A 72,089-nucleotide genomic window follows, 5' to 3' on the forward strand; every position below is an offset into this window, starting at 1 on the left:
ATGTACATATGGTCCATTAATTTATGACAAAGGAGCCAAGAACATACAATGGGAAAAGGCTGAGAAAACTAGACAGCCACATGAAAAAGAATGAAACTGGACCACTATCTTACACCATAACAAAAAATAACTCAAAATGGCTTAAATACTTGAATATAAGACTATGAAACTATAAAATTCCTTAAAAAAAAAAAAAAAAAAGCATGTCTGCAAGCTCCTTGACATAGGTTGGGGCGATGATTTTTTGGATTTGACATTGAAAGCCAAGACAACAGAAGCAAAAATGAACAAGTGGGACCACATCAAACTAAAAACCTGTGCACAGCAGAGGATGCTATCTACAAAATGAAAAGAAAACCTATTGAATGGAAGAAAATTTTTATAAATCATATATCTGATAAAAAGTTAATATCCAAAGTATATAAAGAACTCACACAACTCAACAGCAAAAAAAAAAACACAAAAAAAAAACCAAAAAAAAAAACACCTAAACAATCCAGTTAAAAATAGGCAGAGTATCTGAACAAACATTTTTTCAAAGGAGACATACAAATGGCTAACAGATACATGAAAAAGTGCTCACCATCACTAATTATCAGGAAAATGCAAATCAAAACCACAGTGAGATATCACCTTTATCACCTCATACCTGTTAGAATGGTTATCAACAAAAACACAAGAGAAAAGTATGGGTAAGGATGTGGGAAAAATGGAATAGAACTCTTGTTGGTGGGAATCCAATTAAGTAGTCATTTATTTAAACATGAAATGAATCACCTAGGGAGAAAAAACTCACTGCTACTATTTTTTGCAATACTTTCTACCACATGAATGCAACCACTTTTTTGCCTTAATTTAAAACTGGCACTACCAAATTCTTAAAGTATATCATGATTTCTTTCTGACTTTGCCTCCACGTAAACAGAAAGATGGACTCGACCCTGACATGTCCTATATTTGCTGCAGAGCTTATAACACTTGCATAATAGATTGGAGAGCTGAAAATAAACATGCATAATTATATTTGTCCTGATTCTGTCATCTTATAAATATGTAATAGGTACTCATAATCTTACCCACAGCCCATAAAAGATCAATTCCAAAAATTATAGAATGTTTATTCTCCATAAAATTTTAGTTAGAGCTTCATCACAGCTGATTCACTTGGCTTTTTATGATATGTAAATTAGTTTCAGAATTTACTATAGTCTTTGACAGTGATAGATGGCACTCAGGCAACCAATGATAGGTGAGACCAGTTGCCATAAAGTGACCATATTATCGAGGAGGGTAAAGTACAGACATAATTGCTAGGTTCTCTGAACTGTAAGGAGTCCAAAAATCTCTTTGGCAGGTGCCTAAAGGGGTGAAAATTAATCCATTGGTCAGTATAATCCTTTCCCAAGAACTGTCATAACAAAATCCCACACACTGGTTGCCTTAAACAATAGTAAAACAGGCGTGGGAAAAAGCAGGTTTACAGTTGTTCGTATCAAAAATAATACAATAATTAATAAATAATAATACAAGAATAAACTGTGTTTCTCATACTCATAACTGTAAACCTGCTTTTGGTTTAGCCTCACAGTACTGGAGGCTAGATGTCCAAGACCAAGTGTTGACATCCAAAACTAGACTTACTATCATCCCTCTGGAATTCTCTTCTTTGTTTGGCTCTTGTTTATGTTGTTTTTATTACCTAAACAATGTTTCAGGGCTTGTTTGTTTTTTTAACTCTTTCTCCCCCTTTCCATCTAGTCAACCAGTAAGTTGTGTCCATTTCAACTACAGAATTTATACAATCCCACCTTCTGACCCTTGCCTGAAGCCGGTCCTGACCTTCATTATCTCTCAGGCCTGACAACTCTAATAGCCTCAGTTATCCCCCATTCCAATTCTTCCTACACTAATATTAGAGATGTCAAAAGCACAACATTGAAAAATATCGGGAATAGTATAATGTCTTTGGGACAAATCATGGATTCAGCTCATGATGGAGGAATTTTTATTTCCTACTCCTTTTCAGACACTTAGATGCATCATTTATATAGCACTCAGTGGCAGCTAAGTTAACTAACAGCTAAGAAAATCAAGCATATATCATATACCAAGCACTGGACCAACAACTTTACCTTAATTTACCCTCACAAACTAAAAGAGTAAGTACTTTATTATTCTCATTTCATAGAAGAAATTGAGATCCATTAAGAAACTATGGCTTTAAAAAATTGAGCACTTCATTCGGAATATGACACTGAATAAATGGCAACTAGAATTTGAACTGGTAAGTTTCCAGGATATTTTCTCTTAACCATTAACATACACAAGTCCACAGCAATCATAGAAGGTCATTATCACGATCACCATTTCATAGACCAGGGACGTTAAGTACCCCTCACAACATCACAGCCATAATTCAACCCAAGTTGACCAGACTCCTAGTCTAGGTTCTTCCTTTCACTTTATACAACTACCCATTTATGTCCCATGCTTATAAGCTACCCCTCCGTCCCAGTGAGATATTTTGCATTTGTAGATTTGAGGTTAAGAGAAACCGATAAAAGAGTGGCAATGGCTCAGCACAACACCATCCACTGCGTTGGAAAGACATCCGAAATGTATACTCTCATCATGTTGGCATCAACTTTATTTATAAAACCATCCATACCAGTTTATTGGAATTCCACTTAAGGATGTCTTTCACTAAATTTCCATCTAGATTTGTTGGCCATTTAGGGAATGGGGTGGGTCCCTGCCGGACTTTATTCCAAGCTTGCAATTGCTGGGATTTTAAGTTACTATGTTCATTTAATGCAGTAACTTAGTCTGGCCTTACGTAAAAGGTGAATCTGTTGTATTGAGCAGGAAAGCTACAATAAAACAGAGTATGGTCAAGTCCATGTTTCCCAGCACCTGAGAGGTAGTAGCTCTGTTCTCCTCTGGCTAGTGTTCAGCCAATGTCCCAGGCTTCTAGTTTGCTCTTATCCTAAAATACAGCCAGAAAAAAAATAAACAGAGGTTAAGTCCCTGAGAACTTGGAATTACATGTGCCAGGGTACTTTAAGTGTGTGTGTGTGTGTAGGGGGGGGTCCTTTGTTAGTATTTATAAGTACTTACAACACATAGGCTGGGACTCTGGACTCCATCTACAGGGAGAGCATGGTCTTTACTGACTGTACTTGCCAAGTTACTAGATATAAAAAAGCAAAAGGAAATCAAGATTTGAAAACATGAGATGGGCAGAAGCAAAGGAAGTATTTTCATAAATTTAATTCCAAGAGACAGGGTTACAGACCATGAAGACAGAAGATTGATATCCAATTTGGTTCACTGGAAACCAAAATCAGTTTCCTTGTTTCATTAGTATAGCAAGGGGAAGATACATTCAAGCCCTCTATATTATAAATGAAGAGTCTCAAGGGGGAAAATACTATTACAATATAAACCCAAACTTCTATTTATGAAGGCAAAATTCAGTGCTACATCACTACATCCTGTGGGAAATATGCAAATTTCCCTGTGTGGTTCTCTGTACAACGTGAAATTTCAAAAGCCAGTATAAACCAGCAGGTCAGACTGGGATACCCAGGAACCAAAAACACTGTTTGGAAGAACTAAAGACATGAAAGGATCATCTAATGCTGAAATCTTTAGGTTAAAGATGAAGTCCATATGTGGATATTAGATAAGGATGTGTACTTGCTTATATTAGAGAATTAATATCTTTTAAAAAGATATCCATGAGTATATTTATTCTTGGTCTCTGTGTTCAGAATTAGCTCACAAAACAATTTCACAATTAACTAACTACCTGCCTAGGAAACTCTCAGTTGCCCTAGCGGTAAAAAATGTCAGCCCTATGTATTTTGCCAGCAGTAAATCTTTGGAGGGCAGGAAGGTACCAATGAAGGGGTTCCCTTATGTTTGAGTAGTTACATACAAAGGTCATTTATGTCACTTTCCAACCTGATTTACATGGAATCCATCACCATTTGTTCCACCTCTTTAAAAAAAAAAAATTGTCTACATGACCTCTCATTAGAAAATACTTTCTCATGTGTAATTACTATTTTATTAAACAGTCTGTTGAATATTGACAATTTATGTAATACTCTGAAAAATATAGAGGGATTATTCAGTGCTTTTTGAAGATATCACAGCATCCTTAAAACTAGACAGAGGACAACAAATAAAACACAGACACTTTGACACAAACAAAATCTTCTCCAAAAGAATTCTCCCACCAACCCAACCCCACTTTTTTCCACATTCTCCACTAGTTTCAGGAATTTTTCCCACATGGTTTGGTTCCAATGAGCAGCAGACACAGACACAGACACAGACAGAATCTATGTTTTGACATTAACAGAAAAGATCAGCCTCTTCATGGTGTTCTTTTATGCTCCAATTAATCACCGTGGTATCTGTAATGCAAGGATCTGGTCTTACACTTGGACACAAACTGCAGCAACGGAACTGCATGGGTTGGAAGAGATGGCAGCCAGTGAGAAAAGAGGCTTCCGTGGGTTGTTCTGCGCTGGTAGACAGAGGGCTGGGTGCAGGAGGATCATCAGCAGGCAATAAATACCATGGCTGCCTGGGCACAGTTGCAAGTAAACAATAAGAAATCACAGGCCAACTGAGGAAAGCTTCAATGGGAGGCTTGGGGGGAGGGGGGAAAATCATTCAAAAACTCTTCTGAGTCATGAGAAATGCCTTTTAAAATCATATCATGAGTTCTAATATAATTTATGTCTGGGGTCAACTACTTTCAGAATTACCTGCTCTTTTAGCCTCTGAACTTTTTTACTAAATAGTATGAGGTCATTAGGGAAAATGAGTGCTACGCCTTTGAAATCCTGACTAGCTAAGTCTCTAGCACTGAATTTCCATAGAAACAACCTGCAGAGTACTGATTCGTCAAAAAGTGTCCCAGGTTCATTCTAATGTATGTTCAAGTCTTACATACATGGATGTAAATAGTATCATTATTAATATCATTACTATTTTCAAACTTTCAAGTTTGTTTTGGAAATAAAGGTTGATTTTTCCCCCCTAAAATGCTAAACCTTTTCCACACATACAAAAGCATGACTTGGTTTCTGGAAGCTTATTTTATAACCTGGGAGCTCCTAGTTAACGTGACTAACTTTAAGTGCAATTAGTACTTTCAGGCAATCTGCCAAATTGTCATCTCTCATTCTTTTGTTCATTAGGCTGGATATTTAATAATGCCCCCAAATAACTTCAAAATAGCTTTTCCCAAGTTGCCTGGAGCTTCTTTTTCCCAAAATTATACTACCCAACACAGATGATATACAAGATGTGACTTGTAGCTTACTGATTTTAAATGTCTCTCCAGAATTTATAAATTGATTTATTTTTCTCCTTTATTTGTCACCTTTTGATACTTCTACATTCATCCCAAATATGATATCACTAATTGAGCTCACTAACTGTCAATGCTGGGTATGAGAGTAAGTCTTAATAAATATTTTATGATGAAATGGGTCCATGACTGGGTGAGTGAGTGAGTGAGTGAGTGAGTGAATGAGCAATAGAAGGACAAACCAGTGAATTTAGAGCCTCCCCTTTGAGGACTCCCTTCTAAGTCAATATCCTTTTCATTTTAATATCTACACTAATGAAAAAGCTTTGTGGTTTTGGGGTGAATTTTATTAATGAAAACAGTCAAACATCACTAACAAGTTTTGGGAACAAGAGACACAATTTACTGGGCTAAGGGCACTTAGGGAAGCATGAGGCATGATCGAAATATTACAAGTCTCACCCTAGCCTGTTTTGCTCAGTGATTAGAGCTTTGGCCCACAGAGTGAAGGGTCCCGGGTTGGATTCCAGCCAAGGGCATGTACCTCAGTTGCAGGCTCGATCCCTGGCCATAGTCAGGGTGCATGTGGGAACCAACCAATCGATGTGTCTCTCTCACATCAATGTTTCTCCCTCTCTCTCTTTTTCTCCCTCCCTCCCTTTCTCCCTCCCTTCTGCTCTTTCTGAAAAGCAATGGGAAAAAAATATCCTCAGGTGAGGATTTAAAAAAAAAGAAATATTACAAGTCTCACTTTCTGTAAGTGGGCTCTGAAGGCAATTCCAGAAATGATCTGCACATCAACAAAAATCTGGATTGAGCGTGTCAACTCCAGAGTGACTGCTTTGAAAGGCTGTGCTTGAAACTGAAAAACTGGGATGCTAATTTCATGCTACTTTCTCTAACTGGGCTTATATATGTCTAGTCACTGTTTATATAATAGTCTTTAAATGTGACTGAGGGGATCCGGTAGCTTCATGCTTATCTTAAATCCATAAAATTTCAGTTTTCCCATCTGCAAAGTGAAGGCTCAAACTAGGTGATTTCTTTAAATTTTTCCAGAGCTAACATTCAATAACTCTATAAATAAATAGTTTAAACTTTGTTCACACATCTTCAAACACTCTTACTAACATTTCAGAGGTTTTATATTGGGGGAACTGTTGCTTCAAACAGCCACAAGTTCCCAAGGGGAATCATGCTGTAGACCATGAGGTACAAAAGTGCTAGAGCAAGGTAAATGGAACACACACATCACACACTTGCACGCACACACATGCGCGCGTGCGCACACACACACACACACACACACACACCTCTGTCCCATTAGCAGTAAACTCCAAACTGGGACAACTATAGAAGTCATCAGAACAGTATACTTCATATGAAATCAGTTATGTAATTTATACAGAGCAAAACTATTCTCTAAGTGCTGTGTCAACTTTTCACTTAATAGTTACAACTTCAAAACTGGACGAAGTACTTTCAAATGAAAGTATGATGGCGGGCTTGAGAAAGTCCTGCTTTCGATTGTGTCCAAAGTATCTTATTCTGTAGATCCCGGGCTGGGCAGTATCTGGAATATGCCATTGAACCGTTGCATTGCTATGACCCAGGAATCCCTTGTGCCAATAGAAACTGTTGGTAGGAAACAAACAAACAAACCCAATTTTACTCTTAAAAAATGTGTGGTTAGAAAAATATATGATTATTCATTAAATGAACATAAGTAAGGCACTAGTCTAGATATTCAGAGTATAGCAATGAACAAAACAGAGATAAATGCTTTCTTTCTAGAAGAGGACCTTTAAGGAAAAGCCACATGTAGAAATACCCTTGCTTGTTCCACCTTTCTAACTACGTAAACTCTATCTGTCCCAGAAGGCCTTACCTGATGCTCAAATGTCTCCTGCTTTAGAACTGATGCTTCTTTTCACACCTAGATTCATTTTTAAAAAATATATATCTAACGAGAATATGTGCCAGACTCTATTCTGAGGGTACAGTAGTGAGCAAGACAGACTTGGTCTAACATTTCTGTGTTTCTCAATGATAACAGAAAGGCAATAAGCAAGTATACCACAAATAATTTTAAAAGTGATATGTGAAATGAAAGTAAGACAGAGGGATGTCTAAAGAGGTATCACTGAAACAGAACCCTCTTAGAGGAAGAGGGGACAGAGAGTGCACAGTGTCTGAAGCGGGAATAACCTTGGTACAGCCAAGGAACAGAATTAGGGCATAGTAAACGGAAAGTGCGGTTGAGACGATAGAAACAGATGGTCAGATCACGGTGGTCCTTATAGACCATGACGCAGGGCTCAGATACTCCTCTAGATCCAGTGAGATACAATGGGTTAACTGACTGATATCCTCAGTTATGTAGAAAGTAAATCCTCTGGACACAAGGGGTGTGCTCGACATTGTGAGTAATAAGTAATAAGCCCGGTGCTCTCAATACACAGTGGATGTGTTGCTGCTGATGAACAAAGCAGAGAGCTATACATTATCTCAGTGTAGACTGCTATTCTGATTTGGGGCTTTTGGAAATCAGCCTTTTTCTATCTGTATAATCTTATGTTAACAATAAATATGTATTTATTATTTTTTTTAAGCCACCTCTACCCTGGAGTCCTAACGATCAGAGGAAAAAAGTATTCCCATATTTATGTATGGCTATCAAATCTCTATTTTCAGTTAAACATGTGAACCAAACCAAAATACAAATAAGCACTTAGTTTGAGGTGATCTGGATTAGAAACAAATTGCCAAAAATGTTGCCCACTTCCATGTCACTGTCCTATGGTGACATTTGTAAAATTGGGGACAGAAACATTTTTTATTTTAGACACATTTTTTAAATTTCAAAATATCTATTCAGCTCAGGCATTCAGTAACAAAGGCACAGCAATATGTCTCTGTGAAGACCATGAGCATATTTCTTTCTTACATTAGTCAATAAGACTTAAACAGTCAGGCTCCTGTGTTTAGTAATTCAAATGAAGAATCACTGACCACATATAAATACACAGTACATGTTGGGTATAGACGCTTTCTTTTTCCAGAAGGAATGTCAGGCTCCACAGAGTTACCTCATCACCTTTGCCCAGCACCCTTTTCAACCAATTTTCAAGAAGGCTAGACAGCTTTTAGGAGTAATATCTTTGACCACGGAAAAAAATAATTAACAGATGTTTATAAGAATGGAAGCCATAACCTCATTAGCACCTAATCTTACAGAAGCACACACCACAGTTCTGTAGAAAAACAGAATAAAAATGAAGTCTAATGAATCAACTAAATATGGCCAGACAGCTCCTTGGGAATTTGATATCATTAATATCAGGTATTGAGCCAGCCTTCCCATTTGTCTCCCCTACATTACTAATGAACTGTTTTCAAGACTTGAAAGACAAAATATTCAATAGACGTGCTCACCGAGTCTCCCAGGAGGCATCATTATGCACTATGTGCCAGGTGGCTGAAGTGTCCTCATATTTCTCCACAGTGAGGAAAGTCTGATGGGTCTGAAATGTAAGTCACATAACATTAGACACTGATCAGTCAAAGAAGGACCCTGTCTGTGAATATTCCCCTTGTTGACTTTGTGCTAACCTACCAATACCTTGGGTAAAAATGGATCAGACTTTCGCCCAACTTCTTAGGTGTTCCTTTTAACATTCTATGCAATATCTTCAGCATGTTAATTCATCCAGTCTATTAAAAACCACGATTTTTTTAGAAAATTGAATAAAGCATAATTTCAGAACTGATAGCAAATTTTGGAAATTAGGGCAGAGAGAGGCAGAATAAAACTTGAGATTTAAAAAAGGCGTAAGTTGAACCTCCTCATGACAGGTTTATTGACCCGCATTCCAAGAGTTTCCCTGGTCATCTCAAGATTTAGGAGGGAAAATGGGAAGGTCTCTTCATCTTTCCATCTCCTGGTATATGAATTATTAGTAAATATAGCTCCCCAAGTGAAAGAACTGAAAAGAATGCCTAAGTTCTCTTTGCCCTGGGGTGCTAAAAGAAATTCCTATCTTTTGTCATGGATTTCTAGAAATCTCATCATAAGCAAATTTTATTTTCCCATTGGAAAATTGCTATAATAATTTGCTTCAGACCAAGAATTCAGCTTCAAATAAAGCACAGATTTGAATAATATAACAAATTAAAGATACAAAAGCCATAAATCTCAATTTTACCAAAAAAAAAAACCCTTTACATCGTGGCCTTAAGGGCGTGGCTTGTATCTAATTCACCTTTATCCATCCCAGCCCATTGTACCTGCCATTTACAGGTCTTCAAATAAACTTCTGCTGAATGGATCACTTATTTACAGCTTGGCCAGAGGATTATTTCAGATTCTTTTCTAGTTACTCAACTGATGGACTATATTCAATAAGGAAGTTTTCATAACCATGGTGACTTGTAAAAAAAGCTACTTCTGGCCACTTAGAGTGGAGGAACTTGGGGAGCGGGAGGCTTTAGATGGGGTAGAGCACAGAGTGGGTCCTAGTTCCTAAGTCTAGAGTACAGATCAGAGAACACGTCTAGGCCACTGCATATGTGAATTATATGACTACCCTTTCCCCACCTCCTAACCTTAATCTCTTCCAGATACACATTAGTTAATATTTAATAAAAGTTACTTAATGTCTCTAGGCCACAGTAAAACAGGGATAATATAATGTAACTCATTGAATAGCAGTAAGGATTAAATTAGATTCATGTGATGATGTATGTAAAACACTTAGCCTAGTTCATGCAAATAGTAAGCATTCAGTAAACAGTGGTGAGGTTATGATTACTCCTACTAAGAGGTACTGGAAATTGTTTCACGCCAAATCCCAGAGCCTTCTTAGAAATTAATTTTATTCTCGCTGTAGTGCTTTAACCACTTTGTTTCTCTGCTTCTCCATGGCAGTAATGATGATAGTATTTCTCCACCCTAAGGATATCAAATGACAGCTACTTCTACAGTTTGACTACTACACTTTTTGCTATCCTCAGAAAAATAATGTTATGAACATATAAATATTCTGGCACAGTGTGAATGCCTAGAAAAATTATTCCAGACAGGTATCTGTTAATCACCCAAGCAGAACATTTTCCCCAGTGCCCTTTTGACAACAGCATATTGCCACAATTGTTATCACAGCGATAATAATATTTTAATGACAGAAGTGGGAAGGCTCGTTTGGAAGAAAGGTATTTGGGTTTATAAATGACAGTGGGACCTGGGAAAAACAGCGTATTGATAGAGTGTTTGCGACCTCAGCCACAGTAAAACACCTAACCTTGAAATCACTTTCATATACCCATTCCCTTTTTCCTCTGTATTTCTTTATCCTTTGAATTTTTACAACTAGAATGTATCTGGTCATTGCTTATGTACTTATAAGAACATTCTAAGGGAGTTGCAGAGAAGCAACATTACTTCACTGTATTAATAAATATATTACATATATACACTTTATCAAATATATACATACATATATGATAAAACAAAAAGCTATGAAATGATATGTAACCAACTATTAATGGTGATTACTTCTAAAAAGATTTATGAATAGAGGGGTCCTTTCACATTCTATCGTAAGCATTTCTATGCTATCTGCTTTTACATTAGACCTGTCATTTTTCAAGATTAAGAGATAGCTATCCTATTATGGCAAAGAGTAGGGAAATGGACCATGCAAGATAAAATAAAGTGCATGGGTCAGGGCTCCAAACCAGGAGTTTCCCACTCAGGGACTGATGATCATCCACAACAGTAGAGGTAGGACCAGAGGCAGCCATGCAGGAGGAGAGGAGCCAAACAGGGACCAGAAAAGAGGCACAGGAACCCTTCACTCTTGGCCTTTGATTATTCACCCAAATTGGAAAACATAAATGGGATTTTATTCAAATTTACATCTCCTCGAGAGGCAATGCGGCTCTCTATGCATTGTACTATATGTGGTCCTAAGTAGAGCCAGTGAAATGTTTCCTAGATGCTTTTTTTCCAGACTCAATTCACATTAACTCTTCCCACTGAAAATTTCCCCACACCTGCAAACTCAGATGAAAAGCAAATTGGAACATTTTGTCTTCCTGTTGTTAACCTCTAACAAGATATTCAAGTGAATGAAAGGCTAAAAGGTGAATTTAAATTTGTAAAAAGAGTCCTTGGTGCTTACCCGGTTTTCCGCTGAATTCTTTGGGTTAGCACCTACAAATGTAACTTCAGCAACTTCTCCCTGAAAATAAAAATTTATTTTATGAGTTCTAATAAAAGTATTTTTTGCTGTGCTCATATTTGGGCAATTATTTATGAAATATTCTGGGATTCTTGGTACCTGTATATATGTTATTCTATTTAACTAAATGAGTTATCTTCTGAGAATATTAGATACAATACAATGGACACTTGCAACAATGGACACAAGTAGTTGTGGTCAGCAAATTACTCCAGAACTTTTGGCCAATGAATTTTCTTTGGGTAGACTCATATATCAATGAAGATGCAGAGCTATATGGTCATATTGGTGACAACACATTGAAATGTCTTCTTCAGCCTTTGATAGTTCCTTACACCTCCCTCCCACACACACATAGAAGGGCTAAATTAAACAGGAGCTGTCAAAATTTTCCATGGATGACTTATTATGGCACTTACACATATAAGATACAAGGTGGAGTGACAGGGTGTGTATTTACCTTACCTTATACATCAATAAAGGTACTTTTAAAATAACAAACAAATACGTGTGCTCCCATCACTTCACCGTGGTAAATAAGACTTTTACAGGTAAGTTTCTACCCACTCTTTCCCCTGAAGCCCTCTGCTCTCTATACACCCCAGAAGTGGTATGTCTTGATGGGTATAGTGAACTCCTACTCATTCTCCATGACCTAGCTCACATTAAGAACACTTTTAATAAAATCTTTCCATGAATTCAGAATCAATATTGGCCATCTGAACAGGGATGTGCTGCTCAATTATTTACTTTACTATTCACTCCCTGAATTACTGTCATCAATTTATTTTATCTCCTTTTATTCCTTTTCACTAGTGAGATTACCAAATTAGCCAGTCTTATCAACAGTTAGCAAAATGTGCCAACAACCATCAATTAGAATCTCCTGCAAAAATCACTGTATCACTTATACAGAGCAATCAGCCCTGCAGCCAGTATCATGGTTTACAGTATTTAAAAATTAAGCTTTGTATCTGGTATCTGGTTAGCCAAGTTGTCATAATCCATAAAAGTATTTTTTCCTTGAGTTTTTTTCCTACATTCACAATTCCCTATTTACTCACTCATTCTGACAATGAGAAACAGCTCCACTACAGAGCCAACATGCCAATTCAAAAGGAAGCGCCCCAGAACAGGCACTTCTGGCATGACCAAGTGGAGGTCAATATGTCCTCTCCCCAAAAGCAACTATAAGTAGTTAGGTAGGTAGGTAGATAGACAGACTGACTGACTGACTAACTTTCAAAAATAAGCATTTTGGGAACTTTGATAACCAAAAACTGAAAAATATTCATTCATTAAAACATTAAACTTAAGGAAAGAAGAACACAAGTCTTTGGTGTTCTTAACAGGGTTTTTCCCACCCTCTGTGGCACTATAATTCAACCAGAGTGGGGAAGGCCATGAAATCAACAGCTTTCCTGCTGCCGCCCAAAGGAACTCACTTGATTTGGAACATAGCCATTTAAAGTGGTGATCTCAGTGGAACATAAACACTGAGGGTTGATGGTTAAGCTAGACTGGTGGACCTGTCAGGGGTTTAATAGTGTTTGGGGGAGGTGAGATAACCATAGTGTTCTTAATAAGCCCTCCTGTCCTGGATAGACCATAGGCTATGAGCATTCACAGCAGAGACCACAGTGGGCACAAAACCACCCACACATCCCTGGCCAATGGAGTCTGTGCATAGATATAGAGGAAACATAAGAGAGCCCAATGGAAATTAAAATCTGGGAAAACTGGAAAATGGCCTGAAGTTTGAATACACACACCAGCCCACACAGATCTATCAACAGAGATTGAAATTCTTACTCTGTGAGGTATCTAAGCAAAAACTCTGACTATTAACTTAACATTAAGTGATGTAATCATAGTGTCAACACCATGAGCCAGACTTAAAAGCAAAACAAAGAATAAAAAATAAAAAGTAAATCTGAGCAAAGATATCAGCAGCCACACACTGCAAGAGAGACAGACTTTACTAATTTAGTGAAGTTTTAAATGAGCAAACAAACAAAACAGTAATTCTTTAATAGAGAGGTAAAGTTAGAGTTGTTACAATATATCAAAAAAATCTAGTATTCAACAAAATATTATGAGGTGTACATACAAGAAAGTTATCATCCATACTAAGAGGAAAAAGCAGAAATCAAAACTCTCTCTCTCTGTGACCCAGATGTTGGATTTAGCAGACATGATGTCAAAGCAGCTGTTAAAAAATGTTCTAAGAACTCATACAAATCATGTTTAAAGAATTAAATGAAAGTATGATGATAATGGCTTAACAAATAGAGAGCCTCAATGAAGAGAATTGAAAAAAAAAGACAATTGGAAATTCTGGAGTTGAAAATCATAACAATGATATGAGAAATCACTACAGAGACTTAATATCAAATGTGAGATGATAGAAGAAAGGATAGGTGAACTAGAATGTATCAATATAAATCACCCTGTCTGAAAAATAGAGAGAAAATAAGGTTAAAGAAAAATTTACAGAGCCTTATAAATACGTGGAACAACATCAACAAAACCAAACTTCACAAAACAGAAGCCCTAGAATTACAGAAAAGGGGAAAAAAGACAAATATTTTTAAAGAAATAATGGCTGAAAAACTTCCCAAATTTGGCGAACATTATTACCTTACAGATCCAAGGGATGAAACAAATCCCAAGAAGGATAATCACAAACTATTTAACAATTAGACACACTGTAGCAAACTTGTGACAGACATAGACAAAAAGAAAAATCTTGAAAGCAGCAAAAGAAAAATGATTCATTGGTTTCAGGGAGGGATACTGTACTAAGATTAACAATTGGTTTCTTATTAGAGAATGAAGGACAGAAAACAATAGGGTAACATATTTAAAGTGCTAAAAGAAAAAACACTCTCAACCAAGAATGTAGCATAGCCCTGGCCAGTGTGGCTCATTTGGTTGAGCATCGCCCCATGCATAGAAAGGTTGCTGGTTCGATTCCTAGTCAGGGCACATGTCTGGTTGCAGTTGCAGGTTCAGTCCCCAGTGGGGGCATGCAGGAGGCAGCCAATTGATTTTCTGCTCTCACATAGATGTTTCTCTCTCTCTCCCCCTCTCCCTTCTACTCTTAAAAAAAAAAAAAAAAAAAAAATCAATAAAAATATTTTTTAAAAAGAATGCAGCATAACTATTTTTCAAAGATAAAGTAAAAAGTTTGGCCGATGTGGCTCAGCAGTTGAGTATTGACCTATGATCCAGGAGATTGCAGTTCAATTCCCTGCCAGGGCACATGCCCAGTTTGTAGGCTCAATCGCCAGTAGGGGGCGTGCAGGAGGCAGCTGATCAATAACTCTCTCATCACTGATGTTTTTCTCTCTCTCCCTCTTCCTTCCTCTCTCTGAAATCAATAAAGACAATTTTTTTTAAAAAAATAAAGAAAAAATAGAGGCATGTCAGGTAAAGGCTGAAAGAATTTCTTGTTAGCAAACTGTCTTACAAAAAAATACTAAAGGAAGTCCCCTAGGCTGAAAGGAAATGATGCTACATGTTAATTCAAATTCTTAGAAGAAATAAAGAGCACTAGAACTGGTCAATAATTGGGTAAATAAATAATATTATAAAAAGATAATTTTCCATATCTTTTCTTATTTAAAAGGCATAAGATTATATAAAACAATAATTGTAGCACTGTATTAGTGCATTTTCATATAGATATATGTGATAATATCACAAAGGATGGGAAAAGAAAAAGAGATATATTGGACCAATCTTATATATATTTTTGGAATTAAGTTAGGATTATATTGAAGTAGGTTGTGATTAGTAAAATGCATATTATAGATCTGAGAAACAATACGGTACTATATATATTTGGTCTCTGTCCCCATTTCTTGGCACACAGCTCCTAAAACCTTTGGAAATCTCTGAAGTGATATACCTGTTTGTATGCTAATGAGACGACTTGTGGCTGAGGGCTTCTGGATAAGGGCTAGTTGTTGGGGGAACCAACCATGTGATTAGAGGGTTGGAACTTTCCACTTCAACCCACTGAACTCCTGGGAGGGGAAAGGGGCTGGAGGTAAGTGAGTGACTAATGGCCAATAAATTAATCAATTATGCCTACATAATCAAGTCTCGGTAAAAAAAAAAAAAAAAGCTAATTACAGGGTTCAGAGAGCTTCCAGGTTGGTGAATGCATGAATATGTTGGAGAGTGGCATGCTTGAAGAGGACATGAATGCTATGTGTTCCTTCACCTTGCCCTATGTATCTTCTATCTGGCTGTCCCTGAATTGCATCCTTTTATAATAAACTGGTAATCTAGTAAGCAAGCCATTTTCCTGAGTTCTGTGAGCCATTCTAGCAAATTACTGCACCCAAAGAGGAGGTAGTGAAAATCTCCAATTTGTAGCCAGTCAGTCAGAAGCACCGGTGACAACCTGAATTTGCCACTGCTGTCTGAAGTGGTGGGGGAGGGGTGCAGTCTTGTGAGACTGAGCTCTTAACCTGAGGAGTCTGCACCAGTCCTAAGTAGATAGTGTCAGGATTGATTTGCATTGTAGGACACCAAGTTGGTATTCACAGAGAATTGGATAATTGCTTGGTGTGGGGGAAATCTCCACGAATCTGCTGTCAGGAGTATTGAGAGTAGAATGTTGAGAAGAGAAACAGTTCTTTTTTCTTAAGTCCCTAAAACAACTACTAGGAAAATAGCTAAATATATATGGTAAAAAAAAAAAAAAATCAACAGAGGAAAAAACAGTATACTAAAACAGAAAAATAACCTAAGCTTCCACCTTAAGAAATGAGAAAAAGAATAAAATAAAATCAAAGCTGGCAGAAGGAAGGATAAGAAGCCCAAGAGGAAAATCAATGACACAGAAAACTAAAAAGCAATAGATGAAATCAATGAAGCTAAAGTTCTTTGAAGACACAAATTACCAAGTTCAGGACAAAAGAGGAGACATCATTACTGAACCTACAGAAATTAAAAGAGTTATAAGGGAATATTATAAACAGCTTTATCCCAACAAACTTATATGAAAGGGGCAAATCCCCCCAAAGATGCAAATCCTTAGAAAGATACAGGTACCTAAAGACAATAGAAAATCTGAATAGGCCTATACCAACTAAAGAAAATGAATTAGTAAATTAAAATGTTGTCATAAAGAGAAGCCCAGGTCCATATGGCTTTGCTGATAAATCTCATCAAATATTTAAAGAAATGATACCAATCTTCTGCACACAATTTTAGAAAATACAGGAGGGAACACTTCCTCACTCATCCCTTGAGACGAATGTTACCCTGATACCAAAGGCAGACAAAGACCGCACATTCAAAGAGTCTGCAAACATCCCTCATGGAGATGAGTACAAAACTTTTTTGTAGAATATTACCAAACCAAATTCAACAACATATAAAAATGACCATATACCATAACTAATGAATATTTACTTAATATCTGAAAGTCAACTAATGCAATACACCATATTAGTAGAATGAAAGGCAAAAGGCACATGATCATCTCAGAAGACAGAGAAAAGCATCTGAAAAAATCCAACACCCATTCTTCACAAAACGTCTCAACACACTAGGAATAGAAGGAAACTTACAGATGCCCTTTACCTTAAAAACAAAAATTACACCTCATGACTGAACACTTTTGCTCCGAGGATTAGAAACAAGACAAGGATGTCCAGTGTTACAACATCTATTCAACATTGTTTTTCTTAGCAAAGTTGAAAGACATTATATATAAATTGAAGGACAATTAATATAAAATAGTAATGGTACGAATCCTGATTCATTTCTATCCTCGATTTAAGAGACAACTTTTCTGAACTCCAATGAATGATTCCATGGCCATTCATTGAAAAAGAAAAAGAATAATTGGTATTTTAGAAACTCAATTTTACAAAATTACCACCTGAAAAATAATTATTTCCCCATTGTCATATTTGCAGTGCCTCTCCAGAGATTAACACAATTACTAAAATTATCGTTGCTAACAGCTGATAACCTACAGCATCATTAGAGGTTATTAACATCTTCCCACCCCACCCCCACCCATCTCCAAACACAAGCTTCTCTGGAGCATTCCAATATCCCTTTGTGAATCTTACCACTCTGTATATAGGATTCAACGGCTGCAGGACATCCCCAAAATTCTTGCCTATTGGTGCTCTATCCACAATATTAGGAATTAATGGGATTATCAGTTCTTTGAAAAATGGAGGCTCCGGGCCTCTGCTCAGATTGGCTACTGTGTCCTAGAACAGAGAACATTTGCTTAAGGAGCGCACAATATAGAATCAAAGACCCCTTCCCAAGTTCCTCACCCCGCAGAAAGCCTTCATTAAAGGAATCCCTCTCTCCTTCCCTCTCACCCTCCCTCCCTCCTTTTCTCTCTCTCCCTCCAAGAGCTAACTAACTTAACAAAATGTGAGCTTAAATGTGCATAATTTAACTTCTGTCAATAGAAGAAAGTTTTGGTCATAGGCAACACTTTTGCTCCCCTAGGCAGTGTGTTCAGTGACCAGAGTAAAAGCTTGGAAGGATGTTGCATAGCTTCAGGTTCTAGGACAGCCATTTTTTAAATGTGCGACTGAACAGGAGCCTAACACATGATAAGCCTTCATAACATGACACTGTAATTATTCTTTTAATTTTTAAAACATGGTGAGCCTCTCTTATCCAGAATCAGTACCAAGGTTTTAGTCCCTGAATCCTCCTCTGTGCTGATTAAAGAATATAATAAATATATTTTTAATTTAAAAGTTAAGATCAGCCTATATCCTGACTGGTTTAATCTGTGTTTTCCAAAAATTTGCCACCTTTAATAATGTCATCAAAATCCTAACCTCAAATTTTAAATAGCCTTCATATGTATTTAATGTACTTTCATAATCACTTCATATATTTAATCTTTACAATAGCCATATAACCTATTGTCATTCCCATTTTACAAGTGAGAATATAGGCTTGGAGATACTCAGTAGTTTTTCAAGATCACATAACTAGTGTTAGATACATAACTATAAAATTGACCGTGAAGCAAATTTCCACGAAATGATTCACACTTTTCTTCCTAAATATCACTATAAAATTTGAAGAATTTATTTCTATGGGAAGAGCTATAGACTGTGATAACAATGCAAGTTAAAACAGTGGTTCTCTCTAGGGATGGGTTATAAGATTATACTTTTTTATATAATCTGAATATTCTGTGATGAATATTCACAGCATATTTATAGCTTCTGTGATGATAAATAAAATAGTCCTACTTTGAAAAGTATCAAAGCTAAAATTAAGAACATTATGTAAAACAATAACCGGGTAATTAAACTATATCCTAATACCTTGTATTGGAACTTCAAACACACAATAAGCAACTAATTAGGTGGAAGCATATGAAATTGCCAATATTCAACTACAGAAACAGTAATTTCATTGGTTTCAATTTAATATACCCAAGCTCGTTCTTTGAAAGGCCTTTATTGTCTTTGCTGTGCCATAATTGTTTCATAGCCTTACTGAGGCTCGTATGGTATTATACAATGGTCTGTTTCTTATTATAACTCTTTATGCTGCTTGTTGACTAATAATTTCACACCAGAGTACATCTTCATAAACAACTGTTTTCAAAGAAACAATTTCCACGAGTGGAGTTCCTTTAGGTAAACTTGCTCCAGTGTGCACATTTTGGGTAGCTATGATGCATATGTGTAGTCCCAGGCACTGTTGTACTTCATCAAATCTAAGACTGTTGACTATAACAACTATTTTATTTTTGAACCTCCAGGAAAGTGAAATCATGCTACCAACTATAATTGTAAGATTCCTCTGATTGGAAGATGCATCCCAATTTCAGAGATGTTATAACATGGAAAATGGGCATCTCAGAACTGATGACCGGCTCAGCCCTTCAAGTGCTGGCTGCGACTAGAGAATGCTGGTTCACGCCTGGTTCTAGTTATGACAAGCCTGGTCACTTATCATCTCTGAACCTATTTCTCATCTGAAAAATGGGGGAAAAGTCATACTTCCATACTTCACACGATGATTATGAAGATAATGAGATCATATATATGAAAAAAGCTACCACCACTAAAAGGTATTTACTGGGAGGTGGGTGGAGGGGGGGCAAAGTGGGGGATATCTGTAATCCTCTCGACAATAAAATAAATTTTTTAAAAAGGCATTTACTGAATCTAAATTTACTATCTCATTTCTTAGGAATGCTTCATAGCTACATATATATATTTAACATAAAGTTTTTAAAAATGGAACACTCACAGCTAAGCTTTCTATTTTGCTTCCCTCTATATCTCCCCACCCCTGAGAAACACGCGTACAAATTTTTATTACCGTAGCGATGGCCTTAGCAAGGCCTCTGTAGAGCTGGATGTAAGCAGACAGCGTGTGTGGTCCATAAATTGTAGATGCTGCCTCGTACCGTTGAACCTGCAGGAAAGGCAGGGACATGTGGTAACGTCCTGCGTATCTCATCCATTTACAGAGGTGTTACACCTTAAGTGAGGGGTGGTGCTCAGACATCACGTGTAATTCAAACTAGCATAATTCAAGATTAATTATGGCAAAGGAGGGTGGGCATTTTTATTTACCAGCTAAAGTACATGGCTCCCATCAACTGCTTGTTAAAGACAGTGGCTTATATCATTTGGCCTGTCAGTCCATTTAACCCAAAAGCGGGTACTAGCTCCTGAGCTTATGTCTATTCTAAGTACTTGTAATATAAATTTTTCCCCCAAGGAGTACAACAGGAGAAAAATATGAAGAAAAATGAGTCTTAGTAACTCCTGGATAAATTGGGTGATAATGGTACTACCTGGAAAAAAATGTAATCCATCATAGATTATAAAATAGAACCAAATACATCTCTTTTTACCTGAGCTCCAAGCCTTTGGTTGCTTCCCAGGAACCTCAAATTCATTGAATCTAAAATGAAATTCATCCCTCCGAATACACCAGCTTTCCCTGCGAGGTTCTCCATCTCAGGGAATGCCAGCCTCCCTGCCCCCATGCCGGGACCAGCTGGCCGCCGTCAGGTTCCTCTCCCCGCTCTTCCTACCTCCTACGAGTCTCCAAGTCATTGTTCCTTAAGACCTCCTGACCTCTTTCATTTTCCTCTGTCTCCACTGCTTTTTACCTTCCCTCTCACCCCAGTCATAACTACAGCTTCTGAACCAGTTCTGTCTCTACTCTTGCCCTTCAAATTCATTTTCTGCACTGCCGTCCTCGTGACCTTTCTAAATCACAAATTGATCAGACGCTCCTTTCTTTGAATTCTACTGCAGTTCCCTGAAGCCTTCCTTAGTGAGTCAAAGCTCTGCAGCGGAGCATAAAATACTTTTCAACTATCCCCGCCCCTGTTTCACCACCTTCATCACGCTTATTCCACGGAACTCAACTAATGAAGGCCTCTTAAATGTACTAAGTCTGCCCTCTGGACCTTTGCATATGGAGCTCTCTCAACAGGAAACACCTTCCCTAACTTTTATGTGCCTAATTAGACCTTTCTCATTCTCAAGAACTCAGACAGGTGTTACATCTTCCAAAAAATCCACCAGTCCCCATGCTCAAACACTTAGTCTAGATTGATGCTCTTTCTTTTTTTTTTATACCACTTTGTGGATCCCTTTCACAGAATTTTAATCTTGTTTTCTTCTGTTTTTTCTAGACCATCAATTCTAGTGATCTTGAGGACAGGGGCAGATTCCTATTCATTGCTATGCCCAGATAGTGGCTAGTACGGTATGTCACAACACATATTTGTGAAATGAATGAGTGAATAAATAAATTAACAAATCAATACTAATCCTTGCAGGAGCATATCCCTGAAACGGGAGACAAGCTTGTAGGGGTTCCTAACCTTACGTGTGCCATGAACTCCTTTGACCATCTGTTAAGGTCTATGGACCCCTCTCAGATTAATATTTCTAAATGCATAAAATAAAATGCATGAGTTGACAAAGGAAACTGATTAGATTGATCAAACAATAATAAACCAATTTTGTGATAGAGTAATGTTTGTGCTTATTTATTGAATAACAAGATCTAGTAGCAGATTTAATAACTACTGTGATTTTAAAATAGGGATGAGAGTAAAAGCTATTCCCAGATCTGAAATATTTGTGTGTGGCATGAAAGATATTTGTGGTTCCTATTGGTGACGAAGTCAGAGATACTGCTAATAGTACTGTCATTTGTCACCTACATTCATAATTGGAAGAAATGCTAAATAATAAATAGTTACAGATAAATAAAAATGAATTAAAAAAATTATTCCCATCCAAGTTTACCCCACTTAGGAACCTTTATTCAACAAGATTTCCTTTCCTAAAGATAGAGATCTTTAATAAAGTCAACAGAGGGCTCAGAGCAGATTCCACTGCTGGTAACACTGAACATTGCCAAGGGGTAGACTACATGCCTGGATATGGACTGCAGATATATTAGGGAGCACTAATTGTAGGACTCTAAAATGTTCTTTGTTTTTAATTACTATTGTTAAAAACTTTTGGGTTATTTTCTGTACTACTTATAAGCAAAGAAACACCTCCATCCAGCAGCATCTCCTAAATTCTCTGAGACTCTGTTCCTTAATCTACACTGTGAATATAATAATATCCTGCTCCAGGGCTTATTGTGAGGATTAGTTAAGATCACATTTGCAAGGTGTTTAGCTAGTGCATTCAATAAACTTTAGTGGGAGTCTTCCCAGGTTCTACAGAAGCTCAAGGCACTGGAAGCATCACGGACAGAGTCAGGAATGTTGTATGCCACAACCCAGACTTACAACCAGTGCTCCGGACAAAATAACTTGTTTCAGAAAAAGTGAAAGTCAGTGAGACTAGATTTCTAATTTGAACTTGTAAATGGTAAACTTGAAACTACCAAATACAACCTCCAGCTTATCATTCTCTTATCTGTCCTAAAAAAAGTCATCTCTCAAAAACATGATCCAGTGAGTCTAGAAAGAAACCTGCATTTAATACAATAGTCTTGGCCAGGGTATATTTCACTTAAATGATAAAAACTTTTTACTTTACCTGGTATTCTTCATAAGTGGTGATGTAATGTGTGTATACATTGCATAGACCCGAAATAACAACAGTCATATTCTGCATCCCATAAGTTGCAAACTCCTGGGAGGGTGGGAGAGGTAGAGCCCAGTAAATTACTCTTCATCTTAAAGTATATTATAATCCCAGTTACACTTAACATACAATCATGGGTATGAACCATTAGTGTAAGATGTCTCTCTTAACAATATTCTTCCTAGTGATCAAAACTGCCTGGGAATGCAGAAGCATCCAAGAGTCCTTGATGAAAGTTAGAGCCAGAACTCTGCACTAGAGCTGAACAAGTCAATAAGTCTATAACCATCTTCATGATTGCACTTGCAGGTGTACAACCTTCTTATTACTAAAATAAAGACATTTTATCAATTTCCTGAAAAGTATAATGGGAGGTTACTAGCTAAAGACAGTAGTTATTCCCAGGCCCAAGTAATAAAACATTTGTTGACTATGTCATCTTAGAACTATTTACAACACTTCCTGAATATAAAGAAAATCATAATTATAGACAAAATACATAATTCTCGGCATGTGTTAGATTTTATTTAGATAAGACTTTAAGATACTAAGGTACTCAGGGGTGATTTACTATCTAATCCATAAAACCATTGTTAATTATTAACACACAAATACCAATAAAATGTTTTTAACATGACTATAATTCCCTTATATATTTTTGAATTTGTTCTTGTGCCACCAATATTTCATATTTACCTCTAGCCATTACTTTCAAGAAGTGTAAAACTCTAATTATTTTATCAAAGATTAATTTAAAAGGTATTAGATCATATGGCTAGGGGTTCTTTTCTCTTCACCAAATATAAATGCATAGATGTTATCTCATTTTTAACTTACTGCTTTAATTGCCTCCCGAAGTCTTCGTCCAGACATGGTCCTGAGTGAAGAAAACAGAGTTATCTAAGTGTTTTCCTATTTAGAAGGTATGCAAAGTATGCAGGATGGCTTGGAGTAAAAGTCAGAACGTTACCCTGGCTCATCCCCCAATCGTAAAGCATGTAGAAACTCAATGACAAAGCAAAGCTAAAGTGGAGCTTTTTTCCTCACTGTCAGTACAGAATCGTCTGCCCACGATAAGTGATTCCAACAGAAACACATATACAATCATTACATTTTTCTTAAAGTTGCAACTTTTTTTTAACCCTCACAGGAGGATATGTTTTTATTAATTTTTAGAGAGAGAGGAAACGGGGGAGAGAGAAAGAGGGAGAGAGGGAGAGAGAGAGAGGGAGAGAGAGAGAAAGAGGGTGGGGGGGAGAGAAACATTGATTGTTTCTCTCGACCAGGGATCAAACACACAACCTAGGTATATGTCCAGACTGGGAATCGAACCCACAACCTTTTGGTGTACAGGACTACACTCCAATCAATTGAGCCATCCTGCCAGGGCACAATAATTACATTTTAAAACTACAAAACAAAAAAGAAGAACTTACGTAAGTTCCCCAGGGATGGCAGTTATGGCCAAGGACCCAAGAGTAATAATCTGGACATCAACGATATCTGGGTGCCAGGGATGAGGTTTTGACAGCTAGGAACCCAAAACATGAACACCGCATTAGGAATATTATTCTTTCCACAGTCAAGAGACATGTGATGATCACAGAGGTTTCTTTATTAAAGGATTTAAAATGTCTCCAGCTGCTTTGGTGTCTTATCCTACCATCATAGATTGTCTTTCCAATTCATGGTGTAACATTAAATATTCTATCTAGTCATAACATGCGAATCTCAAAGGCCAAGGCCCCGTTAACCTGGACTTGTTTTCTCACCAGTGAAGTTCTTGGTGGATTTCTCATTGTGGAATCACAATGTGTAACAGCTAACCAAGGATTCTGCTAGTGGACTGTGGTGGCCATCCTTATACAAAGTAAATACGTAATTCCATCATTTGGAATAGCTTAACCAAATAATCCCTCCTTTTATTCTAATAGCACTTTAAACGTTCAGTTACCAAGTCTTGCCTTTCCAACTTTTCTCCAAGAGCATCTACCCTTTTCCATAGTCAAATTAGTGTAGACTCTTTCCCTCTATCCCTTCCCTTCCCTCTCTTTCCTCTTCCTGAAGCACGTTAATTGAATATTAGGGAAAAACTCTCTGTAAAATTTTTCTCTACATCAACAGTTCGTATTATAAACACTGGCATCACATTTTGACATTTAGAATGTGGAAATTCATGTTCCAAAGGAGTATTCAAAGAATATCGCTTTAGTCTAATAACATTGCCTGAACCGTGAGAAAATTGAGACTTGAACATGTTCTTTTCATAAGGAACTAGGTTGTTTTTCTCTGCAGAGAATTCTGTGTGAACGCCTGTTCTGGAAGTAACATAAGTGAAACTTAAATAAGATAAATGTTATTCTTACTCTTCCTTTTCCAGCGTTCTAATTGTTTCAGTTATTTATCATAAATTTGAAGTTAAAATAGTTAATAATCATACCCCTTATTTTTAGACTCAGAGCATCCATGCAGCTGATATTAAATATTTTGATGTAGGAACATCTGAATAAGACCTCCCATGCCAATAGAGTTATACCATTCATATCCGACAAGTCATACATTTAAGAAAGCAATACGCTAATTTCACCATGATAACGAAAATGCTTTACCTCTCCAGTGTGAACAAGGACTGGCTTTGGTTTATGACATTCTTTGATTTCTTCAGATGGTTTGCCCAAGAGCTGATCCCGAAGAGAGTCCCAAAATGGATCCGATACCGTTGTCCCTGTTAGGAATGTTTTCATTAATATGATTCCAACCCTCTGAAAGACATCATCATTTTGACAACTATTGTACACAATGCTTTTAGGAGTTTCAGAGATTTTATTAAGGTTGTTATTTAATGACAACCCTGGCTCATCCCCCAATCGTAAAGCATGTCTAAATAGTAGAAGCAGCAAAATCCCCCGTGCATCCTAGAATAGGAGCCATTATTAGCTACATCTTCAGTGTGGTTAATAGAGTAAAAGAATATATTTTGCTCAATGTCCTTAAAGTTTTGTTTCTATTGTTCTTCCTCTTCCACATTTCAAATAAAAACAATATGATATAATTAACTGTAGATTTTCCATTGTGAAAACTAAAAATGACATTTCCAGCTTGAAGTACCAGTGGTTTGGCTTGTGGTCCCTGAAAGAGCCTCTCTTGATCCCCAGTTAGTTATCTACACACACACACACACACACACACACACACACACACACACAATCAGTAAAAAAACAAAAACCTAGCCTAAAATCCATAGTCTGGAGGGAAATTATGTTAACTACAAAACCTATAAACTTAAATCTATAATCCATTAGCAAAATACAATAAAAGAGCATCCAAAGTGCATAAACCAAAACTGACAGAAATGAAAGGAGAGATAATCAGCAATAACAGTTTGAACTTCAATAATCCACTGTCAGTAGCAAATGGAACAACTAGTTAGAAGATCAACAGGGAAATAGAAAACTTGAACGACACTAGAAGCCAATTAGACCTAACAGATCCCTACAGATCACTCTATCCAACAACAACATAATATACATTCTTCTCAAGTGCATATGAAACATTATCCAGGAGAGACCATATGCTGGCCATAAAACTAAGCTCAGGAAGTTTTAAAGCAGATAAATAATACAAAGTATGTTTTCTAACCACAGTGTAATGAAATTAGAAATAAATAACAGAAGAAAATTTGGGAAACTCACAATATATGGTAATTAAACAACGTAATCATAAATAGCAAATGACCAAAGAAGAAATCAGAAGAAAATATAAAAACACAAATATTAACAGATCTGAAGGGAGAAATAGAGAATACAATAATAGTAGGGATCTTCTTACCTCACTTTTAAAAAATTTTTTTATTTATTGATTTTAGAGAGAGAGTGCGAGGAAGGAAGAAAAAGAGAGAAACACTGACAGTGTAATGACAATCTCCTTCTGCATCCCCCAACTCCCTCTGCCCAAGCACAATTTACAATTATACATCCACAGACTAAAATGCAAAGAGAATTTTTGTCTAATTCTATTTGAATCAGTTGAACACTGAGTCACAATAGACACCTATTTATTCCTGGGAAACCTGGGTGTCATGTACAAACCTGGAATAAAAATAGCAAATGTATTGGCTACAAGTAGACTCTGTTGGAGACACAACCCTGAAGCTTCAGAACCTGGGACCACAGATTTCATTAGACTGCACCTCACCCTGCGTAAAATTGAAGCTCCCAACTCCATCGATTGTGCCAGCTGCAAAACTGTAGCCCAGGGCTGGTTTACATGTTTTTGCCTAGAGGAAAGATTTTAAAAACAAAGAAGAAACAATGAAACAGAAGTTAAACTTCCACTAATAATGAGATTAGTCCTGAGCTTTACCCTTGTGGTATAATCAGTGTGACTCGGTGACACTTACTGTGTGTGTGGAATTGAGCGAGACAGTGACATCCGTCATGTTCACCCACTGATGAGCCGAAGTCAGTGGCCCAGTTAACTCCTGGGAAGCGAAGGCATACAGCACCTAGAAGGCCCACAGAGGCTAACTGTTATATGCAAAAAGCTATCATGAATACTATCATTGTACCCAATAAGTACCAATTTGGAAAAGGCTCTCTCAGCCAAGTTTTGTTCTGCTGGCTGCTTAGCAATAGCTGCAACCCATGTGGATCTCTCTACCAACCCATTGCTTCCCTGAAGATTGAAGGCCCGGGGATGGTCGACCTGTGTCTTTTCCTCACAAAGACGAAACAGTAGTGATACAGGATGTGGCACAAAAGGCCCCAATCTCACTTGAAAGACAGTCAAGAAAATTTAAGATTAGAAGTAGGAAGGCCAAATTACTTTCTTTGCCAGAACAAGCGTGTATCCTCGGGCATGCTCAGAATCCTTGGGCCCTCTGGCAGGGCTGGCTTGAGAAGATGCCAGAGGGTGGCTTGAAAGACTCCAGACCCCATGTAATCTGCTTAAACTCCCCTAACACCCGCCCCTCCTTGATGATCTTTTTTTTTCTCAATGTGGTTAATTGATGCTTTTTCAATCTCATGGGAAATGTGAGTCAAAACATGTTTAGAAATGTTTGTTTTTCTTGATCTGTATCATACAATATAGGCAAATCCTGCTTCAGCACAAGTCCCTTTGCCCCAGACCCATTGCCACCCCAGCCCCATCCCAGTTTCAACAGCCACCCGGGGGCTCTCAAGATAACCAGAGGAGGCAGCTGCAGCTGGTGTCCCTTAAGAGGGAAGCTGTGCCTTGCGGAGAAGAGAATGCAGAATATGGGACAAATCTCTCTGACTCCCAGGCCCAGAAAAGTAACAAAATTTCTGACACCTAATTGTGTCACGGGTGCACTCCCTAAATAGAATCTGTTAATTTAGAGCAATCCACTGATAATACCACAGTAATTAAAAAGAAACTGCCACAGTTAGGGCTGGCTAGTGTCTGATGTTTTTAAAGATGCTTTTGATCTTCTTTAATTGCTCTTGAAACATTTTAGAGCCCTTGGAACAAAACATTTACTTACACACACACACATACACATGTGCACAACAAATATAAGCAAGCTGTGAAAAGGAAGAGATTTAACTATCATTATCAGAGATATCTCAGCTCTCGAGCTCATCCTTGGTCTTTTCAATCAGAAATCTGTCTCCATAGAAGCTGACACATAATATGGTACAAAATAGAAGATAAAATTTAGGAGTGGGAGGAGGGTAGAGTAAATCATAGTAATCTCGCTGGAGACCAGCTTCTCTCCTCATCAAAAAAAAAAAAAAAAAATGTTTAGAAAAGATAAGATGGATGATCTTTGACATATCAAAGAAGACTAGTTGAGAAATGGCTAGGTGATGCGGCAGGCAAAGCCCTGAGAGATTTCTGAGATTCTGGAACAGTCTGGTCACATATACCATGTTCATTGAAACCCTTACAATGTATCTATCATCCCACTGTCTGAACAAGCCCTCTGGCTGAAGAGAAATGTCTTCCTGATCACTTGGTTTTAAGGTACTGCCTGTGAGTAAGTGGCTGTACCAAGCCGAGAGATGTGTGTGGCTTGTGGAAGCGGCCTTCCTAACTGCATGCAGCAGCACCCAGGCCTCCAGCCTCCTAGGTGCAGCTCGAGCTCCTGTCTTCCTTACAGTCGTCGGCACCCTTGCAATGTCAGTAGATCTTCACGAACCATTTTAAATGAATTGGAAAGGCGGGGCACACGGCTCACCGTAGCTCTCTGGTACAGCATCCGCCCTATAATTTGTGTGCTTTCCAGCATACTCCGCCCAGGTCCCATCGCCATGCACATGGTAGACTGCAGCAAAACAAGACAAGAGATGTTCTCAGTGAAAAGAGCGATTATTTTAAGAGATGGAAAATTATAAGTGACTTTAAGCAAATATATTTTTAAGACACATTCTAGCATTTCTTCTCAGATATTCTCTCAATTTACAGATTATGAAAAACAAAACTATTCCTTGAATTGGAGCAGCAAGTATATTTAGAAATCATCTAGTCCAGCACCTTACTTTCAAAACTAAGGGAAACGAGGCTCAGGTGTGTTGGAGGGTTTGCCCGAGATTATAGTTAAGCCTAAAGCCAGGCCTCTCCACTTGCTGCACACCTCTCTTTGCTTGTTCTTGCCTGTGGCTCTTGCTCATGATCACCTTAAGTTGAAACTCAATTAAAATTACATCGGAACAACTAGCTGACCCTCGGGTAAATCAGTAAATAAATCTGACTCTATGCCTTATTTCATTCGTCAGAAAAATATGAGATTAATCAGATAAGTAAAATAAATGAATTCAAAAGTATTAAAAGTATGAGTGTATACATTTTAAAGTCTTAAGAGTGTGGAGGACCCTTCTAAAATTTATATAGAACAGGCTTAATAAATCTGCCAACTTAAACACTAAACATTCACATGGGGAAAATCAAAACATAATTAAGGCTGAAAGATAACTGACAAGCAGGGAAGAGGGGGAATTGTACTGATTACGACAAACTAAGACTTTAAGATATTAGGAACTTTAAAAAGTCAGTAAGAGCCCTGGCCAGTGTGCTCAATGGTTAGAGTGTCAGCCCACAAGCCAAAGAGTTTCAGGTTCGATTCCCGGTCAAGGGCATGTACCTGGGTTGCAGGTTCGCTTCCCACCCCCGGTCAGGGCTTGGCGGGAGGCAGCCAGTCGATGTATCCCTCTCACATCAGTGTCTCTCTCTCTCTCTTCCTCTCTCTCCCCATTCTTCCCTTCCTTCCTTCCACTCTCTGAAAAAGCAACGGAAGAAATATCCTCAGGTGCAGATTAACAGCAACAAAAAAAGTCAATAAGAAAAAATTAATCTATATTAATGCCTTTTGATTTATCCGTATTGAGTTAGGTTATCTCTTATTTGTAGTAAAAAGCATCCTATATGTATATCAAAATCATCACATTGTACACCTTAAAATTACACACTATCCTATGGAAATTACCTCAATAAAGCTGGAAAAAAATAAAAGTAAAAAAAATCACTATAATGGATACAAATATAGATGAAATAGGTAAAAAAAGAAATGTAAATAGCCCTCGACATGAAAATATGTTCAATCTCATGAAAAATTACATGTAAGTTTAAGCTGCATGTTGGGTTGGTAAAAACGGAAAGACTGGCAGCCCTGGTGTTGGTGAGACTGAGGACACTGTCCCTCGTGCGCTGCGGGTGCAAGTGGGGCTGAGGGAGCGTTTAGACCACGTGCAGCATACGGCAGAGGTCCTTTCCCTTTGACAGCAAACTCACTTTTAAGAATTTGGCCTAAGGTGAAACTCTTACTCGCAATCTTTGACTTTCATACCAAGAATAAGAGCTTTGACTTTACAGAGAGTAAGAACCCAGAAACGAGCACCTGAAAAATCTAAATGAGCTTGAGGGAGGGGAGAAGCAGTTACATAAATGATGGTAAGGCCTCATTTATCTTTGAAACTTACCACAGAGACCTAAATATAGTCAATAAAAAGGTTTTTAAGACAAATTGGGTAGAAAACTAAAATGCTGGCTCAATAAAAAAAATCAATAAATAAGTTATAAAATGATCATGACTGCACAAATACATAGGAAGACATTACATAGGTAACTTCTGGAAAGGGGAGAGGGGATTTTCACTTTTTACTATTCTCTATACTTTCATGTTGAGTTTTGACAGCAAGATTTTTGCAGTTTTAAAAGAAAAAATTGACCTTATATTGTTTTTTAAAAAAGTCTAAAGACTTCCTAATCAATAAGAAATATCTTAGGCAGGTAGTTTTGGGCACTAACTTGTGCCTGCAGAAACGCCAAGGCAAAATGTTTCAGGCTGTCCAAGTTTGGGGAAGGATTATTTAATCTGTGGCATTTACTAAATTGTCTCACCATTCAAAAAACTTCACAAATCATATGGAAAATTACAATTTTACCTAATTAAAATTTAGTAGAAGAGCTTTTGAGAAGAGCAGGTGATAGAGGTAAGTAGGTCAGAGTATACTTGAGGAAAACATATTTGTAAATTAATAATGAATATTTAAACATAAAAGATACATGAGATGCAAAAACAAAGATTTCCTGTCATAATTACCTACCCCACCAATGGGACAAGTGCTGTTGGAGTTATCACAGGACTCTCCCGTGTTGACACAGCGTGGGCCAAGAATATTGGGGGACACGTCTCCTAGGTTTGACGAAGCAAAAGCTGCTACAAACGGTCCCTGCCAAAAGAAACAGCCAATTGCCTTTTAGTCTTCTTTTATTTCCCATGACTTCCATTAAAAAAGCAAACATTCAGTGTGCTTTGGTGAACTATTCAAAATCATTTGCACACAGTAAAAAGAAGGGATGTACATACAATATTCTTAGAAAATGTTTTACATCCAAAAAGGCTCACAGTGCAGTCCATGTACATATTACTACTCATGATAGTCCAATGATCAATAGAGCTGTTTCAAGCAGGACAGTTTCAAATTTGTGCCTCAAACAGAAACATTTTAACAAGAAACAGGGTGTACAACAACAAATTACAAAATGCTGAAACATCAATCTAGTCTTTGGTATTGTACCTAGAGCCCCAAGATGCGTTTGCCATTTAACAATAAATATTCTGCCCTGGCCGGTAGCTCAGTTGGTTAGTGTGGACCCAATATGCCAAGCTTGTGGGTTCGATCCCCACCCAGTCAGGGCACACACAAGAATCAACCAATAAATTCATAAGTGGAACAACAAATCGATTCCTCTCTCTCTCCCCCCTTCCTCTCTCTCTCTAAAATCAATCAATAAATTTTTTTTAAAAATAAATAAAATGAATAAATATCTTATTGCCTTAAAAAAAGGAGAGCCAATCCAGATTTTCCTGTTGCAAAACTGAACCTAAATATAGCATCCACCATCCAGACTTTTGCTTCCAGGCATCTTTTGCCTCTCTCTTCAACCTGAAGTAACAACACTTAACCTTTTGTAATGGTGCAAGGTATTAACCTCAACCCACTGGTCTACCACTCTGTCTTGTTATTATTTATTTATTTATTTATTGGTTCGAAATATTCCAAGTGACTTTAATTTTTTTTTTCATTGAATGTATTGGGGTGACATTGGTTAATGAAATTATATAGGTTTCGAGTGTATAATTCTACAATATATTATCTGCATATTATATTGTGTGTTCACCACACACAGTTAAGTCTCCTTCTGTCACCAGTGACCTCCCCTTTACCCTCTCCTACCTCCCCACCCCCTTTCCCTCTGGTAATCATGCTGTTGTCTGTGTCTATGAGTTTCGTTGTGTTTTTTGTTTTTGTTTAATCACTTCCCTTTTTCTCCCAGCCTCTTAACCCCCCACCCCTCTAACAGCTGTCGGTCTGCTCTCTGTATCTATGAGTCTGTTTCTATTTTGTTTATACCATTCCATCTTAAATGTCTTAAATTTTCTTAGAAAAAGAGATAAGCAAGTATCGGAGATCGTGATGCTAAAAAGACAATTTATTTCAAAGTGCCTAGAACCCAGCCAATGATCAAAAATTAGCCTTTTTTCCTTAAAACACAGGCTAAAATGAAAAAAATACAGTTTTGTCAACAAAAGAACTAAAAGATCAGACCAAATGCTCATGGGGTCAATATCTTTATAACAGTGCATTATTCTAGTTAAGGGCCTGGAGTTTACATCCCATCATCATGTATTCTTCTGCCTTAGATGCCGGTGGCACGCATAGCACGGTCCCTCCTCCCGCTTTTCTGTCTATATGGTCTTCATTTCATACAGATCTGAGCAGCTTCCTGGAGCGCATGGACTGGGTTCCTGGCCCCCATCTCTGACCCTGTCACTTCCTGTGTTTCAAAGTTACAAACAAATCTGATGGATTAGAGTTGTCTCTAATTTAGGCCTCATTACAGGAAAGTAGAACAAAGTCCTGGAAAGGAAATTCACCATTAAAAGGAAAGTCTGGACCAGTGAAAAGAGCTCATCACCTGCCCTCATTCAGGTTCTCACACCATTAAGGAGATGCTTAATACTTTTATAACTCTGAAAATAAAAGTAAACATCCATACAGTTTATCATGTTTCCAAGTTGATAAAAGACTATTATATATTACAAAAATCTTGAACTTGCCCTTCTTTTTCCAACTAATTGTAACTTATGAGGCCATCAATATAAGTAGTGTTTGACACAAAGTTTATTGGTGGTTTTGAATTTTTCTTTCCCTACTAGGGAAGATGGAAAATTCTTTTTATCCAAGTATGTCAGTATGTGATGTCCATAATGACACTTACCCTGAAAGCATGAATCAGCTATCCTGAACATTGAATGAGTGATAATGCTCAATGAATTAAGATGAAGCTTTCAGTAACATAAATTCTCACCTGCCCAGGCAAGTATCCTTTGTTCTTCTCTTGCTCAAAAAGGTAAGATGCATAGCCCATATTGTCACTATTTACAAGATGATTGCTGTTGTTCATGCTGACTGGGTGGATGGCAAACCAGCTGTAACAAAGCAAGAAGCCCTAAGTTAATGAAGAAAGTCAGGTAACCGAAGCCAAAAATGATGACTGGGAGCCTAAGCTCTCCCTAGCAGAAAAAAAATAAAAATGTTAATGATGGGTATTCCACATTACAAACATTTAACGACAGGCATTCCCCAGCAGAAAAAAAATTTAATGACAGGCATTCCACACTTAGGTTCTTTTATTGTTAATGAGCTTAAATTACTAATAATATACTTAAGAAGTCCAATCATTTACTTAAGTTAAAAATACAAATCTATTTTTATGAATATTTCATCATCATCTTCTTCATTGTGAGCTTTTAACAAGAGCCAAGGCTGGTCAGTTATCAGGTGATATACCTGAAGAACTGCATAGACAGACTTTGTCCTTCAAGACAGGCACACATATAATAATTATTCAAATCAATCCAGTCTAATTCAAAAGACACTTACCGACAGTCTGCTGTGTGCCAAGCACTGAATAAACAGCAGTTTACTTTCAGAATCTTCCAGAAGACAAGGGTGTGAGAAAATGGCTTTAATACAGTGTGACAAAGGTTACAAAGTGTTTGGGGACCAGAGATGACTAGCAATTAATTCTTAAGGTCATTCCAGGGAGAGAAAACAGCAGAGTAACTGCATGGAGGCATGAAAGAGGTTGTTATGCATAATTCAATAGAGCCTTGTGCACAGTAATAGCTTTAGTGTAGAGCTATACAGTTTATAAATTAATGTCACATCTGTTACTTTATTTGAACTTCACAACAACCCTGAGAGACAGGCTGTTGATACCTCCACTCTGCAAGGTGTCTCAGAGAAGCAAAACGGTGGCCCACTTGTCATAGGGGTGCAAGGCTCAAGTTTGGGTCTTGTGACACCTTGTCCAGTGGCCTTTGTAGGGTCAAACCTCCATCCAGGTGCAAAAGATATTTACAGAATGAAAAGCTGTAAACAGATTAGCTAGAATGATCAAGAAAAGAGACATGCCAATTCATAAAGCTTTAGGCTAATTTAGGATGTTTTAAAAAGAATCTTTTTGATTTATTTCCTCTCTGAAAACTTTTTAAACATTTTAGCTTACATTCCTACCTAAGTGATACAGTGCACAAAACTGAACATTTACATAATGACTGGGGATGTTTTGGACTTCAAGGCCATTGCTCAGGATTCAGTTCTCATTGGCCAACAGATGTATATGTAGGTCAGAGGTGGCCAGCACAACGCCCACGGGGGCTGGGTAGGCGACATGAATGAGGTAAGCTGGTTGCTGCAATAGGGGCCGGTGAGGACTGTGGGGATCTGCAGGCACTTGCACTGGCTAAAGGCTGCAGTCTCTGCTGTGCCGCAGCCAAATGCTGCCGTATGGGGGTGCAAGCCACGGCTGCTAGATCTTCCCTTTTTTTTTTCAAGAAAAACTACAAACCCCGTTTTTTTGAAATAGTTATCTATCTAAAAATGCTTGCAGAAATAAATGGCATGGAAACAAAGGAGGGCAACTGTTACAAATTAAGAGACTTAGGAGTCATAACCAACAAATAGCGTTTGTGAACTATGCTTGGATTCCGATTCAAACAAAATGACTGTAAAAGACTTTATTGATGCAATCAGGGAAAACTGAACACAGGCTGGGTTTTAGATCATATTAAGAAATTAATTTTAATTTTGTTGGTTATAATAACAGATTGTAATTACATTTTTAAAGTGTTTATCTGATAGATACTGAAATATTTATGAGTAAAATGACATGATATCTGACATTTGTTTCAGGGGTTTTTTTGCTTTGTAGTTAATCCTACATTTGCAGGAAGATTTTTTTGGTATATTTTTATTGATTTCAGAGAGAGGAATGGAGAGGGAAAGGGAGAGAGAAATAGAAACATCAATGATGAGAGTCATTGATTGGCTGCCTCCTGCAAGCCCCCTACTGGGGATCGAGCTTGCAACCCAGGCATGTGCCCTGACGGAATTGACCCTTGACCTCCTGGTTCATAGGTCGATGGTCAACCACTGAACCATGCCAGCCAGCCATTACTAAATGTATGTATTATATTATTAATACATTTCCCCTTGCAGTAAGCCTTCCATAATTTGACATTCATTAAAAGTAAACTTATACATATTTGCTTTTAAATATTATAGCAAAACACACAAATGAAAAGGAGCAGAAGAATGAAACAGAATGGCAGAATATCGCTAATTATTGAGCTGAATAATGGTTATGTGGAAATTTATTAGACTAATCACTGTAAATTGGTATATATTTGAATCATTTCAGTTTTTTTTAACAGTGTAAGGCCAAATCACCTGCCTGGGACTGAATTCAGTCCCCAAGGTATACGCTCTCCACTGTGCAAAGGGACAGAGGTTTAGGCTGAAAGCAGCTCTGAGGTCATTCCCTAGAACTTACTTGCAAGGTTTCTATATTTTAAAAAACCCTTAAATTAGTTTCTGTTTTGTGGCTTGTCTTTTTCTCCTAAAACTTAGGTGCCAGGGGAATTCTACTCAAATAGTGTTTTCCAATTAGCTGGAGTCCACTTTTTGTTTTATTCCACTTAAAAATGGGGTGGTGGCCATGACAATTCCATGGCTCCCCAACCAAAATATTTCTGCCTAATATGATTGCACGAAGGCTGGCCAGGTTGAGCCAGACCACAGCCCTTCCCGTGAAATCAAGGAAAACCGTAGAACAATTCTATCAACGTTGACTACCATTCAGCACTCGTGAGGCGCAGGATTTTCCAAACAGTCTCATGTTACTCCCACAATAACCCGTGGAGTCAGATGCTATCATTATCCTCATTTGACAATCAAGGAAAAGAAGTCTCAGAGTGGTGACGTAACCTGACCAAGGTCACCCAGGTGCAAGTCAAGCTGCAGGATATGAATCCAGGTTCATCAGACTATAAAGCCCATGTTCTTATCTGCTCTGGGATAATGGCTTAGTCCCTTTGTTCATTCACTTTCTCATTCAATAGGCATTTCATAACTTTGGCTCTGTGCCAGATGCCGTGGACACAGATGATGGATGATGGATGATGACTGAGGCATCATCTTGCCCTTAAGAAATGCTTCAGGGAGGGTGTGACATTTGAGCTGGGTCTTCAAAGATGAGTAGAAACCTGGCAGGGGGATCACTAAAGAAAAGTCATTCATTGCAAAGGCATACAGATGGGCTGAGGGGCAGTGTGTCCAGATGACGGACAGTCACAGTGGCTGGAGCAGAATGCTTAAGAGCAAAGAGAGATGGTGGCTGTGCCATTCATTCAATCAACATGAACTTATTGGTAGCCAAGTGTGTGGTGGGCATTGCGTGAAACCCCAAGGAACATAGAGATGAATCAGCTGTGAAATCCCAATAATATCTGTGAAGGAAGCAAAGGCTAAGAATTTTGGTCTACTAACTAGACTACAAACTTGAATTTTTATTTATTTCATTGAGTTATTTTCATTTCTTTTAGGCCTTAGAAAACTAATTGAACTCTTTCTCTACAACATATAAAAAAGTAAGTATTCAAAAAAGTTATTTAAATTTCAGAATAAGAAGGTGCTTATTTTTCCTCCTCTGCCCTTTGAAATATGTTATTAAAATATCAGACTTGTCACAGCAACCAAAGGACTATGGTAAAAGATGAATACATATTAAGATAGGAACAAAGGTGGCCATTTTAAATTAAGAAGGCTGTGCTCACAGCCTGTTTTATCTGGTCAGAAATATATTCATCAAAGCAAAGTTCAAAAGAGAGGAAGAAAGGTTTAGGTAGTTTCAAAAGAAATTAGACTACAGACAGAAAAGAATGAATATGTCCCAGTTCATAAACATTTTAAAATGATGATTATGTCATAGCTGGGATGTGCAAGAGGAAGCAGGGCTCAACTTTGTTCAGCCTGACACAATCAAGGTACCGGGGAGACACAAGAGGGTTGAGATTTTATCCTAGGTGGTAGCAAAGTTAGTTAACATTTCTGGATCTCTGTTTCCTGAGACTGAAAAATAATACATTTTAACTATGCTTTTGAATCAATAAACAGAAAACTAATATAGAATATTATAATTATTTTCTCCTCCAATATAATTGAGGCATTTGGAGCAAAAGGTTTCTAGGGTCTCTTTCAATTTGGACTTTGTGTGCTTCCTACTTTGAAACTGGAAAAAAGGGGGGAAAAGCCAAATGTAAAAATCAAGCTTCTTAAATATTTCTAAAATAGTAACAAACTCGGCCTAGGTTCCATTCGCCCAGACCTGGGCCAGCATGTCCCTCCCACACGCAGAAAGGTGGCTGACAGAGCAGGTAAGGGGAAGCTGAAGCCCAGCCCTGCTCCCGCTCACTGACCTAGACCTGGGTCAGCCCAGGAGACAGAAAGCCAGTGAAGGACGTGAATAGAGACCAGGGCTTCATAAACCAGCCAGTGCTAACGGAGAATGCTAAAGACAAAGGCAAAATGAGACGGAGACAAGAAAAGGGGTCAAGAATGGTTGGTGAAAGGCAGCCACGGAGTTTTTCCCATTTGCCCTCTAAGTGGGGTAAGTAGACTGAGGGCAGAATGTAGAGGGAAGAATAGGAAGCCACAGGGAATCGACAGTGGGACATTGTAATTCAGGAAGTCATAGTCTTGGATGATAGAGAAGCTTCACACACACACACACACACACACACACACACACACACACACACACACTCCCTGCGACTGAGTTCTGTAAGCCAATATCATTCAAATAAATTAGTGTAACTTCATAAGTTGAATTTTTCTAAGTGGGTACACAAATTACCCAAGCAGGTTACACAAATCAATGTCCCTGTTGTTTTTTAAAATGCGCCTTGAAAAGGGCCCCCTTACATGACCCTTTCTGTATGAATGAAAGGATTCCCAGTGTATAAAACAGAAGCCAGTGGAGCAGTTGGCCAAACACCTGCGCAGACCTTCCTTACAGCTCCAGCGAAGAGAGGCCGCGTCATGCCAACTGCTAGAGGGCCCACGGGGGCTGGGGGGCAGGGGAAGAGTCCGTGCCACGCCTGCAAACTCAAGGAAGACAACTTGGCAGAGGTGAAGAAACAGAAGTGAGACAAAGCCTGTCGTTGCACCATATTGAGGAAATGAGCCTCTGCCAGAGCCACCTGCACGAGGGTGACTGCTTGAATCAGCCATGCTGATCAGCTGCCCTTATGACTTTCCTTTGGATGCAGACATTTGAAACCTCTCTGTTTTCTCCTGTCACAGTTTCTTCACACACATGGTGTCTTACTACATCAGGAGATCTCAAGACTCAGTTACGTCTTCTCCACTGGATGACAGACTCACTCTTTATGGTGCCTTCCAGAGTCTCTCCAAGTGAATTTTGTAAATGCCACACAGCTTATTTTAATTCAGAATTCAAAACATTCCAAACCCGTTCTCAATCATTTACTGTTTCTGCATAAGGCAGTATCAGGCAAAAAGGTAAAAATATTTCCCTTAAATCAACTGGAGCAAATAGTGGCCTCGAATTTGTAGAGGATTTCAGGGTCTATGGAATAGTTTCATGCACAAAATCCTATTTCATTCCTCGAGTCATCACCCTTCTTCCTAACCTTTCAAGAGCCCTCAACTCCCAAACCCCTCTTAAAACACTTTAGTGATTTTCCATTCCCCTCAATTATAAAGACCAAAATATTTATCATGGTATCTAATCTCTACCTCTAACTTTATCTCACAATATCCTTTGCACTTCAACCATGCAAACCTTTTATCAGCTCCTCAAAATGGACCACAGGACTTTTGCCCATGCGTGTCCATCTGTGTTAAAAGTTCTTTTCCATTCCATTTTGCCAGTTAATTCCTCCCCTTCCTTTAGTTTTCAGCTCTATTGTCACTTTCTTGGGGAAGTCTTTCCCAGTCTCCCTGACCAGGTCAAATCTCTTTAAGATAGCTCTACCAGCCTTTCTTTCCTAGCATTTAACCCAATTATAATTACACATATTTTTGTATGACTATTTGAAATCCTTTTGCCTCTATCAGTTGACTGTAAGTCCTATAAAAGGCAGCAACTACATCTATTTTTCCTTATCAGTGTATCTATAGTAGTAGCTCAGCTCGTGACACATATATTCTCTAATAGTGAATGAATGAATGAATGAATGAATGAATGAATGAATAATTTCTGTGTAGAGAGAAGATGTTAAACCTACCTTTGATAAATGTAGAAACTGAATCTCATAGAGTTTAAGGGATTTGCTCAAGGAGCACAGAACACAGGTATTTGATTCCAAGGTATCTGATTTCTGATTTCAAGCCAGGAAATGCATCTTTATAAGAACTGGGAAGTGTTGCATGGCACATAGCAGGTGCCTAGTGCAGACTTGTTAAATGAACAATGGAAACAAAAATGAAAGTAGGAGGAATAAATTATGAATTTAAATATTGTTTTCAGTGTGAAGAAAATAGTTTTGGCTGTCACATTGGGCAGGTCACATCACCTTTCTGGGCCTCAGCTGAAGTTTGAACTTGATTATCTCTGCTGTCTGCAAATCTGAGATTCTGTGCTTCCAAATTCCTCATACTTTGGATTCTAACAGCAGACACCTACATGTTTGTTGAGTTCCTTAGCAGCCCAAATTTGACTTTATGTTTTGGATTATTTTCAATGCACTCAAAGAGCAACTTTCACTATGCAATGAGAGGCAATTGAAGGAGCAATTACATCAAAGATAACACGGAGGCTATAGAAACAATGCAAAGTTATATCTGCCTCCTGTCCCAATCACCCAACTAGCCTGTGAGACCCCTGAAGATAGAGAGGGACCATGACTTGTTCATCATGACATACCCCAAACACACCGGTGTGTACCTGACACTTAGCAAGTCTGTGAAGTTAAATGCTAGGTAGCAACTAATCAGTAGATAGGTTTATTGTAACAAGAGAATGAGTCATATTATGTTGATCCATATAATAAAGTTTATGGGAGTTGTTAGTGTCCTCACTTTAAACCCAAAGAAGTAACCCCAGTGCTAAGAGTTCCAAGCACGCTAACATGCCAATAATGAAGCTTTTAGAAGAGGTAGATTGTTATTCTATTTCTTACCTCTTAGCTAAAATTATTTTACTTTTTTTTCTTTTTAATCCTCACCTGAGGATATTTTTTTCCATTGCTTTTTCAGAGAGAGTGGAAGGGAGAGAAGGGAGGGCATCAATGTGAGAGAGACACATCAATTGGTTGCCTGATCGAGCCTGCAACCAAGGTACATGCCCTTGGCCAGAATCAAACCAAGGACCCTTCAGTCTAAGGGCCGACACTCTATCCACTGAGCCAAATCAGCTAGGGTTGAACTTTTTTCTATGTCAGGCACAAAACTGGAGCTTTGCATGCATTATCTCATTTAATCTTCAAACAACCCTATGAGTTATTAATATTCCCATTTTCAAATAGAAGAGTTGAGGTGTAAGTAAATAAGCTACTTTCCCCAGGCCACAGAGATTTGAACCCAAGTCTTAAAATCTAACCTAAAACCTGACCTACTTACCACCATGCTGCTCCCTACCTAGTTATAGAGCCAACCCTGGTATGTGACTTGTGGGTCATAGTCTTCAACATTTCTCTTCACGCCTTAGTACTTTTAATTATTGTTCATTTTATTCACATAGAAACTTTCACTTAAATATTTCATAATTCTACCTGGCAGAACCTCACCACCTTTACTAACACTTATTATCAACATTTTTAAGGACTCACTTTACCCCTCAATTTTAGAGATAAGAAAACTGAGACACACAGCAGTTACATAACTTGGCCTAAGTAACAGAGCTAAGAAGTTCAGAGTGAACCCAAGCCATTTGCCTCTAGCACCCCAGCGTTAACATACACTCTCCTAGGGCATTTCTGCATCACTTAAAAGTCCACACGTCAAGTATCTGGCACTGTTACCTACCCTGAGTCAGTCCAATTGCAGTGACCAAAATCACCTGTGAATGGGAATGCCTTCTTTTCAGAGAAAACAAAATCCCCAGGTTTTCTTGTACATAAAAAGGTGCTAAAATCGGTGCCAAGCTATAATTGTACATCACCTGCTTCCTTTAAGTGGTCTCAGCTCTGCTTTCATCACTAATTAGCATCATCCTACATTAAAATTCACTCAAACCTTTTAGGAAAACACAGTAAATAATCTCAAATCCATATTCATTTGCCTGGTTGGTCAGATTGTTTTTTGCATTTTACCAAGAGATAATTGTCTACCATCATAGAAGTTTCATGAATCAGATCTTTCCAAAAAATTTTTTTAATTTAAATATATATATTTATTGTTGACAATATTACAGATGTCCCCTATATAGGATCTTGATACAGTCTTATGCACTAACATTTACTGAGTATATCAAATACCAGATGCTGTGCTGACTTCTTCACCCAGATCCCTCATTTATATAACCCTTTCACTAGCCCTGTTTTACAGGTGAAAAGCTAAACCTGAGAGGCTGAGAACCTTGCCACAGAGCCCACAGCTGGACCTCAGATGTGCCCGATTCCCGAGTCTGGACTATTAACCACTCAACTTACTCTCAGCCCCTACTGCCACCATTCCAGTCTCTTCCCCACCCTCACCCTTGTAATTAAGGAAAGTTATCCAGACAGAATTTTAAAAAAAAGAAAAAAGAAGTAAACAGAGTACCTGATAAGGCCCAGGTCGTCTCCATTCAAATCTACCATTTTCAAGACTACCATTTCCTTGTCCGTATTGGAAGAATACCTAGTCGCCAAAGCAAAGAAATGTAGTCAGTTTTATGTTGGAACCTGGGCACCATGTGTGATGAACAGCAGAAGCTGGCACAGAAACAAAACCAACAGGCCTCCCAGTGAGCAGGGCTCCCGGCCATACTGTAGGCCCGGGGACTGCACTCAGGACCTCAGGCCTCAGCCAGAGAAACGGTTTGCAGCTGTGACCAGGGCTGGGGGCGCTAGGTTGGCTAGCTGGAGATGAAATACACATTTTTACGTAATATACTCAATATCACATAACATGTATTTCTTACAAAAAGGATTTCCCTTTGAAATTCCTATTCATATCACATTTTAATGGGCCCTCTTAAAAATAGCAGGAAACATGTAAAATCAAAAGCATTCAGCACCCGTGACTTAAAATGTTTTTATGCTCTTCCAAGGGACAGCAGATTCTATTTTCTAAAAAATCAACTCTTTTGAAAGCTATTGAAAAATATGCAGGCAAGTGTAAAATGTCAAGTGGTCAGGTTGAATGAGAGAGTATTTTACATTGCCGCAGTAGCCAACTACACCTCTTCCGTTGCAAACCTGACTCATCACTTAAAAAAAAAAAAAAAAGACCAAGTAATCATCTCCCTTAGTCACTCCATTTAATTATTCTAGTTTTATTTCTTGTTCTTCCAGTATTTTTATTCAGTTATCTCCTCTCTCTTGCCACATTCTCTTGAGCTAAGATGATTTCTTCTGAATAACATAATCAAAAGAGCTACTCATTAATTTAACAAATACTTGTTACGCACATTTTTATCTCCACTTTACAGATCAAGAAAGTGAGAGCCCATAAATTAAGATAAGAAAATCACTTATCATCCTCACCATATATGTCCTAAATGTCACTCAAGTAGGAAGTGACAAAGCTAAGACGAGCCCACGGGTCTGTCAGATTCCACAGCCTGGAGCCCTTCAAACCCTCACACTGCCTCCCACAGCAGGAAGACACGTGCGAAGGTTGGTGTGCATTTCTTTGTTTACCTTTTATTTCTGCTCATCTTAGATTATAAACATGCTTTGAAATTATTATCGCTCTAATACTTTTTTAGGATCCCACCACATTCGTCAAGTAACAACCTTGCTCTTAGATTTTGTTACCATCTCCTACAGGAAGCATGCGATTTGACTTTGACCATTACCCTCCTCACCTTATTCTCTCTGACAGTGGATTCTGAAGGTAAGAAAAAGGGCTTCGGTTGATTTGTGCACCCTCCACATTTCCTTTATTGATAAAGATTTTTCCTGGTTTCATATTTTTGTGTGCTATCTCAATGCTCTGTGGGTTTAAAAAAAAAAAAAAAAAGATTTGTAAAGTTAGAAATCCTGTTGGGAATGATGACTCAGTCAATATAAACAGAAGAAGCCCGAGGACAATTTCCTGGGTCTCCAACCTGTTCCCACTGTGGATGAAAGCTGGGAGCCACTCGGCTGGGGTGGCTGGAGATAAACAAGCATGGCCTTCAGGGCTGAGACAGAAAAAGTGCTGTGTCCAGAGAAGCACACGCCAGCCAGCCCCTGACTGCTGACTCAGCATGTCCGCCAGCTCAGGGGGTGCAAACGGGAGACTAGACCCCTATAACACCAGGACAGGATTCGTCAACATGTCGGTATTTCCACCCTCAACCCCGTCTCCATCCCACCACACTCTAAGACAGAGTTTTTCAAACTTTGAGAAGCACAGTAAGCAATACGGTTTCCATCATAATTTAATGCACATCAACATATATGTCCTAAAACAAAGTTCACAATGTATATTAGGCACTATGATGTTTTCCAACTTTTTTATTTTAGGCCTTTTTTGTCATGCTTTTTGCAACCCATGAAATTGATTTCATAAAGCCATTTGTAGATTGCTAGCGACCATCTGAAAAACAGTGTTGCAAAGAAATGTCTGACTTTGCCAACTGGATCTCTGGATTTGGGGGTGGGGATGACAAGACAGAGAGAGACTAAACCTGAAAGGCAAAGGAATGAAGAAAGAAACATTAGCAAAGACCCTGTGGAAGAAAATTATAAGCTGGAAGATAGGAGAGAGAGGAGTTAAAAAAAAAAAAGAAAGGAAAAAAAAGGTACCCAAACCATGAGTGGGAGGAAAGTGTGGGGGTACTGGTAGGAGAACCATGTCAGTCTAAAGCTATTGTAGAGGACTTGAGAAGTGAGAAATGTATCCATTGAATCTCCTTTATACTCCTTGGGAAACACAAGGAAATATTGGGCAATACAAGGAATGATTGGAATTATTTGTAATTACTGTTGGTTCCTTGATGGGTCGATGTCTTTCCATGTGACTTTGTGCAAGAACAAGCCATGTGGGGCCCTATAATTTGTAAGGGTCACATACAAATTGTCTTCTGTCTCTTTAGATGACTATATGAGGGTTACTGCCATAGAATCCTCCTCTCCCAATCAGTGCCAGGGGTTAGGAAGGGGGAAAGGAGGGAGGTGCTAAGACTGTGCTCAGACCAAGATCCTACAGGGACTGTCTCCACAGCACACTCCTAAAACACTGTGAGCCATGGGAAGAACAGCTCCCTCTGGGGTTCTCTGCCTACCTTCACGATGCCTGTGACCATGTAATTGAAAGTTCGATTGCTGAATCCTTCACTGGCAATTACAAACACGGTGTACTGGAAATATCCTGCTGGAGCCGAGTGCGTGTGAGTGCCACTCAGGATCACATTGTCTCTTCTGTACAGGGAGCCATATTTACTTTTCAGTCTGTTCAGAACCTTCAAAAAAAAAACCACAACAAAACAGAACTAAGAAGAGAGAGAACTCAGGCGCTTAGCATGAGAAAAGGCCCTAATTAGTCCAATCACTCATCCAAACCAGTGACTCCCCTGTCAAGTGGCCCTTCACTCTACATATCACCACAGTACAGCTACGGGACATAAATAGTTTATATTGTATATACAGCTTCAGTACATCATCGTGGAAGTAACAACAACAGTAATAACAATAGCTAACATTTTATAGATTCTTGCTATGTGCAAGCACATACAATGCTAGGTATTACATACATTATGTCATTTTAAAATTACAATAACCTCAAGAGGTATGTACGTTTAACCCTGTCTTCTAGCTGATAACATCAAAGTGTACAGAAGTTAAATAATTTGCCCACTGATCTAATAAATAGCAGAGCCTGAATCCAGATCCAAGTCTCTCTAACTGTAGAGTCTCTCTTACCCATTCATCTTTCCACACATACCATTAATACCCAGGCACTGTTCTAAACACTAGGAATATATGAGGTTCCAACCCTGAAGAAGTTTTTATTCTAATAAGAGAGAAAGATAATAAAGAATAAAATAAATATGCAATATTATATAGCTTATCACTTATCATGCTATGAAGCAAAATAGCTCTGGGTAAGGAAAAAGAAGATAGTGGGTATTAGTGAGGAAAGACCTTTCCAAAGAGGTTACCCTTCATCAGAGCCTTAAGTGAAGAGGGCAATCTGGTCATGTAATACCTGGGGGAAAAGCACTGTGGGAGCAGTAAATAGACAGTGCGAAGTCCTCTTTACTGTACTGTGTCGCTTCCCAAAAGGAGAGCTCATATTCCCCAACACTGACCAATGTACTTATTGGTCTGGGGGAAGTCAACACTATAACCTAATGATACCCCAGAAATCCTGTGGAGAAGTCCATGTGGAGAGGAACCATCTTGTCAGCACTAACTTGCTAGCCATTTGGGTGAGCAACCTTAGAAGAAGACCCTTCAACCACTGTCAAGCCTTCAAACAGCTGCCGTGAGTTTAACCTCATGACACAGAAGTGATAATAGGTGACCTCTGTTGTAACTTACGTCAGAATCACCCATGCCAGCCTCTCTGCTTTTCCTGACCGGCAGAAGTCCTGAACAATGATACATGACTATTCCTGCTTTAAACTGAGTTTTCCAGATAACTCTTTGTACAGCAATACATGACTGATAACAAAGAGACTCAGGGAATGTTCATTAAGTTAATTGATTAATGAACATCCAAATGCATGATTAGTGTCTTTGTATGGTACATACACATGAAAAAAAACCACAACAGGGAGAAAATTAGTGATGTTGCTAAGTACCTATTTCTGATTATGCTTTAATCCACATCAATCTGAAGTTTGGTATTCTTGTGGTTTCTTTGTGAAAGATACTTTAATTTTTTTTATGTCAAAAATTAAAAATAGCGAAAGTGTCAAACCCAAAGCGACCTTCCTCAATGTAAGATGCTATCACCTAATACCAGGGACAATTACAGAAGCTTGTTTATAGCAGAGATGGCAAATGCTGCTCATCCCATGCACTCAGTCCTGTTTATCTGTGGTTACTGTCAGAAGCCGTGTGTTGAGGAGGATTCTGAATCCAAATCTGGGTTTATCAAAAAAGGAGTGCCTTTTCTGATGCCTGTCTCGAGTATCGCATTGGCAGTGGTATGCTGATAAGCTGTCTCTTCGAAAGAAGAAAAAAAAAGCCCTCCTTTGTATTGTTTGCCAATTTGTATGGTATAAATACTCCCACCATAGTCAACTTCGAGCTACCAAAAGTTTCGCCAGCAGTTCACAAAATTCCTGGATATTTAACAATCTGTTCTCACTGGAACATAAGGGAGTAGCAGCAATGAGTGTGCCATATACTTAACATACCTAAAGGCATCCATTCAGTCTCTTCTATTTTGGGTGAAGAGCTACACCACCCTCGTTCTAGTCATGTGAACATTGAAGCAGGAAGATCTTACAAACCACCTTGCCTCATTAACCTCTCCATGCCCCAAACACCAGTTGCCAGGTTACGAGGTCCACAGAAGCAATCTTGGGACACCAGTCAAGCGTGGAAAGGGAATGTGATACAACCAGACGAATCCCTCTGACCAAGTAGCCCACATCCCACCCTCCACCCAGTATGTTTCCATGCAGGCTATCAATGCATTTTCCCTCTAAGGTAAGAGAATAATGTGACTTTTAAGAATATATGCTCTGGCCCGGCCGGGCGTGGCTCAGCGGTTGAGCATCGACCTAGGATCTAGGCGATCAGGGTTCGATTCCCGGTCAGGGCACATGCCCGGCTTGCGGGCTCAATCAATGACTCTCTCATCATTGATATTCCTATCTCTCTCTCTCCCTCTCCTTTCCTCTCTCTGAGATCAATAAAGATATTTTTTTTAAAAAAAAAAAGAATATATGCTCTCGGATCAGGTATGTATGTGTTAAGAACCAAGCTTTACCACTTCCCAACTGTGTGAATTTGGAAAAGTTAATTACCCTCTTTAAGACTTAGATTCCTTATCCATAAAATGGGAATAACAGCAGACCCACCTCATTTTTGAAGTAAGTGTAAGGGTGGGGGAAATACTTAATCCCCTCTCTCCCTGTTTCCGTAGATGGAAGAGGCTTCTTTCCACTCCCGAAGAGGGAGTGACTTTGGAGAAATGCTCTTAGGCCCTCCCATCACCCCTCTCACCTGACCCTTCATACAGTGGAGGAACAAAGTGTTTAAAAGGTTAGACTGATAGAACACGACACTGAATAACGGACATTTAGTGGTCCCTGTTCTGGGGACTCCAGTGTCTCCCCTTTCTCACTCATGAATATGCAAGCGGACCTCAGAGAGCCCAGCCTCACTTCAGTGTTGCATTTTTAATTCTCACCTTGTTACTTACATCTATTCTCAGCTGTCTAGAAACTTGAGGGGAGGGTTACTGATTAATTGACACCCTCAGACTTCTATTAAGGAAGATTAAATGAGAAATGTATATGAAGTCCCCCTGGAACGTAATAAGCTTTCAAAAAACATCAGCATTAATCACGACGATGCACCATCAGCAGAACTGAAAGCAGGTTTTGACCAAGATGATTTGGGATGGGAAAATGTGGGCCACTCCTCACCCAACTGTCCGCTGGATTGTCAAGAGCTTATAACGTGCGGGTAGCAGGAACTTACTGGGTGAAAACCCAGGAGGGCTTAGCTACGCTCACAATTGTCCACAGACTTGTCTTTAACATCGCGTCATTTCTTTTTCACATCAGTCACTCACCTCCAGCCTCAGTCGTTGGGATATCATGCCTATGTCGACGCTGACAAACGCCATTCGATTGGACCCGTCGGGTTCGGCCATGACGAAAGCACGACTGTACAGCCTGGTGAGGAGGCCCCGTGCGTTCTGGCCACTTTTTCCGTAGCCCATCTGAAAGGGAAGAGAGAATCAGAGCTGCTCTGTCTCACCCACCCACCCACACACCAGAGAACACACTCACCCACGGAGGAAACGGCTGCTTAGGAAACAAAGGAAGGCAAGCCACAGGACAGAGAGCTTTACCCTTTGAGACATCGAGGGACTTGGAGGGTATTACGCTGAGTGAAATAAGCCAGTGAGAGAAAGGCAAGTACCACATGATCTCACTTATTTGTGGAATCTAAAGAACAAAATAAACTGATGAACAAAATAGGTCCAGAGGCATGGATGCATGGAACAGACTGAGGGATCTCAGAGGGAAAGGCGGGGGTGGGGGACAGGAAGAGATTCACCAAAGAACTTATATGCTTATACGCACAGCCCATGGACACAGGCCGTAGTGCAGGGAGGCCCTGGGGGAGAAAATGGGGGCATGTGTAATACTGTCAACAATAAAAAATTTTTAAAAAGAATAAAGCCAACATCATAAAAGAGTCTTCAATCCTCTGTGTAGAAAAATGTAAAGGCAAAGTAGTGATAAGCCCTTCAGTAGCTATTCACTGCCCTATGGGCGCGGAAGGAGCTGGTGTGGCTCAGAATTTTTCGACTGCCCTGGAGACCTTTCGGAGCTTCTCTGTTGTTGTTGTGTTTATCTGTTTCAAAAAAGACACCTGCCTATCTAAGGTACTAGACAAGGAAATGGTTCCCTTCCCACCATCCACAGTGCCCAGAAACATCCTGAAATTGAAGGCTCCCTTACTTTGGTTGTTGATGTGTGTTTGTTTATTTGTTTGTTTGTTTGTTTTTTCCTGAAGAAAATGGTTTCTTTACGATTAAGTAATCCGTACTGAGGGTACCTAACCCTGGCTTTTTCCACTGTCCCTCCCTGAGCCGAGTCAGATCAAATACACATATCCCGGCCCCTTCTCTCACCATGCCGTAAAACCTACCCTTAAAGTCTGCCCTGGTCTCCAGAATGCTCCCTCTACTGCTTGCTTTACCCTCATGTGGGTGTTTATTTAGGGTTACTTTCCAGATTCAGTTTTCAGAAAAAACAGGGAATACAGGTGACTCTTGAACAATATATGTCTAGACTGTGCACGTCTACTTATGCATGAATTTTTTTCAATACAGTCAGCCCTTCAGGGTTTCACAGCCTTGGATTCAACCAACCACAGATCGAAAACAGTATTTTCACATTCTTAACTGTCAATCTGCGGTATATTGAATCTGTGGATGTGAAAGGCCAACTGTAGTTAAGTTTTGGGGAAGTCAAAAGTTATATATGAATTTTCCACTGTGCAGGGTTGGCAACCCTAACCCCCGTATTGTTCTAGGGTCAACTGTAATTCCTTGAATCTAATTCCTTGAAACATTATTGGTAGGAAGGAAACAATCCCACCAGACAACCTCATGCTCTGGTTTCCTAGGGAATGGCTGATATAAATGGTATTATAACCATCAGAGTCAGGAAGTTGCATGCTAGCAGCCAACAGGCCACATCTAACACATTGAAAGATTTTACATGGCTAATGCACTGTTGGCCCATGCTAGGTTTCCAGTTTTAACTAACTAGAATTGCCTACATTTTCCAACTGAGAAAGTTAAATCCTCAGATTTTCAATCCAGAGATATTCTGGTTTCTCTTGAAAAAATTGATAGATTTAGCAAACCTGAGTCTACATTTTCATATGGCAACAATCAGCTAGAATCATGCACTTTCTAGTGGCACCACAGTCCCTGCAACTTCCTACTGTCCCTCAATTGATATTCACTAGATGTTTATTATCCTATCTGCCTGCTTCAGTCAGTTACAGAACCTGCCCATCTGCTGTAGTATTTCAGTTTCCCAGCCCTGCCACTTCATGAAAAGCAGCCAACTGTCTTTACAAGGGAGCTGTGGTTGAATAAATGGTCCTCTCTTCCTTATAGGACAATATTCATAGTGTTACAAGAGCAGTGAGGTCAACAACAGAAAAGCAAGAAGATGATGCTATAATAATCAGGAATAAATACAGGATTCAAAATAGTAAAATTATTTATTTCAGCCTCTTTGAGGAGCCCATGATTTACCTACCATATTGATATCTGCTACTTGTCCTGTGCAGTCAGCTCGCCCAACACCAATGTGGTAGCCACTGAAGTTCTGAAATAGAGGAGGCTCTGGGGTAGTAGACACTGGGGACACCTTGGTGGTTGTGGGGCCTTTTGTGGGTGTTGAGTGTTGAGGGGCTGTGGAGCCCTGGGTGGACTGAGGGCTCTCAGTGGGCGGAAAACCAGAATCTAAAAATAGAATAAAATATTTGAGACTTGAATTGGGGTAGTAAACACACAATACAATATACAGATGATGTATTGTAGAATTGTATACCTGAATCTATATAATTTTATTAACCAATGTCACCTCAGTAAATTCAATTAAATAATAAATAAAATTTAAGAAAATAAAAATAGCATAAGATATTTGAGAAAAAAAAATTCAGCCCACTAATTTGTCAGCATCAATTAGAACTTATAAGTTCAGGTTCCTAAGGAAAAATCTTTGTATAGTCTCATGGGTGTAAGATACACGGTGGAAAACATCTCAGGAGCTTGTTTTATATCAATCCTAGGATGATCTTTTTCTTGACTGGACATGCTTCAGCCAAACAATAAAGGTCTCCTTCAAATGTCCCCCAGCTTCTCTTCACAAGCCATTCTTTGTCAAACTTGTCACCCTTCGTTCACTCACCATGTGCTTCTATACCAGCCAAACATACCAGGTGCCAGGCTCCTGGCACACAACCTACTAACTCAGCTTCTGGGGGGTTGCTTCTGCCACCCTCTTCATCAAGGATCCATACTCCCTTCTGCTCTGCCAACCGGTCTCCACTATCCCCTTCAGAGTTAGTTCATTTCCATCACACCCACATCCAGCTCAAACCCTCATCTCCAGGATGCCACACCAGCTGTCTCTACCCTCCTCAACCTTCTCAAGATTTTTATTATTTTTTTAGGCTTGTTCTTTTCTTAAGATTTTTTAAAATAGATTTTCAGAGAGAGAGGAAGGGAGAAGGAGAGAGAGAAAGAAACATCAATGTAAGAGTAAAACATCGATTGGCTGCCTCCTGCACACCCCCCTACCGGGGATCGAGCCCACAACCTGGGTATGTGCCCTGACCGGGATTGAGCCGGCAACCTTTCTGTGCATGGGACAATGCCCAATCCACTGAGTCACACCAGCCAGGGCTAAAGACTTATTCCTAATGCAACCTAGATCGTTGTATACGGGTTGACATAGTTCTACCTTATGGTAATGATTTTCATATCACCATATACATATAAGTACACACTATAATCTTTATCAATATATATATCACATATACATACAAATATCAGGGAAGCAGAATACCATTGAGACTCAGAGGGCAGGTGATAGAAATAAACAGCCTGGATTTGAAAACTGACTTTACCAATTACTAGCTGAACAAATCACTTGGGCTATTTACCCTAATTTTCTCATCTATAAACTAGAGATGATAATAATAATAATAATACCTGGATTTGGGGTTGTTCCTGGGGTTGTTTTGAACAATAAATATGTTAATGCATATTAAAAATGTAGAGTAATGGCTGGTTTATAGCTTTGGTTTTCTTTACATATTTTGACAGCTTACATATACATTTTAGTTGCTTGTTTGATTCCAACCTAGACAACAGCCAGGGGTGGCCAAGGTGGCAGAGGTCAGTGTCACAAGGCATTAGTGGTCAGGAAGTCCGTAGGCAAGAGATTAACAGCTAACTCATTATGGGATCCTAGAATTTTGAAGCTCAAAAAACCTTAGAGGTCACCTAGTCCAATCTCCTCAGTTTTACGTATGAGAATACTAAAGCCCAGAGAGTAACTTAACCAAGATTTCATAGAGAACATATGATTAATCAGATGCCCAAACCAGATCTTCCAACTCAGAGTATGATGCACTTTCAATGACATTCCAGATGGAGTTAAAATCTGTATCTTTTCTTCCCCAAGCCCATGTCCCCTACAAGACATCAAGTCTTGCAAGAAAGGAAGCAGGAGCATTTGCTGGTATTGATTATGACGTAGGAATGTGGTGCCAACCAAAGCAAAACTTACTCACATAGCCAAGGGCAAGCTCTGTGTGATCTCAAAGCCTCAGCTTCCATATCTGTAAAATGGTACTAAGACTAGCATCCACCTACGTAGAAGCTTTATGAGAATTCAATGAGAAATGTATATAGACTCCTGACTACAGTGCTTGCCAAAAAGTAACCCTTCAATATTGATAGCCTCCCTGAGTCTCATTTCAAGAGCTAAATCTAGATAAGCACTACAGAGCCTTTCATTTCTAGCAGTCCAGGATCCTGCTCTCCCCACTGCTGGCACAGAGGATCTCTGGTCCTCTGAATTTGCAGGGAATTCAGAGCATGGGGTCATGGTAGAGAATACACTAAAAAAGAGAAAAGGCCATAGAAGTAAAGACATACCATCTTCCTCTCCATTTGGCCTGAGCATTCAATCCCCACTGTTTTCTCTACTCATTTAACAGGTATAATATAACCTAACCCTGAAGCAGAGGTTTTATCGAACAACCATGAGCCCATTTTTGCCTGTAAATATAGCCTAGATAGTTTTCAAAAACTAAATCATTCTTAACTCTAAAAAAAAAAAAAAAAAAAAAATCAAATCAAAATATGTCTAAACACCCTAATGTCTAGCTTCTCTTGAAAACTCAGGAGAATTGAGTCCATGTTTATCATAACAACAATCAGCTGGTGCACAGGAGGGGCTGTGGACCGTCTTCACCAAAATCGCAGCTGCCCCCATCCTGGTCCACCGCCCCACTGGACCTCATTTACAGAGCTTGATCGGCCCTCCAAAGGACTTGAATGCAAGACTCTCTTCTTTAAGGCTGTTTAAAGACTAATTGATACTTGTGGATCTTTCATTCTCCTTTCACCCCCAGCAGAAGATGATGCCCAAAAAAAAGGCAAAGGGAAAGAAAAGGGGCTCAGGGCAAAAGCTCACATTACTGGGCCCTGAAGAATTCTGAACGGTGTTTAGATCTGCGGAAAAGTGAAAGAGAAACAACTGCATGTTAGGTGCTATCAACTTTGGGGGCAAAGGTAAACTTGATAAAAACTGCTTTCAATGCAGAAAGAACAATTTAATGTAAAGGTTAGGTGGCTATCCCAGGCTGCCTAAGTACGTATCGAACTGTCCAGTTATCAGCATTATCAACAGACACTCTTTCTTGCCTTGATGTCTGCAGTAATCAAGAAGCTTTCTGCAGGCCTAGGCACAGCATCCGAGAGAGCCCATGACACTTGCCTTTGTGATTTTCAATGGTCCCACTGGTGATAAACAAGAGACTGAGCAGGGCCACCGTGATCGCAGTCATCATTATAAGGAGGAAAATCAGGGACGTCTCTAATGTGGAGAAGGTACGTTTGGCCATTTCTCCTAAGGAAAAAGCAGAGATGGAAGAAGAAATAAGGAAGAGGCAGAAAAAAACAGAATCACACATTAAAATGCATATGCTTCAAGCTGCCCGAGATGTCTTAGCTCTGTCGTGTGAAGAGACCATACCAGTCAAGTACGGAGAGCACACTCACCACTGGTTCCATATCCCAAGACCATAGCAGACAAGACCAATCGATTGCAGCACTCTGATGAGTTCAGATGGGGTTTCCAAATCCTTCTCAGCACAGTACTCATCCTGGCGTCCACCACTCAGCCTTCGGCATTGTCAACTAAGCAAAAATCTACTTGCATTTCTTGGCTACATCATTACTGTTTTCATTTATGGTGATGATGCTCTTTAGGAGTTTAGATTGGAGCACTTCTGTCAATGGGGATGACTGATCTACCCACATTGTTTGTACTTGTGAGAAGACTTGCTGAGGTGTGGGCTCTACTCTGTGGTCATAGACTAAGTAAAATCATCCTGTCCACATGGAAGTGAAATCCATACCTTAGGCCTTTAAACTGCACGCTCTAACTTTAAATACTACCTGATAGGAAAATGGCATGGAAAAGGGGTTTGGCATCTCAGGTCTCAAGCCAAGTGTTACTGAAATTTCCCTCTTCAGTGATAAGAAGGATCTCACATATTTTGCAAACCTTGTAGCAAACGATGAGGAAAAATAATGCCCCCGTGTTCTAGAAAAGCAGAAAATGTCCTTACAAATCCCTTAGGATATTTTATTATTTTATTTTTTAAATCCTCACCCACGTTTCCTTAGGATATTTTAGGAGGAAAAGTCAGCATTGCTCAGAGGAACCACAGAAGCTAAAAAGTCATATAGCATTAACAGGAGAAAGTATCCTATGGTCGTTAAAAGTTGGATTCTGAAGTCTGACTCCAGAATTTAAATCTCATTTCTGCCACTTACTGCAACTGAACTTGGGAAATCCCAGACAATGAGCCTCAGTTTCTCCATCTGTAAATAGGAATATGATTATGATAATTTTAGTACCTATCTCATAGAATTCCTATAAAAATAAGGGGAGAGAATGCAAGTAATAATATTTTTGTTCCATGGAATGTAGTAAGTGCTCAAAATGTTGACATTCATCATTGGGTTCCAAAATGCAAAGATTCTGCTCTTCACAGTCCTTGAAGGGAGTTTATAGGAGACTACCATTAAAGGATTATTGGAATCACAGGTGGGGAATTAAGAGCCTCCTTTCTTAGCCCATGCTTTAGGAAGCCTGGGCAGTGAGATGGGATTGGAATCCCAAGACTTGCCTCCCCCAAATCGTCATATGTGGCTAAGATGCTGCTACCCCCAAGAGTTGTAAACTGGTGACAAACAGTTGTGTTTAGTATGGTCCAGGCTATTTTTTTGTTTCAGTTTGACTTAGTTGGCAAGATAAAAGATAAATCTTACAATTTTTCTATGGAGTCCACATTTATAAATCTGAAACTTCAAATTTTCTTTTGAAATACTTCATAAAATATGGCAACACTGAGCCAGCATTCCCATGTGCCAAGAGTTTCAAAACTTAGTACGTGCTGTTCCATTTAGATGGGGCATGTCTTCTCCAACCTACCTAGTGGGCCTTGTCCAGTTAAGTTACTACCTGGTCTTAGTCATTTTATTTTGCAACCTCTGGACTAGAGGTTAAAAATTAGTCTATCAGCAAACACTTCAGAGAAAGGGCTGAACTGGGAGATGAGCTCAGCAACATTAGGGACAAAGAGACTGAAACATCTTCCCAAATTTCCTGGTTATTGGTAGGCTTTCCTACCAATGGCACCACCATGATCACCTTCAACATCAGCTGCAGGAACAACTTCAAACTTAGGGCAGAACAAATTAGTCCTGTATCTTGGTCCCAAGTTTCACTGAGAGCCCCTAGAAGTCAGGAAGCACATCTAAGATATGCCCCTGAAACACTGATGATCCAAAGAGGTTTACTAGTCATTAGCTATTGTTTTAGTAGCAAACTTCAAACCCAATTATATCTAGTTCTTGCTCTAAGCTTTCGTTTCTATAAGCCTTTCTGTTAGCTGAGACAGCTTCTCCACCAAAAAAAAAAAAAAAAAAGGCAATTTAAAATGGATGAATGACAGCTGGGCCTCCCACCCCCAGATCAGCTACAGGCAAATTGTATCTGTAAATGTGGTCATGTGGTAGGAGCCCATTAACAAACAGACATGGTACAAAACCATACTTTTTTTTTTTGCTAGTTTTTCTCTGTTGACTGATTACCACTATTGGCCTTTCGCACACGTCAACAGCAGTACTTGATTTAACATTCGAGTTTCCACCTCTTACTCAGATTTCAGTGATGTGTGTTTCACCACTCATATTTTGTTGTCAGGATTACTGCCAACATATTACAATCCTTTTTGAAGCCACTAGCATTATTTATTTCTCATAATGATTAAAATCTGACTTTGAACATTAAAGCAAATGTTTTGTCTGCTTCAGAAGGCAAGTGAACCAATGATTACATTTTAAAGGGTAATACATTCCCTAATGGTTCCGTTAATCTAGCATAAGCCTGAAAGGTCAGTGATGAGGCTCTAGACAACAGCAAGCCACTTGTCACATCTTTACCATGCTGAAGTCCCTGTTTCTCAAGACTGAAAGTAAACAGTAAAACTTTGGCAAAATGAGTCTCCAAAGCTAAGAAAATGGGGTGAAGGTTTAGGGTGTCATCAAGATCTCTGAGGCAATGGATGATTCAAGACCCATCCCTCCCTCTCCAAGAAAATATAGTGATTCTTACCTTTTTCAACCACTTAAAAGAATGTCTGCATCCAGTAAAGCAAATGGTGGTCCAGAATCGTCTTTCCTTTCCCCTTGCACGTTGCTCAGCTAAGACTTCTCAGCACTTTCTGATGCCTATGGAGGAAAGATTTTCACAGCGACATCCAGGAGAGTTAGAGTTCTCAGTATCGTAACTTTGTGGGCTTGGTACAAGGATAAGATTAAACTATATTGATAACAAAAGGCTTATGAGCAAACTCGCCCCTGGGACAGCCTGATACTGTGGTAGAAGTTGCAGAAGGCCTGCAGGGCTGAAGGTCAGTGCTATGCAATGTCTACAAGCTGGATCACACACACACACACAGCACCTGCTTTATTCACCTCTGGTCACTCAGCAACATTAGGGTATCATTAGGGTAGGCTATGGGTCCCACTGGGCAAAATTTACACCAATTTCAGAACAGAAAAGCATTTTTAATTTTTAGATTCTCATATGTAAAAAAGATGTAAAATTTTTAATTAACTAAGAATATGAACAATGAACATGTAACAGGAAGAAAGCTGTGAAATCATCAAAAATTATATTAAAAAACTTAATGGCATGGAAAATTACTAATAATATCAGGTTAAGTTTATAAAACATTCGATCCCATTTATGTAAAGTATACATTATTTAGATAGGCATGGATAAAAGGACTATAAAAAAGTACAGCAAAATGATTAGAAGTAATTATCTGGTGTTAAGATTATGGCTGTTTTTTGTTTGGTTTTTTTCTATCTTTTGACTCTTGGTATTTTCTGTAATATCCATGTAGTAATGGGAAAAATAAGGTATTTACCCCCTCTTGGAAAGTATACACTTGATAACAGCATGAAGTTAAACAATGGCCCCCAAGAGACAAAGAGAGCCAGAAATAGGCCAAAGTCCTCTGTTTTTCCAAGTACACTCGAGCTGTCCAGGAAGTAGTTTGAAGAAGATTGTACAGGCCACTTAATTCCTGGCAGACTTTGCAGACAGACCAGCCCTCAATGGTCCCTTCCTCCAGCCTTTCGTTAGCATAATGCTGAAAACAAATCTGAGGCAACGCCCAATTCAAGAGCACAATACAGAGTGAGCTGCTTCCTCCCCTGCCCATATTCCCATTCCAGCGGCAACCACCACCCACATTTTGTGAATCTTTCCCAAAATGATTCTAAACATATTTCTATGTATTTTGGATACAACTATAATAATTCTGCTTTTCTTCACTTAATGTGTAGTAGAGAATGTAACTACATATAGAATGTATGTAGGTCTCATCCTTATTATAGTGGCTGTGCGATATCTGGTTATATGATATATCTGTAAATTCCTAGAAACAAAATTACTGGGTCAAAGGGGAGCATTTAAAATTTTGTGTCAATATTTGCATATAACCCCACATGGGGGCAGTGCCGGCACCTCCACTAACAGGACAGCCCAGGCCCTCTGACCCTTGTCACTGTGACAGGGGAAAAAAAAAAGCTTTTTCCTTGTGGTCTTCATTTGCTTTCTCTTCTGAATTAGGCCAATTATATTCATCTGTTTTAAAAGCAGAGATCATAGAGATATAAATGCCTTCACATAGAGCACTTAGTAATGTATCTTAGCTCCTTCTCTACTACTACAGTTAAATGGTGGTATTAAACAAGTTTTGTCTGTGTGTTTATTTTATGTTAGAATTCTTGGTGCCCAGCAACAGAGACCAAATAGAGCTAACTTAAGGCAGAGGGAAAGGGAGAGAGAGTAAATTCAATGGAAGGCAGCAAAAGAGATTGAAGACTCGGGTTCAAGAATGCCAAAGATCTGGGCAGCTCCCCCCATCTAAGTGGTGGGAGCTACCGAACAACCTTTTCAGGGTGTCACCACAGAGATGAGTCCCCTCCAAGTGCACTATCTTTGTGCTGCTCTACTCAGGATTTAATCCCTGAAACAAAACATCTGACTGGCCTAACTCAGATAATACTTATCCCTTCCCTAGATGGATACTTCAAAAGAAGAACCAATGAGAACATATCCGAAGAGGAAAGGATAGTTCTCCAAAATAAAATCATGCTGTCAAACAGATACCACTGGTGATCTGCCATCGGATTTCCTTTTCCCTTGCAGTGGGGCAGCCTCTGAACTGCCCCTGTGGTCCCTTCCCGACCTCTCCAGACGTCTTCCTCCCCATAAAAAGAAGCCTTGCCATGCTCATTCACTCTGAGACCTGCTGGGTGACCCACATATCCAGTCAGATAAGATCATTTTAACCAGGGTTATAATATAATATACCATTTGCCCCAGACAATATTTAAAGGCCTGTACCTAAAAATTAAGGGGCGAGAGTCAAGAAGATTCCAAGCACTATCGCAGAGCCAGTGGAAGAAAGATGGTGGGCCAAGGGGACTTCTGTTGTCCATCAAAACAGCTGGCTCCCATAGCCAGGAATCACACTACCGCGGAGTGAAGAAGATATAATCATAGCAAATATTTTCTATCTATTTGATTTCTGTCTGGATGGCCCTCTGATAAATCCTGGTAGCTAGGATAAAGATGACTGTCCTCTACTCCCCACCCCAAGCCACTCAGGCAGGCACACAGACTCTACCATTTTACAGATGAGAGCGCAGGCGCGGGACAGGGTGATTAAAGAGAGCACGACCCAGCCACAGCTACTCCAGGATGCGAGGCCGAGTCTGCAGACTCCTAGGCAAGACCTCCGCCTCCCACCAAACCCTTACTGTCTATCGCCAGGGCCTGGGCCCCCGCGCGGCCCCGGGTGTGCAGGTCCAGTGTCCACGCCTCATCCGCAGACTATGAAGCAAAGCCACGTCCTCTGTCCTCTGACCGCCCTTCAGAGGGAGAAACCACCTGGCACGCGGTGAAGGCAGCTGGGGAGGAACACAAGCCGTGTTCAAGCCACGGGAATGTTTCTCCCCAGCCCCAGCTCCTTAACCATTACCCAGTGATCGTCAGCACCACGAATTCTAACATTTTACTTATGCCTGCAGGGCCGCGGCCTAGGAAGGCCTGAAGTGCATTTCATCTGCTCCATGGTTGCATCCCTTCTTGCTCTTTAATTCCTGGTATAATTGAAGATTCAATTACTTTTTAAAAGCATATAGTATTTCACATACTACCCAGATTGTGTGGTCTCTAATTACTATTTCTTGCCCTAGCCGGTTGGGCTCAGTGGCTAGAGCATCGGCCCCCAGGCTGAAGGGTGCGGGTTTAGTTCTGGCCATGGGCACGCACCTCGGCTGCAGGCTCCATCCTGGCCCCGGTCAGGGCGCATGACGGAGGCAACCAATCGATGTGTCTCTCTCACATCGATGTCTCTCTCTCTCTCTCTCTCCCTGTTCCACTCTCTCTGAAAAGCAATGGAAAAAATATCCTCAGGTGAGGATTAAAAATAATAAATAAGTAAATAAATAAACAAATAAATTCTGTTTCTTGCTAAAAGGAGCAAGAGACCTTTGAAGAAATGGCTGGGTCTGAGGCAAGAAATACATAAACTAAACCTACAACATTTGTTCATACCAGAAATCAAAGAAGTCATCAAGACAACTAGAATTGTGTCAAAATGGTCCTAGCCAGTGTTGCTGAATGGTTAGAGTGTTGGCCCATGCGCTGAAGGGTTGTGGGTTCGATTCCCTGTCAAGGGTATTTCCCTGGGTTGCTGGCCCCGGCTGGGGCCAGTGTGGGAGGCAACCAATCGATATGTCTCTCTCACATCAACGTTTCTCTCTCTCCCCCCTCCCTCCCTTCCACTCTCTCTAAAAAAATCAATGGAAAAAATATCCTCAGGTGAAGATTAACAAACAAACAAACGAATTGCACCAAAAAGAACTAAAGCTTCACACTAGCCCAAAATGGGTCAATTTGAGCATTGATTAAAAAAATAACCACAGTAGATTGAAGCAAATCAAATTTCCTTAAGTCCATGATGTCCTAATGATACTTAAAAAAAAAACAAAACACCTCATTGATTAATTTTAAAAGATGCTAGGGAATCCATTTGTTTTTCTGAAAACTGGTAAGGAATAAAAGAGGGGGAGGGAGAAATCAGAAATGTACTCTGCTTTTCTGTATAAAAGTTATCTTGGGAAAGCCAAATTGTTAATGAGGGACAGTTTCTCACACATTTTTCCAGCTAATAAATGAGGAAGGAGTGATGGACTCAGAATCTAAATGTTTTGCAAACCCCTAATGAAATGATCATGAATGGCTGGCAGCTTATGTCACCAGAAGAGGCAACCAGCTATCACAAGCCTCTGAGTGATGTGCACAGCCTCACCCCTCAAGTATTCTAATTAAACCCAAATTGAATCGGCCTCTAGACAGAAGCGCCTCTTTGCAGGAATACAGAATGCCGCGGATCGTGAGAGGGGGATGGGGAGACGCGGGAGCAAAACCCAGAGAGACTCTCCAAGACAAGTGACCCAGTTTCCTTAACAAATGAACTGGGAGTGGCCGGGAGAGAAAGAGCAGAAGGTGGGGGAGGCAGGGAGGGGGGAGGGGGAGGAAAACCATAGGAGAGGAGAGAAAGGGGGGGGGAGAGGGGCCAGGGAGGGGAGAAAGGGAAGAGAGAACTACAGATGAAAAGAGGCTGAAGAGGCATCAATCGCCTGTCTGCTGAAAGCCCCAAACCATCATTATTTGGAACTTGATTCAAACAAACTGTTTCTTAAAATTATGAGACAATTGGGGAAATCTGAACACTGACTAGATATTTGATGATATTGAGGGGTGATTGTTTTAAATGTTAGTGTAATAATGATATCGTAATTATACATTGTTTTAAAAAACCCTTATCTTTTTGATAATTCTGAAACCGATAAAAATAAAATACCAAAAGTGCAAACATCTGATTGATGGATGGATATACGGGTGGGTGGATGATGGACAGATGCGAGGACAGACTGGAGAACAGATGGGTGGGAAATAAGCTTTGTTCTTTACTATGCCAGTGGGCAGGGGAGAGGTGGGTTAGAAGCACTGCGGAAGGTACTGCCGAGTGCTTCGCTCTACACTCTTTGTAAACCCATCTAGTGTGCAAAGGCTGGGCTCTCATTTGCCTGGAGTTCCAGGGGCACTTGAGGGTCTACCTTTCGGAAGCCCTAGTGTGAGACTTTGGTTCAGAACTGAGCCACTTGGGAAGAGAGGCGGGGCCTGGGGCATCGATTTTACTGGTTCGGATCACAGCAGCCCGGCTCTGCTGCCAGCGTGGCGGCTGCTTCTAGATGCTGTAGCTGCTTCCTTAACCCATGGCCCTGACCAAGGCTGCCCATCCCAAAGCAGCTCAGTTCTGCAGTTTAAGTTGGGAAGTTGTTCATAGAAGCTCAACTTCAACTCTCTGTCTTCGGCCTTCACAAGGATTCTGCAAGTTCTCTCTCTATCCACTAATAAATCTCTTTCTTCTTAAGCTAGTTGGAGAAGATTCTGTTAATTCCAACTAAGAACCCATCCAAGCTAAACCTCACATAAGTGAACATTGGACCTCCTTTTGGAGAGGATTATGCTTTCCAATCATTGGACACAGTGTGTGCCTAACTGTCTCTGGGAACATTTTTAAGTAGAAAGTGATGAGCAGTCTGGCACAATACATTTTCATTAGGTCCAAAAAGAAATTAGTTTTAAGTACAACACAGGGCTGCCATAGTGGCACCTTACCACCTCATGGGTTTTGTAAAGGACTGAAAAATTCCTTTGAACCCAAAGCAGTCCCATCACCAGTTGACTATTTATAGAATCATCTTTCAACTGGTCTCAGTTGAATCTTGACCTCAAACCACAAACAAGCAATAGATGAAAGAACAGAGTCCCTTTGGTTCCAAGCTGGAAAGCATGTTTCTTATTATATCCCTTCAGCACCTGTCACATGTTGAGCCTAAAAATGTGACTAGACAATGTGCTTCACTGCAGGTGGGGGCCCAAGGTCATTCTATGGGGAAGTCCCAGCTCCATGGTGGCAGGGCATGGGAAGATGGTGCTTGACAGAGGAGCACACCAGGGCTCTTCTCCCCACTGGGTATGCACAAAGTCCGTGTCCCCCAAAATACCAACACTCCTGCTTTCCTCCGAGGGCAGGAGAGAGAAACTACTTGAGGGCTCCAGAGTGTTTCTCCCCAAATTTATCCCAGTCCTTCCTTCAACACAAAGGGTAAAGTGATAAAGGGAGACATTGAGGCTATGGGAAGGCCTAGAATTTGGAATCTGAAGATTGAGGGGGTTTTCTCAGTAACCTTCATTTTCCTCATTGCAAAAATACAAACAAACAAAACCCAACCTTGCCGAAAGATTCACATAGACAATATATTTTTAAAAACTTCTCTGCCAGCACTACATGTGCATGAGTTATTGTATTAATTAGGCTGGATGTGGGTGCCCAAGAGTGGTAGGATTCATGCATTTTAAACCTTATAGCAGTTTTGGTTTTGGTGTATTCCTCATTCCTGTTTCTAAAGTTCTCCCTATTCAAGTTTGACAAACTTGGCCTTAGGGGAAAGAGTGTCTTGTGCTATTTCTGAAACATACAAAGGGCTTAAAATTTAGATAAAATTGGAATTGCAGTCCTGGCCAGGTAGCTCTGTTGGTTGGAGCATCGTCCTGTACACTAAAAGGTTGTGGGTTCAATTCCCAGTCAGGACACTTACCTAGAGTGTGGGTTGGATCCCCAGTTGGGGCACGTACGGGAGGCTACCAATTGATGTTTCTCTCTCACATCTTTCTCTCTCTCCCCCTCCCCCGCCTTCCTCTCTCTCTAAGATCAATAAAAACATATCCTTGGGTGAGCATTGAAAAAGAAATTAGAATTGCACAACTTCCCTATTTCTCTACTGTTAGATAAAAAGGGTGGGGCTATAGAACCTTTGCAGAGTATTTGGAAATTATTCTCTGATGATTTCTCTTTTTCCAAAACCATAGATAAGAATTTATTGCATTTGGCAGTGACAAATTTGACCTGTTTGCCATACAAGATTATGAAGGCAGATTGGGGGAAAGCAGGCTGCACCCTCATTTATCATTATTTCAGGGACAGGGTGACAATACCATCTGATGAAATTCTTCCCCTCTACATAAATCTCAGAAGCTTCGCATCTCCCACCTGTACTGTGCACTGTGGGAAAAGTACCACACTGTCCACTGATAACACTTGGAAAAGAAAGGACCAAGAGAAGCAGAAAGCAACTTGCTTGTATCACAGTCCAGCCTGACTCAATGTTCTCTCAGGCCAATGGGCGAGAGGATGACCTGAGTGGAGCCTGACATGGAAGTATTGGCCTTTCTTGTACTGGGCAGACCCAAGGCCAAGGAAGAACAGTGCTTGGTGAGAGTTGTTCTCTTCCCTGCCTGGAGCAAATGTGCTGGCAGCTGTTCACAGAAGATCCCCCACTAGATCAGCCAAAAAGCAAAAGGGGAAGGGGACCAGACCATCCCCATGCCGGAGAATAAATGACGCCATTTCTCACCCTCTCCCTTGCTGCAGTATGCACGACTCGCTCCCAAGGACAATCCTCTGAAGATTCAGGAGGAAAGAACAAAGTTCTTGCTCATGTGCATCTGCCTGAAGAGATAACTCCTGCAGAAGGATTTAACATCCTGGGTTTGTCATTGATCTGCGATGGTGATAAGGGTTAGGTGACATCTGAAATACACTCAAAGGGTATAGAGTTACTAGCCAAGGTTAGTGGGCTCCCCAGGAATCAAAAGGGCCAGCCCGGGAAGTCCATGAGATAAAGCTAGAACTCAATGACAAGTGGAAACCACGCAGGAATCTCAAGCTTGCAGGAGCCTAAGGCAAGATCCAGCTTGAATACAGAGCCATGATAGAGTCAGGCAGGGATGGAATCTAAGATAAAGCAGATGAGGTACAAGCACAAAGGAGCTGGTGGTCTTGGGCAAAGGCCCAAATCACCTACAGGTACTGTTTGTGACTCCATTTAATGGGTTAGTAGATTAAAGAGATTCTCGTGGGTTGGGCTAGCTAATCACGCCAGGAGATTAAAGACAACAACTTGCTGAGCTATTACTATGTAGACACATATCAAGCCAGGGCAAGAAGGACAGTCATCTTTTTAAAAATAATAAAATAATAAAATAAACTTACTGAACCCTTAGTATGTTCCAGACATTGTTATAACAACATTATAATTCACTCATTTAATACCAGAATCCCATAAGGATGGTACTATTCCTACGCCCATTTTACACCTGAGTTAAAAAGCAAACAAAAAAAGTGAATCATAGAGAAGTAAAACAGGTAGACAAAGGTCAGACTGCCAGTAAGAGACCAAGCTGGATTCACAATCAGATCATGTGCCTTCAGAGCCCCCTAGTTTAACCATCAGCTACACTATGCATCATAAGCATCTGCCCTTTACTAGTATAAATATACCTGATATCTTTGGAGTAACAATAAAATAATGCCTACAAAGCATTCAAAAACACAAATCTCGTAAGAAGAAGAAATTAAATACTGAGAGTCAGGGATTGTGAGAAGAGATAAGCATTATTCTAAAGTCATCTAGTTCAATCCCTTTGCCATATAGGTAAGTTACTTGCCCAAGGTCACTGTGATGGAGACGTGCAGCCCTTGCCCATCTCTGGTCCTCCGCTCCACTGTGGGCACACGGGAAGGGCTCCCAGCTCCCTGGTAGTTACTGATCAATGGGCTGTGTGTGGCAGTGACATTCCTTACTCCTGGGCTTAAGTATTTTAATGTGAGGCATTTGAGAGGGGGTGTGAGTTCTTTGTGATCTCTCTTCCGCTGCTGTGGTGACCCTGATAACTTCACGCCCCAGATGATACGTTACAAGATCCCTGAGTCACCTCTTGGAAGAAATCTACCTCAGGGAGTCATCAGGCCAGAAGTCTACTTGCCATAAACAAGAAAGAAATGCTTATGTGTTAGGCAACTAAGATGTAGAGAGGGTTTTTGTTACCTAAGCAATCCCCCCACCCATCCTCATTAACATAGTCATCTGATTAACACCAGTCAATGAAGATGACTCCTTAGTTAAATTATAAATCTTCTTTTAAAATTTCTTTCAGTTTAATAAGTTCCACAAATCAAATGGTTTTCTTATTGGATAACCCCATGCAGAAGGATGAAACTTGACCCCTATCTTATGCGTCCCACAAACGTTAACTCAAAATGAATGAGAAACTTAAACATAAGATCTGAAACTATAAAACTCCTAAAAGAAAACATAGGCAGGAAGCTCCTTGACATTGGCCTTGGCAGTAAACTTTTGGCTATGACAAAAGGTAGAAGCAACAAAAGCAAAAATCAACACGTGGGACTACATCAGACTAAAAAGTTTCTGCACAGCAAAGGAACCAATTAAAATTAGAAGGCAATCTACAGAATGGAAGAAAATTTGTGCAAACCATATGTAAGATAAGGAGTTTATATCCAAAATATATAAAGAACTCACACAACTCAATAACCAAAATGCAAACAACCTCATTAGAAAATGAGCAGAGGAACTAAATAAACATTTTTTCCAAAGAAGACATTCAAATGGCAAACAGGTACATGAAAAGATGTTTAACATTACATTTCAAAATATACTAAAATCTCTCTAATTCAGAGATCACACTTAATGCAATCTCAACTCTAACACATAGCTAAAAATGAGAAATGAATATTTGAAAACCCAGGAAGTTATTTAAATAAAGTCCACACATTTTATACCACAGGAGAGACTCTTAGGTCCATGTAGGGTTTGGTGACTTTTAACTTACATACAGTTCTAAATCATTGTTTTTCTTCCAACCACAGAAAATTAGAATATTCCAGGTGGCTAGAAGTAGGCACACAGGGAGCAAAAGTTACACATGAAAATGACTCATGACAATAATCAGTGGTCAGAATGACAACTTGAGATATTTTTGTTTAACAATTCCTAAGACCACAGAAGAATGTGGGGGGGGGGGGAATCTTGGAGGAAAATTAAGTTCAATGATTAAAAGAAAGAATTCCAAGTTTTAAAGCTGTCAAAAATATAAAGAGAGAGACAGAGACGAAGAGATAGACTAATAAAATGCTACAGTGTTTTATTAAGGTGAGATTTGGGAACTTTTGTTTTCTGCATTTTACTAGGCCTTATTTAAAATTTTCTTGCAATAGTTTTGTATTCATTTTCTTGTAAAAGCTAGTTTTTTAAAAGGATGAATGCAGGAATTGAAAAAGAGACCTGGAATAAATAATTCTCCAACGAGGCTAAAAAAGGAGGTATAAAGCCTGCTAGTCCATTCTTATGCATTGTCAAATAACCACTACTAAAAATAGAGCTGCTGTTTCTTTTCGAGGCTACATGAGACAGGCTGCACTCACTTCAGACTCCATCTCGGCTGAGCTCATAAGTCGGTGGTATGATCATATGGGACGTGTAGAAATAATGAGGCATCAACTAATTTAAGTCAGGACTAAAGGAACAGAGCCAAGTCCCACCTGCTTACTCGTTTCACTAATGAGAAAGCAGGCTGAGCTGCCTTTTCAGGTTCAGGGGAGCTGAACCTTGGATGCCCCATAAGAGATAAAGATTCTTCTGAATTAGATAATTATATTGGTGTTTACGTAAGAGAACTGATACCACCAGGTGGCACAGAGCTGTGACCAAGTTGGTACAGCTGTTGCCTCATAAACTAGTCCAAAGGTACAGATGTGATTGAAGACTAGCATTTTTTCCATTCCAACGTATCAATTGCAGGGTTGATATGTTCAAAAGATTTAACTACTGATTCAGCCTGGGCACTACTGGCCAATTAGAACAGGAGCCAGGGCAAACAACCGGTACACCTGTGCCGGCGCCTTCCTGCTGAACAGCAACGACCTTGCTGAGTTTCCTTTTAAAACCTGGAATTATAAATTGTCTGGGGGAATTCTTTTTTTAAAGACCCAATCATTGAGTTATAAACCTTATAAGCAGCATGAGTCGTCATCCAAAGACAAAAGGCCTCCAATCTCACCTCAAACTGCTAAAAATATTACTTCAATCCATCATGAAAGAGGCTACCAATAGTAGGTTTTATGTAGACCCTTATAACACCATTAAAGCGAATAAAACATCAGACACTGGCATGATTTCCTGACAAGCCTCCCAGCACAGCTGGGTGAGGAAACCTCCGGCCAAACCACAATTTCTGCCACAACGAAACTGAATTATGAGACAGAACAAAACAAAACAAAACATCTTTGTCTAGTTTAGGCAGGTTATAAATCAAATTATCCTTGAGAACCCTTTGCAGGAGAAAAAATAAACTTAATTTGTAGAGAAGAAAAATGAGACCATAAGCAATGTTTAAAATCTTATCCAGGAAGAGAGAGGCTGCCTACGTCACACTCACACTGAAGGCAGAAATAAATAAGTGGGATACATTTATCAGCCAATCTCCTAGGTAAGTAGCTCAGTGAAACCTGCAGATGTCTGCAACAGAACCATACAGATGCGATGACAAATAACAGTGGGTGTTGAGGAGACAATAGGGATTAACGAGAACTGTCACAGCCAGAAAGTATGTGCCCATCTGAAGGGGACAAGCCACCACTCATTGGTGCCATGAAGAAATGACAGCCCAATGTTGACGAATCTTTCCATTTTTTAATGACAATTCAATAAAATAGCTATTTATCTTAAATTTCTTGATTTTCAAAAGTAGGCAAACAATTTATTTTTTTAAGTATATATTTTTTTATCATTTAGGGTCAACACTATGTGTGACAAACTGAACATATCCAGGCCACAAGTTTCCACCTCTGATTTAATCCATTGCTTCATTCAGGAATATTTCTGAGCACCTATGGAGTACCACGTACTACGCTAGACCTAAAGTTCATAAGACAAAACTTCTGCCTTCCAAAAAATCTTCCAATCTAATGTATGATAGAGATGATTCCCAAGTAATTCTAATACTACCTCTGTGGGACATAACAGGGAACCCTAACTCACACCTGAAGGGGGTCAGAAATAGCTTTGCCAAAGAAATAATATTTAAGTTAAGACCAGATGAGTAGCTCTTAAACTAATATGTCAGTTAGCTTTGGCTGCATAACAAACCATTCCAAAATTGAATAGCTTACAATAACTACTAGAATAGCTCATGATTCTATCAGCTAGTGATGCAGCTGTGCCCAGCTGGACAGTTCTGCTGATCTGGGACTTGTTGATACGCCCACAGAGAGCTGCTGGGTTGGTTGGGGTTGGCGGGGAGCTGCTGGCTTAGGATGGCCTCTTCTGGGACAGCTCATCCCTGTTCCCAATGGTCTCTCCTTTTCCAGCAGGCTGGCACAGGGCTGTTCACATAGCAGCTGGGCAACTTTCCAAGGGAACAAGTGGATACACACAAACCTTTCTGAGGACTAGGCTCAGAACTGGCACAGGGTAGCTTCCTCTGCCCTGCGGTGAAGCAAGTCTCAGGGCCAGCCCAGATTCATGGGGAGGGAAACTGATCTCCGCCTCCTGATGGGAAGTCACATTGCAGAAGGTGGCTTCAGGGAGGGGTGGACAGCTGCGGCCATTTGGACAATCTAGCTCACCAGCTAGGAAGGCATGACACATGCAAAGGCTTGAAGATAAGAGAGGGCAAGTGGAGTTGGGGACATTCCAGGTTGTTTGGTATGATAGGAGCAAAGAAGGCCAAGGGGAAACTGAGGAAAGACATGACAAGTGTGGCCAGAAGAAGCCAGATCATGAAGGGCCTACCATGTATGCAGTTCAGTGAAATGGAGATTAAAAACAAAAACAAAACAAAACAAAACACTTTCTCTCTGCAAAATAAATATAAAATATAATCCAAGATTGAACATAAGCATCCTAAATAAAATGCTCTGGGGCTCATAAAAAGGAGATAAGATATCTATTTTGAAAAATTAGAGAAGGCTTTATGAATTCAAGCTAAACTTGGAAGAACAAAAAAAAATGTGCCAGGTAGAGATACAAAGGTCTTAAAGTCTCAGTATTAGTTAAGTACAGGAGAAGGGAAGCCCAAACTGTATTTATAATAGACAGCAGTGTGGTTTGGCAAAGCTGAGGGTGGCAAGCTCTCCACCAGTTTTGACCTTGACCTCATGATGATGTTCACACGTGACTCTCTCCCACATTCATATCCCCATTATGCCAGAGCTAAGACAGAGTGTGGTGTTACATAAGATCGCCATGTCCCTGGTTATCATCTCAACTTCTCCCTCCCACTGGTCCATTGTGACACTAAGTTTGAGAACTACAAATGTAAACTTTCCTAGGGTAGCAAGGAAAGGTGCAGCTGAGAAAGTAAGTTAGGTTCTCAAATGCCAGGATGAATTTTAACTTAGGGAAGGCAGTAGAGAGTCCCTAAACATTTCTGAGTACAATAAAAGCATATATTGAGCTGCATTTTGCAAGCATGCAGCTGACAAAAGTGGATAAAATGGAGCAGAGAGAAGCTGAAGGAGAAAGAGAATGTTTCTTATCCCAGGACATGGCGGGCGTCCCTAATCCATCGAGGGACTTTTTCTAAAGAAGCCCAGGTACAGCCTCCCAATTCTTCATAACTAGAGTTCTACAGCTATCAAAGGAGGTGGAGCTGAAAAACAAATCAGAACCCAAAGGCTGCCCTGAGGTGGGAGACAGGGAACCACTTAAGAGGTGAGAGCCCAGTTGGGAGGGTAGCAGAGCCAAGGTGACCTGTGGAAATGAAAACAGGGAATACATTTGAGAAGTGTGAGTGAAGTATGTCACTGGGATTTGACACGTGCTCAATTGGGAGGTGAAGGAGAGGGGAAAACCAAACAGCATTCCAACTTTTTAAAGATTGGAGGGAACTGTGGTACTACTAAGCAAAAAAAGGAAACTTGGGAAAACTAATTGTAAAGTTTAGAAAAAATGGATTCAGTTTGAGTGTTGGGTATAAACACCAGGCCTAAAGGCATTAGAAAAGGTCTGAGGCTGAAGTTTGTAACTACAACACAAACCAAAAATCTCATGTATATAGCATTTCTTCCAAGATTCCAGCAACACTGAAAGAATGTGTATGGGAGAACAGGCTTCTTATTTCCCCTAAGAATATTGCAATATCATTCAAGATTCTTGGCAAACGACAGAATACGAAGAAATGTGAAAAAGTGGCAGGCAAAGAGTTTGGTTTTCTTTTGCATAAGAAACAATGGAGAGAAATGACTCTTGCTTGCATACTAGGCCACGACTGCACAAGTTGAAACCTGAAGTTTCCTGCTCCACCTTCCAACTTCTGCTCTGTGTCTGAAGCTCGGAGTTAATGAGACACGAGAAAACTGATCAAATTATGAAATCCATGAACCAGCTACCTCTAACTTGAGATCATTTTTCATGCAACAAAAGTGGGGGCCCATGTTCATTGGAGTGGAGCTATATTTCCATTACAGGAAGATAATAAAGAATTATGACTTCGAGTATGGGTTCTGGATTAACATACCCTCGAGTTCAAATCCCAACACTGCCCTTAGCTGAGGAAGTCACTCAACTTCTCTATGCATCTATTTCCTCATCTGTAAGATGGAAAGTGTAATAGAATCCACATCTTAAGGTTGTTGTGAGGATTATTTGAGAAATGCATGGTAAGTGCACTTAATTATTAAATATGATTGTTTCACAGTTACCCTTACTCTTTTTTGTATAGACACTCTTTCAAGTGCTAATGAATAATTCCCCTTATACATTAATATAATCCATGGGGAGTTCTCACGTTTTCTAAAAGGAAATTTTCCTTTGGTTTAGCATGAATAGATGAGAAACTTTAAGAACTTGCTTATGAATGAATGACTTCTATAATGGGAATTCTTAGAGATTTCCCCATTCTTTGAGAGGACATAAGGTAATTGCTAGCCATAGAGTTAATCTACTGTGATATGCCAGTCTTACCCAGTCTCCCTGTGTATGAAGTTAGGGAGATGGACTTCAACAAATGACCTTCCACATCTGGGTATGGCCAATTTCTTCTTTCTACTTCTACTAACCCAAAAAGGTAAATAGGGATTAGAGTACACTTTCAATCCAGCTCCAAGGATTTACTTATAAATTCTTCCTCTTACTAACACAGTAACATAAAGATGGGGTTATAGGATTAAATTAGCATCATTCAGGGATCTGACCATGTAGGAAAGCAGTAGAATGGCCTAAAAAGGCAACCTGGCCAGAGGACTCCCAATTTGTAAACTCATAGATTTGTTCTGCTAAGCATATCTAATTCTAGGCCTATCATAATGTTCTACCACAATACAAAAAAATTTCTTCCTAAAGCTATTTTTTCTCATAATATCCTAAACCAGCACATGGTTACTTTATCAAAGAATTTTCTGCGACAAGTATTGGCAGTGGT

At 39.5% G+C, this 72,089-nt stretch overlaps 1 protein-coding gene across 1 annotated transcript; it reads right to left on the reverse strand.

Moving 5' to 3' along the window:
* Window positions 1-6,629: 6,629 nt before the first annotated feature.
* Window positions 6,630-53,985, reverse strand: ASAH2 (N-acylsphingosine amidohydrolase 2). The gene is made up of 20 exons (XM_016220741.2): window positions 53,859-53,985; window positions 50,604-50,809; window positions 48,389-48,538; window positions 44,919-45,095; window positions 43,515-43,642; window positions 42,266-42,343; window positions 33,504-33,624; window positions 31,235-31,360; window positions 28,870-28,956; window positions 27,067-27,171; window positions 26,862-26,943; window positions 25,277-25,392; window positions 24,104-24,198; window positions 23,505-23,544; window positions 22,620-22,715; window positions 19,915-20,010; window positions 17,670-17,816; window positions 11,512-11,571; window positions 8,765-8,853; window positions 6,630-6,964 (listed from the first exon to the last, which is right to left on the reverse strand). Exons 1-20 carry the CDS (start codon window positions 53,983-53,985, stop codon window positions 6,772-6,774), a joined length of 2,319 nt encoding a protein of 772 aa, XP_016076227.2. The 3' UTR covers window positions 6,630-6,771.
* Between the last annotated feature and the right edge of the window lie 18,104 nt (window positions 53,986-72,089).

This window comes from Miniopterus natalensis, chromosome 14 (genome assembly GCF_054644295.1).
Source record: "Miniopterus natalensis isolate mMinNat1 chromosome 14, mMinNat1.hap1, whole genome shotgun sequence".
Taxonomy (NCBI): domain Eukaryota; kingdom Metazoa; phylum Chordata; class Mammalia; order Chiroptera; family Miniopteridae; genus Miniopterus; species Miniopterus natalensis.

What these genes read in the sequence shown, in the direction of transcription:
- ASAH2 (XM_016220741.2), bottom strand. Translation starts at nt 53,985, where the DNA reads ATGGCCAAACGTACCTTCTCCACATTAGAGACGTCCCTGATTTTCCTC. An exon ending in TTGCTAAGGCCATCGCTACG is followed by an intron (nt 17,817 to 19,914) that starts GTAATAAAAATT and finishes TCTCTGTTCTAG; the next exon opens with GACACAGTAGCCAATCTGAG. An exon ending in GATGCCTCCTGGGAGACTCG is followed by an intron (nt 6,965 to 8,764) that starts GTGAGCACGTCT and finishes TCCTACCAACAG; the next exon opens with TTTCTATTGGCACAAGGGAT.